This window comes from Fulmarus glacialis, unplaced genomic scaffold (assembly GCF_000690835.1).
Source record: "Fulmarus glacialis isolate BGI_N327 unplaced genomic scaffold, ASM69083v1 scaffold14425, whole genome shotgun sequence".
NCBI classification, from domain to species: Eukaryota; Metazoa; Chordata; class Aves; order Procellariiformes; family Procellariidae; genus Fulmarus; species Fulmarus glacialis.
In genome coordinates this window covers 1,027-66,273 of record NW_009213771.1, presented here as the reverse complement: position 1 = coordinate 66,273, position 65,247 = coordinate 1,027, and the positions used below count along the sequence as shown (strand labels likewise).

Here is a 65,247-nt window from a genome sequence, read left to right as displayed (position 1 = left end):
TTCAGGGACTTAAGACTGCACCATTAAAATCTATGGGAGTTTTGTCATTGATTTAATCAAGAAGAGGAAGCCCATAGTTGAAAAGCTACATCCAAAATATAAATATCTATCATTTTTTAATAAAATGTGTAGGACAATGCACGCTTACAGTAATATCTGCGGATAAGAATTCACAAGATAAATGGTGGTCCGAAGCTACCCTTCTAAGCTTTCCCTAAACTTCAGATTAAGCTCCTCTACTGTCTCTGCAGCAACTGTATACAATTATCTTCTCTCTAACAGCATCCCTAAAGCAGATGTAATTAGGGATCTTTGGAGCCAACATATGCATATCTTAATTACAGAACCAATATGGGATACTATTTGTTCCAACATTTACCAAAAAAAAAAAAAAAAGAATCATGGATATCTAACTTAAGAGATAGTTATTTTTATGCTAACTTTGATTAGAATGCACTCAGATAAACTGGTCACTCTAAATATGATGCTGAATTATTACCAGGGGAGAGGAGGACCATACAGAACCTATCCTAGCAATGCTGGGAGAAGACAGAAGACCAGATTTTTCACCACAGTGCACACTGAACAATTATAACAGAACAAAGTCAGCATCTAAATATTACTGGATCAGAGCTGTTCATAGCAGTTGTAAGTTGCATACTAAGATGCTAACTAAGGTAAGGGAGAAGCAGACCCTTAACCTGCATAGTTCAATTAACTATTTGACTTCTTGGGTTTCAAAAATGTTTTCAACAATTTAGTTAGCCTTAGTGTATTACATGAGAGGAAAAACAAAGAAAAAGAGTTCCTGGGTTGCCAAGTACCCGGGTTGCCAAGATCCCAAACTTTTCTCATTGAGTCGAGAAACTAAAACTAGACATCATAATGTATTGAAACATTACATACATTCATGGGATTGGATCAATATTTATGAGCAAAGCAAAATATGGAAAATACTGGATGTGTAACTACTTACTGCTTACAGCATCTGTATATTTTTTCTTTGAGCTGTCAACAACAACTTCTCTGGAACTCTTTTTGCACCCTATATTTTCTGTAGAGAAAAGGACATCTTCATTTCATGGGCTAACACCTGCGGAAAAAGACACAGGAAGCAGAAATGCTGGTTTTTCAGTCTCTAGTCTGAGACTAATCTCCTCATTCTCCATTTCTCCCTGTGAAATTAGGAAATACTAACACTTAGTTTCCTCAACAGGTGGTGTTTGTAAGCATTATAATTCAATAGTGATTATACACTTCACAAATGCCTTGTAAATTAAACAAACCATTTTTACAAATCAAGTGGGCTTCTGCGCAATAGTTCTTTTTGATAGAAGTGAGCGAACAATAATACCCCTCCAGTTAATTCTTTCTTAGAATAAATGAAGACTTCACAATTGATACTCCAAATCTCCTTATTTGTTTTCCAGTTCAAACTCTTTACCGTGTACTTCTCATCATATTTCATACCTTTCTTAATCTAGATACTTTTGTAACAGCTTTGCTTTCTTCAGATTTTTAATGCCACTTGTTACAGATGACCTGTGCGTCCCTAGGGACACTGAATATCTCCTGTTTATCTTTAGTGGTAGACAGATCAATCCTTTTGGATATTTAAGTGTGAAGACCGGAGGGCTGCGCTAGAATAATGTTCACTAGTTGATATGACACGGGTATTGGTGTATTTCTTGCATCCTGCTTTAATTTAACTGTAGGCTGCGGAGGACAAAGGACAAGTGGACAGCTTCAGTTAAGGGATGAACCAGTGAGTGCTCTGGGAGGAACTGAATCTATCTTGATTTCTTGGCTCAGGCAAGTTATACTGCCATTTTTGCCAGTCTTGAAGCCCAGATGACCAACTGACCAAGAACAGTTTTTCAATTTTTTTCCATCTGAAGAAGAGCGATTGCCTGATAACTTTCCATGAGGAAAAGACTGATGCTCAGAGAGATCCTCTCTCTCATTCAGGTGCTCAAGCTCAGGTAAGCTGCGTCAAGCTTTTCTTCTTTTAAAATACCTTCCGATTAATTGTATGGGTTTTGTTAGGTTTTTATACTGACTGGATTAAGCAAAGTTTTGTTTTATGGAAATTGCATGAGGTCACTTGGATTATTGCTACCCACATTCTGACAGGGCACTTACTGGGTAAACAGTAAGCATCAAGGTTTGGGACATTTCACCTCAAAATCAGTGGCTGGGCACAACAAGTGGATGTGACAACTGTAAAACATAATAAACAAAGTGGATGTGACACGGATAATTAACCAAAGCAATGTATTAAGTCCCAAGATATATAACCTATGTATCTGTTGTTAATGGTATTACAGAACAAGGGTAAAATGTAAAGAGTATGTTGCAGTTCTTAATATTTGTGAAGTTCTAGATAAAGAACAATATTATTTTCCCCATCTACTTTATGCCACCCATACCAGTCAGCATAGGACTGAAAAAGCAGATAGGAAAGTGACTTGCAAAGGGTCACCTACCAGGACTGCCAGAACCACAACTGGGTGCCAGGGACACAAACTTGCATCTGAAATAAAATGATAACAGCAATAGCCTTCACCAACCACTCAGCATTTTGCACCTCCAAAAGCACATGCCAATCAAAATTAAGTACTGTGACTGATATCTAGAGGCAATGGATTAGTGTCCAGTAAGCACATCTCACTGCTCCGAGGGCAAGCTGCCGACCCCCCTGCATGCTGACTAGGAAAAGCAGAGGAAGACCTGCAGAAGGAGAGTATTTGAGGGAAAGGTGATTTCTCCAGTGACACGGTACAACTGCAGTAACAGCAAGAGCAGTTTGACTGTACTCTAGTTCATTGCCAGTTCTTAATCAAAGCCTCAGGGCATTATTGAAATAGGAGCATTAAATAATACTAAGCAATAGTGAAGGACAACTACGATCACAAATAATTTCCTTCCAACTATGAGGGCAGTGCATTTCCCTCAAGTGCCCAACATCTCACTCTTGACTGACATGGAGGGCTTATCTATGTAAATACAGATCATATCCGGCACAGGACTGCGTCTGAGTGCTGCCTAGGCATTTTTAATTGGAGGACAACAGCAATCCTCTTCTCTTTTTACCACCTTGGTTGGTAGGAGGAATAGCTTGATTGTTTTGGAGACCATTTTTTCTGTGGCTTATGTTTGCCTGTATGAATATCCTGCATATTTCTCTGGTCTGGGGTAGTATACACATATTATAAAACTTGTCAGTATCAGCTGAATGAGGAAGGACTTCAGCCCAGTGCAGGTGCTTCGCATCGGACATGAATGTAAGGGGACTGATGCTGGGGGGGCTCCCTACTCTGTGTCAGTGGGATCCCCAGCCTCGGTTGCTCTCTCAATAAAATTTCTCTCCTCGGGTGGCCGTTTCATAATTCAGGTGAAAAGCAGATCCTGTGGCATGTTGGATCACATAAAGGAAGACAATCTTCAGGTACTTCATCAGTTATTTACTTGTCAGGACCGAGAACTGAGCGGGAAAGTGCAGTAATGCCAGATGTTTCTCTTGTGCCTTTTTTCTAAGCAAATAGGTTGAGATATTCTTCACTTTATTTACCAGCCAAAGAAGTTTTTCAGGTCAGCTCAATTCAAAGAGCAGTATGGATCCCTGGTGCACTGAGATTGTGAAAGCCAGCAAAGGGACAGTGCATGTTTTTCAGCTTCCCACTAGCACTGTTTCAGCCTTGAGCAGATTTCAGCCATTGCTTGCGAAGGAGCTAGGGTTGGGGCGGTGGAGGGAAGGAGCCATTTCCCACAGGGCTCTAGCCCAGGCTCAGGAAGGCTTTCTCCCCATTGGGATGCTGCGGCGCACCTGACCATCCTGACCTGTTCCCCCATGCCCCCACCTATTCGCTTCAGCTGTCAGAGCAGGCAAGGAGCAGATGTACACTCCTCCTCGGGCTGCCCCCAGCCTGCCCCCAAAACACTGCTATGGCTGCAGACAGTAAGCTCTCTCCAGCCAGGCATGCCAAAAAGCCGGAGGTGGGCAGGGCTTCTGGCCATGCACGAACATCCAGCACAGCCGAGGGGGCTCTGCTGCCTCCTTCCCAGCCGTGCCCTGGCCAAAGGGGGCTCCAGCGTCAGCCCCAATGATCCATCTCGCCATGTCATACATTCCTCTCTAAACCACCAGCCAAGGTCTCTTTTTAAATACAGCCTTACATAAGGGGAGGGAGGGGAGAGGGCAAAGAAGTAGGAGCTCATGGTGATATTTCTTGCTTAATATTATTGTGTTAATTCCTTGTTTGTCCAGCAGCTGAATCATCTGTGCCTCCTCTGGGACATGGCTCCAGCTGCTGTGAAACCCAGTGGCGAAGGCAGAGCTGATTAACTATGGGCTCCCCTGCTGCTGAATCCAGCCAGCAAGCCATGTACGGGCCATTTCCCCGGCAAAATTTGTCTGTTTATTGAAAATCATAGATGGATTTCCTCCTGCTTTCCCTTCCTCCCTCCCTGCCACAAGGAAGGCTTACATAGCCAGGATGCTCTTTGCTACTAGGGAGAGCAACAACGGGAGCTGGCTTCTGCCTGCGCCCTGCTATAGGTGCCACAAGGGTGTAGGGTGGTGTGGCTCACACCTACAGTCTGTGAGGGGTATATTTGAAACTGTCAGGGGAAGAGCCCCAAAGGAGACCTGTTAAAATCTAGATTGCCTGGAGAGTGATAAAGCACATAGTCTCGAATGACTGATCAGTAGACAGACACAGAGGCTACAAGCAGCAGCACTAGGACACACCGAGTTCAGTTGCTAAATGCGGATGACTGACCAGATCGCTCAGCACTGAAAAGGAAAACAAAACCGTACAGATTGCTGCTTGATGACTACTACACAGCCTCTTCTTTCCTTCACAGGAGGAAAAAATCCCTGCGTGATGCAATTGTTTTCCTTTGGCTTCTACAGCTGGTGGCATAGCAAGCTTCCTTACCAGGTACAGGCTGCACACAGAGAAGCGTGACATGTGCTGGTCAAATTGGAGATCAGGGATTGCTCTATTACTGGGCTATTCAAGAGGGCCCTTTTTATTGCTACAGGTAGATCAGAGATTGTTTTGAAATCTGACTGATCCATTGACACAATTGCCCAGAAGAGGCCTTTGAAATACTCAGCCTATTGGTTTCTGAGGATGGACTTGCCTGCCCAGGAGAGGTGAGGGGCAGCCTCAGATTAGAAACGGGTTACTGTCACTTTGTGACGGTCATTATTTTCAGCTGCCTCATTTTAATCAGACAAAACACCAGGTCAAGAATGCAGCCAGCCGTGTGAGAGGACTCTGCATTCACCAAAGACAGTTTTTTAGTTTATTATGGTAGGCAAGTAATGCAGAGCCAGGTCAGGGAAATCAGCAGCAACATAGATAGCAGTGTGGTAAAGCTGGTTGCAATGTTTTGTCTTGAAGGCAGTTTTGGTATTAAAAAAAAACACCTTTTTTTTTTCGTTTAAAAATGTGAGTATTTTGCAAATAACTGTTCTCCTCTTCAAAGATTCTTCAGTTTTTCAGTTTAAAGCAGTTTTGTTGACTGTTTGATTCCTCCCTTTTTTTTATTTTCTTCACATTTTCTGTTTTTCATTTTTGTGCTGAAAAAGAAGGAGGTAGGGAGAGGCTGGGGGACACTTATTTGTCAGTTAAAATTAATAAATATGTCTTTTTTCTTTTTTGTTTGTTTTAAAAAGTGATAAACAAATGACAAAGAAATAAATGTGGGGAAAACAACCAAATTTCAGCCAGCTCTCCTTCAGAGATGCCGATTGAAACAGCATAATAGCAAACTAGTACACAATCTACCTTCTTTGCTACATCTGGACTCAAAACCCCTAACACTGTTCAAAGGGGAAAAGGTGAAGAAGTTTTCAATGGTGGAAAAAGGTAATGGCTCATTCCTTTTACTTACATCGGCTTATGTACAAACATATATATTACACTAAGCTATTCAGTTTGATACTAATGAACACTATAACAAATATATACCCATCCAGGAGCTTCATTTAGTGCACAACAACTACTCCACAGCAACTGGTAGCATGGAGCATAGCTCTCACTTTTTGAGGACAAAGTCTAACAGAGACTGGCTGTTGATGCTCAGCCATTTAGGGCAATGCAAGCAAGTCATGTGCACAAGCACAGGATAAAGTTAAACATTTCTAAATCTATCCACTGAAGGCAATTGTTTCATACACGCACTAGGCCAACACATTATGATGCAATTTGTACATCCAAAATATTTAACAAAAAGAAGTCTCTTTTTAGTATAATAGCAGAGAACAACAGTAACCGCTGCTCTTCTGGTAGGCTGGAGATGCCACAGGAGCCTATACACAGAGCCATATCTTTTTGAAATGACCAGAAAAACTGAGGAATTGGTGTAGCATCAGGCCTCAGCATCCAAGCTACCATCGCTCAGCTGATGCACAGCAGCTTGTTGATCCAGGATGACCTGATTGTGCGTCTGAACCCTTGCATTCAAAGCCGAATCAAGGTTCAGGCTCTAATTCAAGTGCACTGAAATCACATAGCCAAGCAGCTGAAAGTCCGACCAACAGTAATGCTCATGACACTCATTATGTCCCTAGAGGTAATAATTTGTGGGGCCTATAACAAGCAAGAAGAAAGGGGAGGTTCCTGTCTCAAAAAGCTGTACCTAATTTCATGGCAAGACAATAGGAGACCACTGAGAATAAATTACAAGAAAAAACCCATGGCTGGAAAAGAGGAATTGGGAATTAATCATTTCTATTCACATCCTTGGTGTGACTTTATGATTCTTGGACATCTTAGCTTCTCTGACATACTTCTGTGTTTTCCAAAGGGGAACAAAATCTTAAATCGTACAGTTATTTGTTAATGTTTGCAAAGCACTTTTAGCTAGAGGGAAAATCTTGGCAGACACTATGGAAGCACAAAGGGACCATAATAAAGCCTAGCTGACTGCTCAAGGTTCCCCTACTGCAACACAGTCTCTGATGGGTGCAGGTGGCTCTTGTTCACACCTTTGGCCCCTGGCATTGACAAAATGCCACCTGGGGAGTTTCTGGAGCATTTCTGGAACATCTCGAATGTCAATTGCAATCGAGCAGTTGGTGCAGAGGCCTCTGTGACACCTGAGACACAGAACAAGCCACCAACATCTCCAGATACCTGGCAAGTATAGCAGTGGCACGGTGATATCTCAGTCCTTAGACTCAGGCTGAACACAATCAAACAGGGCTGGAGTCAAAAGGCAGTAATTTTTAAGTGTTGTAGTTATAGAGAATTCTGTATCACAGGTACAGAAAAGTCCAGGTTCATCTGTAGTGGATCCGTGGTAGAGGTCCTTTGTTTTTTATATGTAAGAAGGGTAGATGTTTTATTCACAAGACCTTTTAATGTTGCTGTGGCCACAGGAAATTGAGAAGTTTAAATGGAGGCCAACAGGAAAAACAAAGTGTGACACGTTGTATTGCTTATTCAAAGCCAATGAAGATTGGGAACAACAGTTCTATACAAAGGACTGTTTATATCAACCAACACATAATTTTAAATTTCCTGCATGAGTCATTTTTTTGGTATCTTTTTGTCCTGTCTCTTTGTCACTCTCCACTGGACTGAAAAACATAAGCACAATCATGTTAAAAATATTTTTTCCTTTTTAAGGAAATCTTAAAGAATCTAGATCCCTGTAAAGCATCACCATGTTTCACCACTAGCACACCAGCCACCAAGAGCTGAAGCTGAAGGGTCACGCTAAGGAATGGTTTATAAGTCATCTGGAGCTGTGAAAAATAAGGGACTTGCCAGCTCTGAACAATAATTTAACTGAATACACTTGCCCTGACTTAAAGGAGCCACCTTCGGGAACATTTTATGGTTTTACACACGGAACTATTGAGCACCCATAGACACCAATCCAGCTCTACCTGGAACGGAGCGATTTCTGCCTCTCTGAACACCAGCCTTTGCGCTGCATCAGTCTCTGTACCCACATAACACTTGGCTTCTCCCTGCATACTGATAGCAAACAAAGCAAAACCCAGGGGGCTTTTGTGATGCCTGTCTGGTGGGGAAGGGACCTCAAGAGAGTACTTGTGACAGGCAAGCAATACATAACGGTCCAGGAAAACCAATCTTTCCCCTTTATCCATAGAGAACAGCTCTACATCAAGGTGCTACATTCACCCCCCAAAAAACCCATAAAGAATTCACATGCTTAGGCTAATGGCTTTTTTTAAAAAAATCAGGGTTCTTGCTACACAATACAATGAAAATGCATGTTTTTCTTCTTAAACACATTTTAGCTTTTGTGAGCTTGTGTGAAAAGAGCCCATTATTAAGCCTGAGTTATTTAAGCAATATTGGAAATGCCCCTGCCCTTTTGTTAATTTGCTTGGCTTGGTGCACACATGGCATTTGTTTTATATCATGTGTGGAACTTGCTTCTTTAAAAAGTCTGCAGGTTTCAAATTCCTCCGCTTTTGATAGATGTACTGTATGTACTGTTAGGTTTAAAAAAAAGTTACAGGTGGCTGCTATTTTTCCCAATTCAGTCCACAAAAGCCCCTTTATTAAAAGAAGTCCTTAATGAGAAAGAAAAGTAGAGCTACTGTATGTGAGGTTGCAAAGATCTCTGGTGGAAATATTTGGTGTTTACATTTTGCCGAACTATTTATACTGTGGACACATACTACACTAAAGGCTCTCTTTTCCCTGCATAATAGAAATCCTTGTGACTGAATTCTATATACTTAGTATGGTTTACATTTTTTTATCCAGCCTTACCACATTTTATTCCACCCTGCTTTCTACACGACTTTGTGTGTCTTTAACAGAGCTGTATAATAGCAACACCTTCTGGAAGAAGGGAGACACTGGAGAATCATTTCTGCCTCTTGCAGCTTGTTGCACTCACCAGCCAGCGTACATTACTAATAAGGCAGAAGTTCAGAATAATAATTAGGATACATCACTAACTATATGTGCATTTATTGCTTCATTTAGCAGTAATTGAAAACTCCATGTTTTTTTAATAACTCTTTCAGAGTCTTTTTGTTTGGAGTACTTTTAACAGTATTTTAATTACACCGGATTTACGGGTCTAAGTCTCTGCTCTATACACCCTTTGTCTGATGATATGAAAAAGCAGAGGAACGCCCCTCTGCTCAGTGGCAGCAGCCACCTCTTCTCCCCTCAGAACAGCACGAGCCGCCAGCGCAAAGACTGGCGTTTCCAAACCCTGCTGCCTGCAGCAGAGCTCCCGCAGCCACAGACCAGCAACTGAAGTGCAATGGCCTACCTTTAATGTCACCTGAGTATCTGAAAGTCTCACAATCTTAGATAAGCACCACAGCCTTCTTAGTGTCTTTATAAACAAACCTCTGCCACTGAAGAGCCTTTAAGAGCCTTTGACATTGGGGCTTTTAAGTTTTTGCCAAAGAGGACAGGCAACCCTTTCTGCACGTTGCTACAAGACAGCTTTGCGAGCACAGGTAGGAAACGGTGGGTTGGTGGCAGGGGGACTCCTTTAACTGTCTTTAACTTCAATCTATGGCAATATTTTCTTTTGCAAAGTACTGCAGAGAGATACCATTGTTGTTGTTGTTGTTGTAGTAGTAGTAATAATAATAATGATGATGATGATGATATACTAATACCACCTCTAATTAGATCTTTGAACAGAGATGCAACCAATCATTTTCACACCGCTGTTGTGAGGTGAGTACTACTAGAGGAACAGAGAGAGAGAACTGAAGTCCTTGGTGAAAGCCTCTATCGAGGGACAAGAGGCACGGAGAGGAGCAGAGCACAACTCTGGCTTCCACGATTAAACCTCTAGGCTTGAGGTTTCAAGATTTGTAGAGGTTTCAAGGTTTGATTCAAGAATCAAATCCACTACACTTTGGTTTAATGGTGCTGAACTGGTGAACAATCAAATTCTAAAGCAGTGGGCATTATTCAGGAGGAGGATTATTAGGTCCTGCAACATTCAGTTGGCTTGGAGGATGCAGGAGTGAGAGTCCGGATGAGCCTCGTAAACCTGGATGCCTTTCCTCATACAAGGCAAGTCACAGTCTGGTTCTTCCTGACGGGCAACTGGATCTAGGGTCAGATCTGACAAATTTTGATGATTTTGCAAAATTAACACAAGATTTCCATTTTTGCTTTTCATTTTCAAATGTTAATACAGGTGTGTCTCTGAGCAAAATTGGTCTGTGTTCTTTGCTTTGACAGCATGTTTCTGTATCTTCCATGCCCGATTCACATCCTTGGTCAGGATTTTATTTTGTGAGCCATTCCTTTTCTTTCTGCACACCCTTACTTGTGTTGGTTCCAGCAGTGCCACCTCTTGCCCACCTAATAAAGAAGCCAGGGTACTGCAATGCAGCCATCATCCACAAGGCACTTTAACTTTGCTCATCCATTGTGCAAAACAAGTCTAAGGAGAAGCCTTCTGAGAAATGCAGACAGAGATTTTTTCCATGATGGAAAAAAAAGCCCTGCAAATTATGTTTCGGTGTGTCTGTGGGGGGAAAACTGTTTAGGAAAACAAGTTTGTGAATGCTCTTCATGACATGTCTCAGTTTGGCAGAGCATTCGAGGGCTACCAGTACCCACAACTGCCTAGCAGCATGCAATACATACTGCTCCCAACTAACCATGGCAAACGCAGCCTCCTCTCTCCACTCCTCACCTCTCTAAGTAACATCACGCCTGTACCTTAAAAAGTGGGGATCTCGGGCATGATCCTGCATGAGGGCAGACTACGCAGCATTAAGAAATCCATGAGGGGGCTGCAGGCATCTGCTCGGCGTGGCCAGGTGAGGGTAGCTAACCGAGCAGTATAGACAAGGCCATATGGCACCAGCTGTGCTCTGGCTCCCAGCAGGACAACCTCTCCTCTTATGAATATAATTTCCACAGCATGCATGAGAGTGAATCGCTATTGCAATAAGCTGTCCTGTCCTTTTCCTCACCTATACCTGTCACCTTCAGGATGCTGGGCTATCACACAAAAGAAAAAGCCAGTGCAATGACAACCGCAAGCACTGAGCCTCACACTGTGGAGGTGCTCCCTGCTGTTGCCAGAAAACGAGCAGCCTTCCCTTGCAGGGAAGCCTCTTCTCTCTCCCTTCTGCTTCATGTGAGAAATGACTATGTCTGCTCCACACACCTGTAAGCGCCAAGAGCCATGGGGTGATGAGCCAGCAGGACTGTGAGAAAGTTTTTGAAGCCCTTTTCTCTGGTCCTGCCAGCACAGCCTCGCTCCAAATGACACAGCTCAAATGTATCCCCTGCGCTGGGGAATGGGTTAATCCCAGGGTGAGGGGAGTTCGTGACAAACCACTGCCTAGACTGATAACCTCTAGTGGGATTTTAACACGTCTAGCCTGGGATCCTCAGTCGCTGATAATGACAGGCATTACCTGACCCAGCCAGCAAGAGGATCGCGATAGCTCTTCTCAAGAATTTGCAAATCGTTCTCCAGTTCCTGGCTCCTTCCCTTTGACTATCTTGGCAGCCTGTTCTGGCAGCCAGACGATCTCACCTAAGACTTCTCCAGCTGGTGAAGCATCTTGGCGCTCCTGCCTCTCTATGCCCACACACTTTCATCAACTTCAGCAGTAACCCTTTTAAGTGTTATCTTGCAGGCCTAATTACTTCAAATACATTTTCTGGCTGATGGCGTTGGACAGGTGGAAATTTAGCGCCATCTATTGCTAACTAATAAAACACTGGTTTGGTAAGAATGAGAGAAAGGCCCTTTCCCGACAGGACCCTTAGCTGTAGGATTCCTGCAATCCAGCAGAATCATCCCCGCAGCTGTCAGAACCATTCTACTTTGAACTGATGGTTAAAGCCTTGCAGTTTTCTAGAAGATACATCTATAAGTCTGGGGTGTGCCCTGGCAAATTTCTGCAACCTGGAAATGTTGTGAGAACCAGCTTTCTTGTACGATTTCTAAAATTTCTTAGTTAAAGTTTGTCCTGAAATACTGTGGCATTAATCACTCTCTCTCCCTGTCGTCCCACTGGTATTTCGGCAACAGTCCTCTACACTGTACATCTACCACAGACAAACTATAAAGCTTGTTTCTTTATTCACGGTTTGCAGGCCCAAGCCCTTGGCAACACTGGCTGTACCCCCTTTCCTACTGTGAGCAAATGAAGTGAAAGAAGCGAGTGATCTCGATGCCAGGTGGCATCCTCCCGAGCTCAGCTGCAGCCAAGGAACACCCCAAGCACCTGAGAAGGAGACTAAGTGGCCAGCATTGCTGGCTGGTGGGGAGAGGACTGTGTTTCTGAAGAGACATTAATGAAGCTGAAGGCTATGTTCTTGACAAAGGTCTTAGGACTTTTACCTGCATGGGATTAAATAATTTACAAATGCATATCCCTAATAAGAGAAGAACCCTGAAAAATCCTATCAAGAGGCAAGGGCTAGAAAGTGTCAATTTCCACGACAGGAGCAAAGGCTGGGTCTTTTCACAGCCCCATATATAACATTTGAATACATCTGAAGTGATGCACGTTAGTTGCATGACATGTTAGCACCAGATTATAATGCAGTTAATCTCTGCTTCTCACTGTAAGCAGCTACTGACATTGCAATCTTTTTCATGAAAAGGTAAAGACTGTTTGTGGTCATGACAATTAAAGTTAGTAGGGTAGATGGGTAGACATTTGAAAACACTTATTACATCAAAGTGCTGCTATACACAACCTGCAAAGAGCAGAAGCATGTTGTCTAACTCTGTGATGTCTCCAATAGATATGGCTGCAAAGATTCCTGAGAAAAGGAGAGGTAAGAGATGACAAAGAAGATGAGCAATGCTACTTCAAATTCTCTGCAGCCATAAAGCAGGGACATCTTAAAAATGTTAGAAAAAATATCTGATACAGTGTAAACAGCTGCCTGTGTTTTACTGCAAGCTCCATAATACCTAGTACGTTTTTTTTAAAGCTCTACATGCGGTAGACAGGAAAAAATTATTTTTAAACATTATTTTTTAGCACATATGATAGAGAGGAAAGGTGGAATACGTGTATCAGGCAGTTTAAAAACAGGAAGGCCAAGAAAGAGAGATCCAAATGTTTGGTTTATTTTGCAAAAGATGCTTGGAATTTTTAAGGTTGTCTTGAAGAGTTGTAAGACCTGACTCATGATTTTGGGTTAGGCTATACTACTGATCCTGAAAAATCAACATAAACTCTGCAGTCGGCATGCTAATGACTTCTTACTTTTTGTAAATGAATAAAACCCCCTTTTCCTCACAAAGAAACAAAAAGATGAACAAGAAATAAAAATGAGAATAACTCAGCTTCAAATGTGTTCTCCTTGAGACTCTCCCATTCCCTCAGCTTAATTTAATATAATAGCCCAGATGATAATTTCTCACTGCTGCCCAGAAGTCAGGAGACCACTTGCATTTCCCACCATGTGTTTAGAGAACAGAGTGTGGTTCACTCTGACGCTGAGCCAGTCCTGACAGCTTTGACTTTGACTCTCTATTTTATCCCCATCTTCTTTCCCTGTTCCCCAAAGCTTCACGTCAGCAACGGCAGCAATCAGGTTGGCCTGCCAGCATTGCCAGGAGGAGAGAAGGGGAGAGTAAGACTTTATTATGGACCAGATCTGCCCATCCACTGGCCAGCTCTAATTTAGAGCAATATAAAGGACAAGGCAAGACAGACAGGGGGCAATTTGTCCAAATCTGTTAGTGGCTGCTACTTCTACTCAGCAAATCAGCAGTGGTCCTTAGATGGATCCCCCAGCGGGGTGAAGGGACTGAAGGAGAGGAGCGTGTGCCTGACAGGACACCTACCCATTTGCTCAGCTCCGGCACACGATAGGAACAGCCAGGGTACAAAACACTTGGCCAATCCATCAGCCCTCTGGGAGACAAGCACGGAGGGTTCAGGAGCAGTAACGCTGCCCTGCATCTGCTGAGAGCATCTCCTGCCAGGAGAATGTAACTGAACAGAACAGCATAAACACTGAAAAGTGAATGGCAGGCTGAAATTCAAACAGCAAAGAAATAAAAATTACTTTACTATGAATCTGAATTACTACAGGTAATGATCTGGGGTGTATTAATGGAAAAGTAGAGAATGTGATGTAAGAAACTAAACTTGTAAGGTAGCGCTCATGGGATGACGATGATGGTGATTGTGGTCCATTCTTAGGCAGACTTTCCCAAATGCTCCCCTTTGTACATTATTTCAGCATAAGAGGGATTTTATTTCAGTTTTTGTTTGGTTTGGAAGGAACATAGTACTAAAGCTTTTAAATAAGTACAAAATGAATTAATACTGTTGTGTTTCTTGGCAGGACTGATATAGAAGGTTTCGTGTTGAAATACACTCTCTACCTCTGTTCTCTATATTTGTTTTTGCTTTCTCTTTTTGAGGGCAGGGGAAAGGGAGGATGTTATTTTGTCTGGAGGGTTGACCTATTTTTTTCCTGCACCAGATTTAAAGCTGGAACAAGATCCAATTTCCCAATCTATTGGCAAACTTCTCATACCAGGTAAAGAAATGGTTATGGGTTAAAATAAAAATGGTTACAAATTATCTTCCAGAGAAGGTAGTATAAGTATCCTATAAGTAATGTGGTAGAAGTAGTTATGGGTGAAGGAGGGATAGTCTAGCTTAAAACACATCGCGGTACCTTACAAGAGCTCTGCGAAAGCCTGTTTAACTTGCACAGTCTCCCAGGGCTGTCAAGAAGCCACCAAAGACCTGAGTCGCCCGGGATCAGTAAGTTTAAAGGCAATCTGTTCTTCGTGAACTATGAGAGTCCTGTGAGACTACAACTCCGTTCCAAACTTCTGCTAACAGCAATGCCAACTAGGAGCATGGTGAACTGTGATTTCCCCAGCAGAGCTGTGCCAACCAAAGCCCCAAATGACTGTTGTTCTAGCAAAAATGTGCTTTTCCTGGTGTAGCTTTTCCTGTGTGGGGCCGTGGCCAGGTATGGTTTTACTATATAAAGAAAAAATGCAGCTTCACTGGTAGATCTGCAGCTGTATGCCTGCATTGATAAAATGCACCTAAGCAGAGGCATAAGAGCAGAGTGTATCACACTTAAGTTGTAAGCAGGGTTGGAGGTTGATTATGTATAGCAGGTCTCCATTGAGACCTCAGGTAGGAGGTATCCATTGATACCACACAGAGGCTTTACTGTTCTCTTTAGCAGTGTTGTGTTTACTCAGAGGAAGCTATTGCGAACTGAAAATATGCAAGGCTTTTTTCTTCCTTTTGTGCATGAAAAACAACACCACTTCTTGCATTCCCTGCAATTTTCATGGGAGGGGAGAACCGCATGTATCCCTTGATGGACATCTTTCTTGAGGTGGGGAGAAAGATCCAATCATGCATCTCAAGTTAAAAGAATAATTTGCCTGGAAAGTTAAAATTGTGATAAACAACCTAGAGTCGTTCTGCTAGTGGAAATCAGAGCGGCACAACCTCACTGCTGGAGACAAGGCAGGTTTTAGGCGCAAGCTAAATGAAGAAAAGTTGGGAGCTCTGTGTTTTATCAGGGAATGAATGTTCCTGCAGTTCAGGCATTTGAAAATCACATTAACTTGGAAAAGCCAAAGCAGGGACAAGATACGCAGTAGATTGACTGCAGGGGCTCCAGGACAGATGTCAGCTCTTACTTCTGCAGTGGAGGTCATGGAAGAATCTTTTTGGTACTTTTTTTTTTTCTTTTTCCTTTAAACCGCACTGCAGAGCGCGTTTAAGCAGCAAAAATAGTTCACTTGTGGGCAGGAAGGAAGAGGCCAAACATGGGTCTTACTTCCTATGTCTCAGCCACCTCATCTTGTACACCCAAAGATCATCCGGTCAGCTAAATAAATGTGGCACTGCACAAAGGAGCCAGAAGGCAGCTGCAGAATAACCTCCTTGTGGAGGGGACTCTCCTGCAGGTACAGTGAGCAGAGCCAGCCTGACCGCATCCCGCCCTGGCCTGGCCAGGCAAGAGTCCACAATGCTCAATTCTTCACTCACACACAGGCACCAAAGGGCTCTTGCAGCTATGAGCTGCACATGCAGCCAGGCAGTTTTGGAGCAGAAAAATCTTGGTTAAGTCACTGAACTGCAACTCAAGCCCATCTTTTCTCTCCTAAGCAATAACCAATGTGTTGTTTTTTCCACAGATGGCTGTGGGGTTTCCTAGTTGTGTGGGCTTGGGTCAAGATCACAAAAATAAACACAGTAAATGTTTCAAGTCTCACCTGTGTGGATTCTTTTACTCTATGCTGGTTAGTAGTATAAAAGAACTTTGTACTTGCAAAACATCTGGTCCTCAATTAAGAAAACTGTGTATGCAAAAAACAGGGCCACTAAACACGTAGGCGCAGAAACTTGACTTTCTGTTGCAGTCTCCAAAGTCCTTCCTCTTGCAACTTGCTTCCCTCCTCTGAGGTCCAAGTTGTGTTTGGTCCCCATGCACAAAGGAGAAGGGCTTAAAATTCAGGTGGCCAGGCACTCTTTTGAAAAAACATAGCACTGTGCCTAGATGCCTGTTGTTGGTATAATTAATTTGCTTTTGAACACTCATAATCCCAGAAGATATCACCTGGGATTCAGAGTGGAACATTTAGGCAATGCAAACTCTTCCAAGGTTAGGTGAAAATGAGCTGGGTGTTTATTTGTTTAAACCAGAATCAATACCGTAGACTGACAAGGCCTGGAATTATAGGAGGTTTGGCAATGCATAAGCTTGATTTTCTTGCATTTAAATGTCACTGTCAGCTGTAGGCAATGTTCCAGCTTGCGAAGTTTCACTGAAACTGGAAGCAACACTGAGCTTGGCAGAAATGTGATTGTAAGGTTTAATTGAAAGAGTAAGCACACTATTACAAATTAATGTGGAGAAGGCAGCCATGGTAGAATCTGTCTTCGGGTCCATATGGCCCTCCATTGCTCATTGATCATACAGCTCGTCATGCATTTATCCTCACAGGAGTCTCTCAGTTTGTTGAGAACTATTACCCCCATTTTACAGCTGGAAAATAGGAGCTAGGAGAGTTACCTGCCTTGCTCAAAGGCGCAGAATGGAATTGATCAAGAGTAACTGCTAATCTATTCTTCCTTTCCAGATTGCTTATAATTTTTCCCTAATGAAAATCACCTCTTAGCTGATAAACTTATATTATGCACTGCAGAGGAAACCAAGAGAAGCAGTGTCTTTTAAAAATAAATCGTTACAAGCCAACATGGTTTTAGCACTTCACTGTAATTGCAGTTTGATTTTCAGTTTTCCTGTGAAAGATCTCAAACTTATCATCTTATGACTGAACTAAACTAAATATATTTGGTTGATTACTGATGATCTGTGGGTCATAATTTTCTTTTTTCCCCTAAAAAATTACTTTTCATTTTTTAAAATTAAAATCATACATTTTTCTGGCTACCAGCTCTACACAAACACAAAATTATTTTTTCTGACAATATATATATTATCAGAGAAAAAAAAAAATGGTTGAAGCAGGCTAAACAACTCTACAGCAGATGAATTTTGCCTTGAACTTCATATATGACTTGATGAGAGTCTCACTGGGTCAAACATTGTTGGCTCTCTCTCATGCTGCTTAAATCATAGTAACAGATAATAAAACCTTGTTCGTGTTACTTTCCCTTTCCAGGGAAAAGTTGCGACAAAGAAGCTGTGAGGTACGTAGATGTTCAGAAAATAAAGTTTGTGTTTAAACATGGTCTTATCCTGTAAAATTTGGGGAATTTCCCTTTTGTCAGCCTGAACTTTGGTCTTATTGACATCTCTCTTAACTTTTGAGTCGATGTTATCTTAGTGCTGAAAAAGCTTGCCTATATTACACGTATGCAAAAATGGGGAAATAGTACAGATGTTGATATCTTTTCTGTTGGAATGTGAAATGAAATGTGGAATAAGGAGTTCTCCTTTGTGCTGCTTGGATGTAGCAGCATCTAGACTAACAAAGGGAATCCCTTCAAGGGACTCTGAGAGTTAAACAGCTGTAGGAGGTACAATCAAGCTCTTAAGATTCACCTTAAGGTAAGGAGGTGCAAGGTAGGAAAGCAATCACACTGATTTTTCAAAACCAGAGCAACCATCTGACCTAAAAAATCTGCTGATTGGTTATGGTTCATATGCATAATGCCAGTATCAGTTACAAGGCTTTCATGCACATATTGTTAAATAAGCCTCTGCCTAGGCTGCCAGGCTGTAGCCTGGTCTCCCTGAAGTAAAAGAAAAAAATTACGCTTTGCCTCTTTTGGAGGGCATACTGCACGAGGGAGAAAGTGCACCAGCATTTGGGGTCTTACCAGATTCTTTCCATGACAGCAAAAATACAGGCAATGAAGTTAGGTAATATTATTTCTTTAGCTTGTTTATTTGTTAAAAAGAAGCTCTCATCTCAGGAATATGACACGACCAAACAGCAAAAGGTAGATTCCTCACTCAGGAATCCTCAAGTGTGCCATGCAAGTAAAACCCTGCATTCCCAAAACTGTGTTTCTTTGCTCCTTCAGAAAATCATACACAACACTACCTTTCTCTGCTCTCCACCTTAACACACACAGAGGCTACAAACTCTGCAGTCTGAAAAGTCCTTGGTACAGCCATTGACAAATCTGAAGGTCTTTGGATTAATGACTCACCTGATAGCAGCTATTAGCACTTCCCAGCCTAACAGTATCACCAATGGTAGATGAAGATACCAAAACAGAGGAAGAGAAATTGTAATTTCTCTTAGTAAGGCAAAGTATCATGGATAACCAACTCCCATCTCACCTTCACAATCCTCATAATGACTTTGCAAGCCTGCATAACAGCGTGAAGATTGCTGCCACCTGTCAACTAAGTAGGCGTTGTGATTACACCAAGTACAAGACAGATGGGGTCTCTCCTCACCAGTGAGTTACTGACCCTATCACTTCAGAGGGAGAACCCTCTGAAGTAAACTGATTGGCAGCAGGGATTAGGGAGGATTTCTAACTTTGAGTTTAGTTCCAGCTCAACTGTTTTTCCTCAAGAGCCATGAAAATATTCCACCTGCAAAAGGAGGGAATAGCAAAGGGAACCTGTTCTATGAGTTATGCTTAGAGGTTGGTATTTGTGGGAGTGCATTTTCAGGACAGGAATATAAGCAGCTGACAAACCATTCAGGTTTTCTGTTCTTTGCATGATATAAGTAAGGACAGACTCTGTGGTGGAGGAAGGGAATGATGTTAAGTTCTTTGCATGATATAAGTAAGGACAGACTCGGTGCTGGAGGAAGGGAATGATGTTAAGCTTTTAAGCATTTAGGAGCAATGTGAGCCTTAGCTGGTAGGATCCAGAGCAATGGGATGGTCAGAACCCCACCCATAGAAGTAAAAGATACTGGGACAGTAGTCTGATCTGCAGCATTTTTCTTCAAATTTTTAAGCACTGAGATTTCCTAAAAAGATGGGAGTATTTTTCACTATCTTTGTTCTAATCAGTTTTCAGCCATGACATTATGATGAAGATACAAAATCTTCAGAAGTTCCTGTATTTTCCAACCTGGGACTTCACAGTAAAGCAAATATTACAATCTTTGCTCAGGCACAGGGCTTGTATGAGCTAAAGGTAAAAAAAAAAAAAAAAAAAGAACCCAGAATTCAGCAATGACTTAAGCAAGGTCTGGTGCATAAAAGTTTAAGAGCCATAATAAAAGTGGCTAGCACCTGGGAGATATTAAAATCCTAATATTTCGTATGGGCGTGACTTCTTAACTGGCTTCGGCTCCTTAAAAACTCTGCCATGGCTAAAAGAGCAGTCCTGCTCTTCCTATGCATGCGGTCTGTGCATATGCTTCTGCCTTCCTGTAGTCAAGCAGTGATCTGGCGACTCTGCAACTGCTCTAGTGCCACCAGTGCCACAAAGGGAAGGTCAGGGATAGAGCAGCTGGAAATAAGAAGAGTGGAGCCATTCTCTTTGTCATGCTCAGTACATGAAAGTCACCTCAAGTTAGGGTCTGAGCTAATACCGGTTGAATTTGAAGTTTCCACTGAAATTAGTGTTTCTACTGGCTCTGCTTGGTGATGATCTGTGTAAACTTCACCTAAAAGGCAGGTAAGTCACAGTCTTTGTTTTCAGCTTAGGTGTGGTACACTAGATGAATTTCATCTCTGTCAAAATGAGAGTCAGAACAGCCCTAGCTATTTTACAGGTGATGGCGTTTCTGATAGTGGCAGCCTTCCAGCATGTATTTAATTTGTATATCTGTAAAGGATGGGTATAAAATCACCTCCCTCGCACATACAAGCCTGTGAAGCACACAATTCCATATCATGATACAGCTTCAGCTGCACAGGCCCCATCTAGACCAGGGCTTTAACTGCATCTGCCTTTGGGCAGACCCAGAGGGGTCCTTGAATATATGCTGTGTACTGAAGATGACTGGCCTGCTCGCTGAGCATTTACAAAATGCCTGCTTCATAGATATTACCACATATCAAATCAGTACTGACTTGATCAGCCTTTTGTTTGAAAGGCATATGTGCCTTAGACATGCAATTGTTATCTCACCCGATAAAAAAACAATTTAAAATATTTCATCATTAAGTCTCTTTGATAATCGGTAGAGTGTCTAAAATTAAAGTGTGTATGCAATTTGCACAGTCTGTGGTTAGAACTGACCCATTTTAAACATTTGTTTTTCTGTTTATCCTTTGGAGTTAGGTATTTATCTCACAAATACTGAGTTTGGTTAGGATACTTTCTTTGCATAAGAATTTTCTTTATTTCGCTCTAAAAAAATGTTAGCCTACACTGCCATCAAAGTAAAGCCTATATAAATGCCTACATACTACTAAGAGCATGAATTAACCAAAGTTGAACCTTCAAAAATAATTATTCCATGATCAAGATGAAAAAAAAAAGTTATAAAACAGAGGTTGTTCTGAAATCACTTCAGAAGAACGTAATTTCTTTGAATGACCCACAAGAACTTATATGAGTTAAGAAGAACTGTTTTGTCTTGCCTGGCATTGGCAATGCTCAGAATTTAGTATCCTAAATTTGTACAGATACAATATAATACCACCAGCAGGTGAAGCAGGACAAACACTTTCTTACCTGGCATTAAAAATCATTCCCTGGGAAGAGAGAGAAACAGACACCTTCCACATTCTTGTATTTTCTTTTACAAGTTCCTCATTGGAAAAGCATTCAGAACAACACAGGTGCTACTACAGAAAACTTTGTTCTTCTCAGCAACAGGGTAATTCTTTAGGAGCTCTGTTAAAACCACCACTGTGATGCCACAATATCAGAACACTGAGCAAAAGGAAAGGAAGAGGAAAAACTGAAATTCAACACTTTGTTGATATACCCTCAAAACTGGTATTTCTAATTCTAATATTGACTGCCTATATTGGAGTCCCCAACTTTGTTTCCTTGCCCTGTTTATATGTACAGAATGCAGTTTTTTCCTTCTGCTTTGTCCTCCCCCGATTTATTTTAAAACTGATTTTTTGTTACATCAACTTTATAAGTCTATGTATCCCAGATCAGAGTCCTCAGAATTGGTACTCTTCACCCCCAAGAACACAGTGCTGGTGGTGGTACTGCAAGTGCTTTATTGAACAGAACTATTGCCAGCTACTGAGATGTTTCAAATGGGAGGAAACAAGGGGTCTTTTTAAGTTTTGCTAAAAGGCACAGGTCTGTCTGTCTCTGAAGCCTAATCAGCACCTTGTAGGATCAGTCTTCAAATTATTACTACTTGGATAAGCAAAGCTGTCTTACTGAAGCTTAAGCTAGATTCACAGTTAAGAAAGGTATCCTTAGGATGAAAGTGGAGAGGCCAAAATACAGGAATAAAGTCTGATTCTGACATGTTAGGCTCATTCTCCTAGCAGTAGTTAACAACTCTTATACTTACCTGCCTACAGCTTCTTTAAAGCGTCCTGTATCCCTGCCAGCTTTCTCTGAAGTCTCTGAGAACCAAACCAGATGGAAAATTTACCCTGATGTGTACTTTACCGCAGCAAGGATCAGTACTACCTTTAATCACGGTATTCCCTGCATTGAAAAGGGGGAGTACGTCAAGTATTTTGGTAAATATAGCTACTACACACAGCAAATGTCAAGATTTTAATGACACTTACTTTTCAGTGCTTTCCATCTTCAAAGGGCTTCCCATTGGTTGACATACTTCAGAGTAATGACTACTCAAAACTGCCCTGTGAAGTAAGCGCTCAAAGTATGAAGTTGTTTTCTGGCTTTCTTCTCTCCCTTGAGTTCATTGCCCCCATACCCTTAGAATGGTGGCTGTATTCAATCACTGCTACATAGTCCTGGCACGTTAAAAGCTGTTTCATGACAACACGGTTAGCAGGTAGGTAGTTTTGCTACTTGATTTGTCCAGCTTTTTACCGTGAGTGAAACAACTGGCTCAGCCTCCAGGCTTGGCAGTGTAGATGCATGTCTGCCATTGTTAAGGCCTCATTCTTCCCTGAGTGTCACGTCCTCAGACTGCAGTGGAAGCCAGAAGGCAGAATACAGGCTTTGCATTTTGACTATAGTGTTAGCTTATCTCTCACCACTTGCGTCTTGCTTTGCTGTTCTTAAATGCCACACTTCATTCGGTAATTCTTTTTTCTTTTAATCCAACCTTCAAGAATGTATTTCATAATAGCTCCCATCTATGGGATAATTATGCTTAGTTAGCTGTACTCAACAGTGATGATTTCATAACATGCCACAAACAGGTGCCCATTAAATTCCTTTATTGGAGACAGAAACATTGCATAATTACAGATTTGATGAGGAAAACTGCAAATAGTATAGACTATTTCTACTGCCAGCAAAATACAGTTATTACAGGATTTATAGACATACAAATATAAAGTGTTTCTTTCATGCCAGATGGTCTGTACGTAACAATGCCATTAGGAGCGCTTAATTGTGCTTCTACAAAACCTTTAGAGAAGAATGAGGTAGAGTTTCCTTTAGTTTATCCAGTATTTTTTCATACATCTGTCCTTTACTGCTTTTATATGCTCCGATCCTTGTAAAATACCCAGTTAACTTTAACATTTGAGAAAACAGAGACCCTTCAGAGGCATTTACTTCTCCCTCTTTAAGTTGCTAATTTCCCACTGCTTATATGCTACAATTCCAGTAACTACTACTGCACCCTTCTAAATGCCTCGAAGGTCAGGTAGATTGGGACATCTGTCTTTCCAATTTTACTGCTTCAACAGAAATTGTTTGCAAATAACTTCAGATAAAACTCCTACTTGTCTCCATCATGGCAAAGAACCTTTTACATTCTGTCACCCTCTACTATAGTGGCCAAGCTGGAGTCCAAGCCATCTCCCCAGGAGATGGAGGAAATAGATTCACTCTTTGTCAACATCCTCGACTATGGAATAGAGTAATGATATATTTATCTCCTACTTGCAGTTCTAGTCAGCTACTGGGCCATTAGAAAATGAATATAAACTATGGGAACAGAATAGGCCACTGACCTGTAGAAAACAGTTTCTCACTTTTAGATGATCTGGAGCATTACCTGTTTGTTTTGATCTAATATTTTACTGTTTCATGACATATAAGAGTGTGTTGCAGGTTTCAGTTAAGATACTAGGGCCCAAGTTATGAAAATGTAGGCACAGATGTAGGTATTTAAGCAACTGAATAGGAGCATTCTTAAATAGCAATAGCAATCTACCATCCTGCTAGACATTTGGTATACCTGGGTAGTCTCTGTTTTGGACTGGATGAGAATGGTAATAATGTTGTTCTGACCTCCTGTCTTGACTGACTTGATGGGTAGTTTTACTCTCATTCCTTAGCATGCCTGTTCTGGGAACAGAAGACTTTTCACTTTACTTTTTGCTCTGGCATTCACTGCAAGCACTTAGTACTTACTAAAAACCTGAGAGTGTGCTAGGAGGGTACAGTAGAGAAAAAAACCTGTTATTTCACCTGAAGAGGTCACAATTCTAGCAGTGACCTAATCATAATGAAGAGGGGATTTGGCATACAGGAAGAAGGTGATTACATAAAGAGTAAGAATGTTTGCTTTCTTCTTATAACCTACTGAGACATGATAGTTTAAGATAATGCTTCAGTGATACTGTATCAGAATTCTAAAATGAAAAGCAAAATTTTCATAAAAAGGTGCAAAATTTAAAATATTCCATGTTCATATCTTGATCACTTTGATCATAAAATTAAAGAAAGTCTCTTCCTGCAAAATAGTACCGCTTGAGATAACTTCTGAGCTCCTCCATCTCACACTTAAATGACTGCTCTAAGCCTGACAGAATCAAGTCCTATAAAGAGTTAGCATTATTAAGAGGACCGGCTCTTAGAAACTTTCCCAACACTTGCTTAGAAAAAAAAGCACTACGCTTATTTTATCTACTATTCCCTGCATACCTCTTTGGTAAAAACCAAAAATGACCAGTGTTGGAAAACCATTTGGAGCACTGTAGTTAATTACTTTCACAAAGTTGTCTTCTCTTTTTCTACCTTAACTTTATCCAGCAGATATTTTAAAGACTTTAAAGTTCTATATCAAGGTCTTAAATCCTCTTTAAGATCTTCCTATGAACATGAAATTTAAGATTCTTTTTTTTAAAGCATCGCATAAGAATTCAGGATTGTGGTAAAAATCAAACACAATAAATTAAGTTTTAAGATAAGCAAACAGTATAAATCATGTTCAGAGAGAGGGACGAGGATCTAGCCATGCTGTTATTACTAGTGAATTTAAACACCATTATTTTTAGTAAATTTGGGTGTGGTTAACCTTGCTAGTGTGGTTAATGAGATTTAGTTCTATCTGAGCTACTAATTCCAAAATTTTGTTCCAAATCCAAGGCTTGACTATTCTAATTCAGTACTGTTCCACACCTGTTAAGCCCTAATGTACTTGACTGTTCTAGCTCAAGGTAATGGCTAAGTTAGTTTTGTCTATGAAGTTGGGGGTATATTTGCCAACTGTGCTATAGATGGCACTCAGGTTTTGCATAGTCAGGGAAAATATCCTGGAATTCCCACTAATAACCATCATGCTTAAAGCAAGGCATGGACAGAAGGATTGCTACAACAGTATTTTTCACCAATGCAATACCAGTACTCTCTTTTGCTATTATAATTACAAATATAAATACTTATTAAGAAGTTACTTCGCTTAAATGATTTAGGACCTATGAATTATTTTTCCAAATTTTGAGGATAGTGACAAAATACAGTAAAACACAGCTCTCTGACACTTCCCAAATGCTAAATATTGCAGTTTAGAAAATTTGTAGTCAACATTGATAAAGAGGCCTGTCTCTGTGCTACATGACAAAGCGTACCTCTAGAATAGTTGTAATCTATTGACTTTACATTGAGAGGTACAATGTTTCCTTCAAATCCTTTTAAATAAGATAGCACTGTTTGAGAGGTGGAGGTGAAATCTCTTTTCAAGATCTTTCTGTATGCTACTTTATGTTCTGACCTACATATTTTACTTGTTTATGGGTTCATACAGCAAACCTTAAATATATTTCTCATTCAAATAATATTTTCCCCCTGCATAATCAAGATACTTCTACTCTAAAGCAATCCTTGAAACACTGGACTTTACATGGCATCTTTCTCTGTTGCTTAAAAAGCTTTCTGGAAAGCTTATTTGATCTGTAGTAAAATAACTTTTTATGCAAAAGTTTGGATTAGAGTTAAAAGTGGTATAAGTGGCAGTACTACCACTCTGCACTTGCAAAGAGGTTAGATAACTTGTCCAGGGTCACAAAGTCAGTGGCAGTCTGTTCAGGCATTACATGTGCAGGTGGTAAAGTGCAATTCTGATCCCTGAACACCGGCAAGATGAACAATTTTTTTTTTTTTTTAACTGTCACTACTGCTAAAAGCAGAAAGAATGCAAAATTTGCTTAAATGGTCACTTTTAGATATGAGACTAAGTGGCATCATGACAGGAGGCTGGGGAAAAGGGGCTGCAAATCTGTGTGAAAGGGAGAGAAAGACAGCAAGAACGGCCCACCTCAGGGCATGCTCAGCCATCATTTACACTTGCCCACCTCTCGGCATAGGAGCCTGCCACTAGGACATTAAAACTTACCATCAGTAGGGTGAATCCCATGCAGAGAGAGCCAATGTGCCATAGTCTGGCAGGCTGTGCTACCACCTTCTGTATTCGATTTCATAGCAAGGCACTATCAACAAACAGTTCACACTAAGCAATCTGTTGAGATTATGCAGATTGTTTTGGAGAGGCCATTGAATTCAAGAGGGTTCCTCCTCTAATTAGACAGCTATGAGATCAGTCCCAGCTGTTTTTCTGTCTACCTCCTTGGAAGACCATGTATTAGACAGACATTTCAAATAACTTGCACTCCAAATGACTCTTTCAAATATCACATTTTTCCAAATTACCATTCTTCATGCCTGAGGAAAAATAAGTATAAAATAAGTATACAGGAGAGGATCATTGATATCTCTCTGAATTAGGTAAACCCTAAACAAGAGTTTATCTAGAAAGAGGAGGAGTGCAGGACAACTGCTTTTTGGCTTGAGATAGTTGAACAGGTGTAAACAATGGCTGGGCAGAGAGATCTCTCACTATCTTGCTTTTGTCTTATCAGACTTTCTTTCTATATCCCAGAAAAATCATGTTTGCTTTGCACTGCTACAGACTGAACAGATTATCTACCCTAAGCAGGAACCTTTATTAGCATTCTCACCAGAGTGTGTCACTGTAAATTCTCAGCGAATTTGCCCTCATTGCAGTTAAGAATCTAGTTCAGTAATGCCAGTTGGTGAAGCCATAACTCTTGGCATCAGAACAGCTTGTATGAAATGCCAGTTTCATGAAAAGTTCTCTCATTTGAAGGACTTCTTTCCTATGCATGAATCAAACTGAAAATTAAGGACATGCTCAATACCGAAAATAATAATCAAAAGAATGAAGGGGAGAAGAAAGAACATACAAAAATCGGAGTTCATTATTATAATTTTAAAGTACCAGTGTTTGTAAAACATAAGCATGTGAAAGGCTGTATCTCATTTGATCAACCCAATTAAACATTAAATAATTGCAGCCAATTATGCAAATATCACACAACAATATTAATTTGTTGATCTTTTTTGAACAGTCTCAAATTCTCCTAATGTTAGACTATCTTATGTCTTAAATGATCAATTAGCAGAACCATAACTAAGTGATGAAGAATGGATAATTGCCTAGTTATGATGTACCATACTCTTTCTATGTAAATCTGTTGCAATTAAACAAATAGGGCACATGGAGAAAAGATGTGCAGATGTTCTTTTACAATCTATTATTAGCTCAGGGAATATCACAGTTCTCTCCTAAATTTTACAGGCAAAAATAGGGAGAATGCAATACCAAATACTCACTATTATTTACACATATTATTTCTTTCCTTTGGTTAACAGGATAAAAAAGCAGTGGCAGAATGCAGGGTAGGACAGAAGAATTTCCTGTGTTATACAGACCTGTCAGCTCCCTTATTTAGGTTTTAAAGTTTAAAATCTAGAACCTGTTCACCTGGATCCCATTGGAAACAAGCACAACTTTGAGATGACATAGCTAGAGTAAAGCAATTAACCAAGATGTTAAAGACAACAGTTAACATACACACACTACGCGTTTTCATTCTTCTCTGCTAGAAAAGACTACGCATTTCTGTGGGTCATTCCAGTTTCAACTCCCATCATTTTGAAGTCTCCACCAGCTTAAAATGTGCAGTAAAAGGAAAGGTGTCTCTCTGGTCAGTGCAAACCACAATAAATGAAACTGCCTAGTTTCCTCACGTTAAATTACTTGCATCCAATTTAACAAGAGTTTTACACAACTTTTAGGTTTACCCGCAGTAAAATAATTCTTCTAACCGGTCCTTATTCATTCTGACTAGTGAATAGATTACTGCTGGTATACTTATGCCTTCATGGGGATTTTTGATATATGATACCTGCCAACTCTATCAACATCCTGAGATGTCAAGGTATCATACAACCACTTTGCCATGCATCTGAAGTTAGATATTTCCACTTTTCCTTTTGCTGCTAAATTTAAGATGAACATAAGGGGACAGATTAGATAGTTCAGTAACAGGAAGCCACATGTGGTTGCTCATTACATAATCTTTAGAGAGCTCCATGCCACGCTCTAGTTAAAGGCACTCTTTAGTTACGATACTTGTCTCTACCCCACATTGCATCTTGACATATTCCCCATGTTAATTTTTCCACCCATCTAATTAAATAAAGAGTACCAGCAGCTTATAATACTGAACAAAGACCAGCACACGATACAGATTCAAATGGTCAGAAAAGCAGACAAACAATACCATTGCTACTGTAAATGAAACAACATTTTGTGCTTGCAGTTGTATTCTAAAGAGAAAACTATCCAACAAATTTTAACAATGGTTACATTGTCAGAGAGAACCTTCAACTGTTCTTCATTAAAAGATCAGATTCGACTGCAGTCAAAGATACTAAAAGTCATGATTTGAGGGAGCAAAAGAAAGTGATGACTAAGTAGGGGTTGTCTTTAAAACCTGACCAAAAATAAACAGGAAAGCCATAAGGCTACTTTTTAGCAGTTGTGTAAGGCATGGATGGTCTATTACAAATTATATTTTGCCTTTTTAAACTATGTTAACAAATGCCAGTAACTACAAAGGTCTTATAAAGCATGGGAGAGATACTGTTGGGTCTTAAAAAAAATAAAGTGCTAAATATTTCCCTTAATACTGCTGCATCTCTACTGCAAACTATGGCAATAAAGGTTTCAGTTTTACTTCTTATAGGACTCCATCAGTGTCAATAAAGTTCCACCAGTTTTACACTGAAGTAGCACTTTGGAACATTGATACAGAATACGGTGGTCCCTTTTGGCAAGAGATATCTTAAAGCTGTTTGACAAAGCTGTGTGCAAAAAGAGAAAGCTAATAAATGTTACAGTATGATTGTTAGTGAACAGTTGCAGAAGTTATTTCCCTAACTATGGGCTACATGCTCTATATTGCTTCCAAATAGTATCAAGACTGCATGTGAGAGAGTAGCGGTATATGAAGAAGTATGTGCTTAATCAGAATGAAACCATGGTTTGAATGAAATCTCTTTCCTTCTTGTGCTAGATATTTTCTGTTGACAACATAGCTTGTTCCTTAATAGGAAGGTCCTATTAAAGTACATGTGTGTCAATGGAGGCTGGATACATTTCACAGCGAGTGGTGAAGGGGACAAGAAAAACACTTTGGTGATCTAAATTATGTGACTGGATGATGAAAGAAATTCCTCAGTCCAAAGGTTTGGTTGCTGTGAAGAAGAGTGGTTTAACTTTCACAGCCACAGTTGTCTAATCTTATGTTCTAGACTTTCACCTGGAAGTCAACACGGTGTCTGCAGCGTCCAGCTCTGTGCTAGGTGAGACAAAGGGTAATTCTTGTCTCAGCAGGGCCTGAGTAAATCATGTATGGAAGGATGTATTCAACTATTAGAGATGTATGCACTGCCCAAGTAGCCACTGCATATCCCCATGGAGGGAAAGTCAATAGGCCAACAGGGAGCATATTGCAGGCTAGATCGACTCAGAGAATTTTGGCCTAAAGGACAGAGCTCTTATTTGACAGAGTATGCATGAGGGCATCTAGAGGACTACGCAAAATCAGGAATTTCCCAGACAAGCAGAGTACGAAAGGGAAGAGCTTATGGCTAAACTTAATTGTTTCCCAAACACAGAGCAAAAGGCAGAATAATGTCGATAGAACTCTGTGGCCAGCTAACAGGCAACGTCTTTGTGTTATGTGAGAATGTGCTCTGATGATGATGGCAGTAAAAACAAAACAAACTGAAGAGCAGTTGAAGAGCATTTTACAAGTTTTCAGACTGTACATAAGACACAAGGAGGCACTAAGAAAACCATTAGGAAAGTTCTATTGCTAACATTTAGCACCTCTACCAAGAAGACAGGTTGCTACCAACAGGATTACAGTAGAAATCAACATGATTGTGTTCACATTTGCTGGATTGTGGAAACAATCATCCTGGGGAGCGAATTGATACAGAAACTATGCTACGCACAGGCAGCTACAGAAGTTGTCATTATTCATGTCTGTTCTGTCTGGAGGGTCTGAACTCTTCCACCTTCACGACACCAGCACTACCCAATCGCTGTCTTCTCTTCCATACTGAAACGAAGTAAAAATGGAGCTTAAGAATAAAAGTTAAAAGTAACAGTGTACAATTACGATAACTTCTAAGGTCTATCCTCAGAAAGATTCATATCCACCACCCTGATAGTAGCTTACATTACTTCTTATGCCTTTACTTCTGTCTTTGATTTGAGCAAAGCCTAAAGGCAGCTTGAAGCTTTATCCATCTTCCAATCAGTAGACTAGGAAGGGGTGATACTGATACTCACCAGAGATGATACAGAATAGTCCTGTTTCACTAGAGCTTTCCATCAATTTAATACAGTTATTCCCTGAGGTCAGTTCACTAATTCATTCATAAATATGCCCCTGCTGAAGCTCCAATAAACAAACACATTTGGTTTTATTTCTTTTTATTTTCAAGGTGGCTTTTCATTACAGCATTCTGATTGAATGTGAAATAAAACCCATCACAAATACCAGAGAGTACTATTAGAGAGATTTGCAACCCAAATAAAACAAGTTGTCTTTCCATACGCAAACCAACAGGATCACCAGGCAGAAACAAAGGCAACCTACACCATAGAGCTGTATCCCTTCTAGGGGGGAATACAGTCCCAAGGCACTACTTCTGGTTGTTAAACTGGCTCCAAGTTCTAAAGCTCTTTGTCACCAGTCCTGTAAACAATGCTCCAGAGAGCCCCAAAAACGCACATAGGGCTCAAGTATGTAAGTAAAGCAAAGGTGGACAGACTAGCGGCAGATGTAAGTTGGGAGCCCTTTCCCTCATAGTACCATGTTCAGGGAGCTTGAAAACACTTTTCACCACGGAATAAAGACTGTTTTTAGAGGCTTTATGTAGGCTGAAAAGATCACTTGATGATAATTTCTCCAGAGAGGATAAAAGGAAGTTCCTCCAATCCATAGCAGGAAAGGAGATAAAGGGACATTAAAGCAGGGAAAAGACAACAGCTCAAAATCAGGATGAGCCAGAAAAACACCCTTCTAGATCCACAAAGGAATGATGTTCAGTGCGCTTGTGTTTTACTCCAGCAGGTAAAGCCTCTAAATGACTTCCACATTTATCACGTCTACTTTTTCTTTTCATTACTAATTCTGCTGCTCCTGTTCTGCAGTCTGCAATGTGGTGGACCAAACACTGGTATGGTGCTACACAGGACCTTGGATTAATTACTTGTTCAAAGGATTTCCAGCTTACATTCCGAGATGTCAGTGTGGTTGCCTTGGAAACTTTAACCAAGGAAAAGCAGATGTATCATTAGTTTAACTACAAAGCACTGGATAACCCTCATGTGAGGCAATTTTGCTGAGGATGGGGTCAAAGGGAGAAAAAAGAGATGTCTTGGACCTTCATATCACTGCTTCTCAGAGAAAAGATGGCAACCCCACCTCCCCCAAATCAGAAAGTAGGCAAAGGACAGGAGATTACTTGTAAGTTTTGCTGGCTTTAAGTAGTAGTATCATCTAATGCTATGACGCTGACTTCAGAAATTGCAAGGGCTGGTCTGAGTTGCCATTTGACTATGGTTTGAACCTGCTTCCAGAATTAAAAGGGAAATTAAGATGTTATATCACAATCAAGATGTTTTAATGCCGGAAATAAAAGCAGATTTAGCTTCCTTTTCTGATTCTGTCAAAGACTTTGTGACCTCAGGCTAGTCAATCCCATCCCTCTTTTTCCCCTTACAGGTCCTGCTTTGTAAAAATTTAGACATACATTCTCCTTCCCTGGTTGTTTTCCACTGGCCTACCCATTTAGATTGTGCAACTTTGAGGAAGATAGGGTTTTTGACTAAATGTCTGTTCACTGCTGTCTTGGCTGCAGTGTTTAAATGTATTTTATATCATGTAGTATAAACAATATATCTTACCTTCTATCCATCCCTTCCAAGTTGCATCCTGATCTACACTTTAAAGTGCATAGCAAAAGCTTGTTTATTCTCAAAGCATGGAATGCAAAACCACAAAAACATCTGAGTGGTATTTCAGTGACTGTATTCCCAGAGAAAAGAATCTCATCTCTAAGTCTTCTAGCTCAAGCAGTTATAGAAGACAGTGTACCGTGACTAATTCATTCATAAGCACACCATTATTGTATACAATGTAAATGATTTAATCTAAAATCTTTATCAGCTTTTAGTAATCATGATTTCCACTCAGTGATAGGAAGGGAAATGTATATCACAGTGCTACTACTGTCTCTCTCAATTGGCATGAGAAATGGAATCAGTTCTGCCCATGAGTTTCTAATTTGTCACTCTAGCTCTAGTTCCACTGAACAGCTGTTCAAATCCAAAGAAATCCTGTTGAACACAGAAGACTTGCAAAACAACAATAAGCAGCATGAAAACAGACTTGGAAACACAATAATGAAGATAATCTGAAAATATTAAAAAAGCATGTATTGTACACAAAGGAATCGGTATAATGATATTGGATATGGAGCCCTGCATCTCTTAGTCACAGGTTCAAATGCAGGACAATATTGGTACTGAGAATTTTTACTTTTTTACAAATGTCCAACATGAAATGGATACATTGCCCTAGTTCAGGCAACAGCACAGCACAAAGACCAAAGCTGTTCCATTGCATTTTATTCTTCAGAACTTGAACGTTCTTTGGAATAACAGCCTCAGACTGTCCAAATGATATGACAATAGTACAATGATACTGCGAAGAGATCTCTTTTTTTTCTCTCCTGGTAGAATATATAAAAGATCTTTGTGAAAGATCCCGAAAACTCCCCTGATATTTTAAGAATATTTTATGTTTCATTTTGTGTGTTGCAGCATTGTTTTCTGTATGACAACCTGGGGTCCATTTGGATATGAGCTCATCTCTCCACAGATAGAAAAGTGCAGAAACACAATCAGCAACCACTGATTGACTCTTAAAAGGGAAGCAGTCATCATTCTCTTTAAAACCATGTTGCTAATGATGAAGTGTTCTAACTCTCCTGGCTTTTTTAAAGAAGGAAGAAAACCCAGAAGTAAACTTATACATAATAGTCCAGCACTTTCCAGGAGTGATGGATTTACTCTTGGCATGTAACTAATGAACACGTGGTATGCACATAGTTGAAAGGCAAAAAGGTCCATATGCATAGTAGTAAAGTGAAAAGGTCCAAGGAAGATAATGGCTAGAAGCAATCCACGCTTTCTCAGCCTCCTTCTGAGCCTTGGTTGTGGGTGGTAAAGCAGGGTGATTGGGGAGGGCATGGGAGGAAGCCTCAGGGAACTGGATAAATTTGTCTTAATAATCCACTCACTATCTATTGGTCAAGGGAGAAAGACACATATTCCAGTGTTGTCTTCTGAAACAGAATTCTGGATTTCACAAGCCATTCTTCTAGAGAATGCACTTGCTTGTCTCATGACACAAACTGCTAAGACAGTACGTATTCCCACACATAACACTCAACAAGGTGCTAGAACTGGCCTCAACTCTTTCTGATGCTGAGCTGTTCCATGACTGCAATTAGAAGTGATCAGTGGAGACTCAAACTGATCACAAATTGTTGAAGGCTCTAACATATATTGCAAAAGCATCACCTAGACATCAGAAGGTAACACCGGAGTTACACAAGTGCTTTTAGACATTAAAGATAGATACCCGACATACTAACAAGATGGCTTTAATACAGAGAAAAGCACTATGGAAACACTCATCATTGTATCACAATGAAAAGTGTATAATAAATCTGGCCATATGACAACAAAAAAAAAAGAAAGTGATGGACATCAACTGTTATTTTAGATAGGTGTATCAGGCATGTTGGATGAGAAAGATGAAATAAAACTGTAGTATGTAGTGGCATTCTGGAGAAAGGCTACTGTGTATTCTCATATAGTAAGATGATAAAAATGGTACGTGTAACTGAGCTGGGAACATGGAATACTAAGCCTCTTCTTCCCCTCAACAAATAATACAATCTAGAACCAAAGGTGCCTATGCTTCTTCCTAGCTATCAATCCTACTGTTTGAAGAGAGGACATCACGTGCTGCTAATTGACTTTACCTGAAATGGTATCGACTCCTGTGCCCAGACATGGAGGTCAAGCACAAATTCCAAACAGACTTTGATATTTAGCAAATCACAGAGGAAGGAACTGTTTTAAGAACAAGAAGTGACCATGTGATTGGAAAGATGCTGAGAAACAGAAATGGTGATCAGTTGGCTGCGCCCAGTGAGTGCTTACTACTTCACCCATCTCTTTATTGATTAGCCTATATTCATTTGTGATCGTGGCTATTAATGCTATTTTTTCCCTTAAAAAGGAACCTATAACAACACTACTGTATTTCACTGATAACAGTAATCTCTTACAACTCTCATCCAGTTTCCAAGATGAACAGGAAAAAATATATCACACTTAATCCATATCATACTTTCTCAAGGGAAAAAAAAATTGATAGAATAACTGCACTGAACAAAAGAGCCTATATTATTATATAACGGTGCCTATAGCACCACTATGAAAAAGATTATTTTCTGATGTTTTCAAATGTTCACCTTTTGTTATTTTATCTGGTTAAAGAAGAGGAAGCACCTTACCTGGATATCACTCAGCTTATTCAGGAAACGGGTTGTTAACTGAGGTCCATTCTCCATAGTTGGAATGTGCAAATGCTGACATTGAATAAAGAAGGCGGGGGGAGGAAGAGAGAGAGAATAACATGTAGTAATGGCTTTATATACATATGAATATCTTAGGGTCACCAAGAATTTTAATAAATATTTATCAAGCTTCCTAGTCCTCCTTACAACTAGGCAAGGATTGTTGTAATGTTTTTTATAGGAGGGCATGCTGAGCCCGTGAAAAGTTAGATTAGTTGAACTGTTACGCTGTTTTTAAACAAAGGCTAACCTAAGCCTTCCATAAGATCTGTCCAAAATGGAGGGTATATTGTACAGGCAAGAATAGTAATACTATATACAGTATTTCATTTCAAAGTATATCATGTAGAAACACAACAGGTACATTTATAGTACTTATCACTCAGCACCTTGATGTCTCTCATATTATCTTAGCATCTGATAATATCGATACATTTATTCTGTCTTACTAATTCAAGAAGTATCACCTAACAGACATTTACTGTACTTGCCACATTTAATGGAACAAAGCACATCCATATCTGCAGCTGCAATAACCCAGCCTTCTGAACTAGCTTAGTGCTGGCTAAATAGCATCAAGTCAGCTTAACAGTCTGAATGCCTGTGGAATTCCACCTGTGCAGGAGAAATCTCCCATATGGTGTATAGTAGGTGGAAGCAGCTGTGCACCCTCCTGAAACAGCTCTTCATCAGAGCTCGGTTCCCTGCAATGAGGAGTGAAGAAGAGATGAACGTAAGAAGGAAAGAATGCAGTGGCTCAGAAATTTGGTTCCCTGTGAAAGTCTTTCCTCTCCTCACCTTTCCCGGATGCCTTAACTTTGGAAAAGATGTTCAATAAAAAAACGTGGGAGAATGTATTTTCCTATATTTTCAAACAGGCTGGGAGCTGGGAACTACTTTTTTTTCCCTTTTCCCAAGAATTGAGGTTTTATGATTTTAACTATTAAAAAACCTCAGAGGATGAGAGGAAAAGTTCTCTTCTGACAGCATAGCAGTAACTCACTTGGGAGACAACATACTGACTCTGTTCATCTTTCCAGGAGCCTCTGGCAGCACTCCTTTTCTATTTCACTTGTTTTTTGCTTCAGCTGCAATTAATTATGATAAAATTCTGAAGAAAGAAGGAAAGGGGAAAAAAAAAAAAAAAAGAGACATTTTCTTACCTTGCCCTTATATAAAATTTTAGAGATAGGACATACAACACAAGCTGTTCCAGCACCAAACATCTCCTTTACTCTGTTCTCTTCCAAGGCAGCTGTCAGATCACTCATGGTGATGTATCGCTCAGACACTTTAAACTCTCCCTGCACAAGAAGAATCAACCATAAAAGTTGTAAAAAGTTTAAAAATGGCTTGTATTTTTGTTTTCCATGTTGAAACATCTCTAATAGAACTATTAGCCTAGTGGCAATCAGTCAAGTTTTGGCTGTGATCTTGTGATCTTTTCAAACCTCCCAGTATCACACAAGATAGACTCTAATCAAAAGAATGACCTTCAAGGAAGCCAGTGGTTTGCCAGATGATGATTAAGTGGCACTTCCCTCTGATTTGGTACAGAATATCAATATTGCATTAAGGAATAACACAACAGAATTTCTCATGGGTTATGTGACACAGGATCTGACTACTTATGGTCTCTAGTATGCTAGCGTTTGTACAAAAATTACTCAATTATGTCAAGAGAGCTTTTCATCCCACTCTCAGACAATTCCTAAGCAAAATACATTCTGTTAATTCCACCCGCAATGCCGACTAGATGTGATATATTTCTTTAATCCCTGGTGAAATTTCACACTGTATCCTGCACACAGCTGTCACATGCAAAAACTAACTGTACTGCAGGTATAAGTAAAGAAATTCACATTGGACAGTCTTAACATAGGAAGTGTTTTACCTTCTACAAGTGTTGAAGAATGCATAGCAACTGATTGAATGCATAGCAACTGATTAAAGGGATGTGTTTGAAGAACAAAAATAAACATCAAACTTTGACATTTTCATTTCATGGATTTATGTGGACTTTATTGTCCTATCAGACCAAACTAAAGCTTAGTCCTTGTTTTGTATGCAAGCTTTTTAACATGAAACAGAGATGCTTACTATAGCAGAAAACATGATTAGCTCTGGACAGGATAGTATTTGGAGAGAGAGGCAGGGACACGATGTAAACAGGGTTTCAGATAGGTTAGTGAATAGAGGTCAGGAAGAAGAGAACAACCTTTGTGAGTGTAGAAGATACCTAATTATTCAAGAGGACTGAGGTGAGAATCTGGTATCTCACAAACAAGCCCTATCAACTGGGAATATTTGTCTGTCTTGTAAAGGAGATGGAACTGAGAAGTGTGCATGCATATCTGCTCTAGGGGAGTACCGATACGAATAAAGATGCATAAAGGGTTCAGTGCAGGTCAACAAGTGGCACATATGCGCCACAAAGTACATGCCTAGCTCTCTTCACTGCAAGTTAGATTTCAGTGTTATAACTGTGAACTGTGTATCAGGAAGTCTTTCAGCTACAGGTGGTTGGAAGCTGAGTTAATACCAGGAGAAAAGTATCACACGTGCCTGTGTTATCCCTGTTACTTCTCCCTAAACATAAGCCTGGCCAAAACCAGGAGACAGTATACTGGGCTTGATGAGCCTTTGGCTGTATAGTATTCTTATCCAAGCCGCAATAAAACCTTTAAATACAGTACAGGCAGAGTGAACAGTTTGCTGCATTTCAAGATATGAGGTAGTCCCAAATGTCCGAATAAGTACTTGAATGTCTACACTACAGAACTGGAATCTGGAAGCAGACAGATGACTTCAAGACTGTGGCTGGATTTTAGGCTGCATGCTAGTTATTAGAAATAAGGGTGGAATCATGAGAACTAAGTAGAGAAATAGTGCGGTGATGACTGAAGTATAGCTGTGGTCATGCACGGTAATTGTTTGTTTCCTTGCTTTAAGTTGCTGGTACCAGTGGATTTAATGAGAATTTTCATGTTAAATACTACACGGAGCTATTTTAACAAGCTTGGTATTGTTCTGTGTGACAGGTGTGGGTATTCTGATGATGTTGCTGGAAATCTATGAATTAGCATGCCCTTAGTTCCCATTTAGGTTAAGGGATTTGACCAGATCAGCTGAACTTCGAGATCCCGAGCACCAGGAATGCTTACTTTCATCGATATTATAACATGATAGTTGAAACCATTACTGCCAAGGTCAAAATACTCACCCAGTTGCGTGCCAGATCCAAAAGGCTTTGTCTTGTCACTCCTGGAAGGATGATGCCATCTAAAGGTGGGGTTGCCAGTTCATTTTCTGTTAAACACAAAAGAAACAGAAACACTGGTTGAAAAACAAAGAAACAAAAATAATGTTTACCAATATTACACCAAACATGAAAATTAAAAAGAAGTCGAATGATATCAGAAATGTTCCCTACCCAATAAGATGCAACGTTTATCAGAGTTCTATAAGAGCACAAGTTACACAAATTCAATTCCAATAAGTTGTTTTTGAGTGTTTGGAACCTTTTGAGTATACTTCAGTGGGTGAGGAAGAAACATATTTAATACATTAATAAATACATGGCTGAAGCCTAGTAGTAGGTTTTATTCCTCAGTGTATTATGGATTCACCGTATAACTACTGGGAAACATTGAATGGCTTAGTCTTCAAATTCAGAATAGAGAGGCACAAGGGAAAGCCATGCCTAATAATTCCAGGGCAGATCATGACTTTCCCTGAACTCCTTTACTTAATTGAGGAATATGGGGTTCAGTATACCTACTTCGTAGCATTAATATGAAATCTCTACCAGGAATTTTGAGGCCCATTTACTGAACAAGCAAAGCAGTGGAGACCTTGCCAAATGCATCTTGAGAGGAGACTTCCTTAATGATCTTTTGTCTTAGTCTAGACATCCTTTTTCCCCCCTAATTTTCTCTTTACACAAAAAGAGCAGTCCTAATAAAATTCCAAAAGCACAAACAATTCAAATTGTTCAACTAGTTTGGTTTGTTAGCTTGTTTTTCTTGTTTGCTTTTGAAAAACAACATTAGATAAATGTTCATCTAATATAACTAATGAAACAATAGATAAATGGTAATCCACACTTGATAAATACTTAAATTACAACACAGAAGTTTGTATGTAGTCTTTGTTTTTCCATCTGACCTTTGCAGCAAATCAGAGTTAATCTTTTTCATTTTAAACCATCACTTTCATTTTAAACCATCACATAGCATACTCAGTGGTTTCTGTTATCAGAGAACACCGAGCATTTACTCTTTCAGACAGCCAGGCTCTTTTAAGACAGTCTCAAATTTGCACTGAAAAGTGAAGACATCCGCAGTCTTTCAGTAATACTCTTCATTTTTTTTCTCCTAACCATCTTCTCTTCCCAATGAGAATCCATCATCTTTCTTGATCTTATAAGGATGCTATCCTGCTCATTAAATCCACAAACCATTAAGGTTTTTGATTCATTTTTACCTAGGTCACATAAAAGAACAAGATATATATCTTCATATTTTTATTACGCCCCCTTCTCCCTACTCGCAAAAGATCACTGAATCTAGGCCTGTTTGAATCAGTCTCAAAGGAGAAGCTGTCTTAAAAATGTTTCTATAGGTCCTGTGAAAACTTGCAGCTGGGTAGAAGAGAGAAACACAGTATTCATCCTTGGACTGAGAGAGCAGGTTGAGCTCAGCTGCTTCATACTCTGTTTTCAAGAGTCAGCTAGATAATTCTGTGCACCAACACTGCCTGCCAGCCAGTGCATGCACAGCTCCAGACTGACTACAGCATGGACTCTCTACCGCTCTGCAAGAGAGGGCTTTGGGAGCTGGGGTGGGATAGGGGACATGGAGGACAAATAAATGGAATTGTTCCGTGAATCTGCTACTCACTGTCCATTCTCTCGGGAAATGTCTGTTACTTTTTAATGCAGCCACCCCTGGATTTATTCATTTACACTGGAAGTTTTTCCTACCTATGCTTCCATGTTCCTTTTATGAGGATCCATACACACATAAGTAATAGATGTAAATTGCCATGCCAAAATGTATAAAAAAGCTGCCCTAGAACAGCCTATATATTCTGCTCTGGTTTGACTAACCAATAGTGCCATTCCCTAACCTATTCCAGACTCCTAAGTAGAGCAGTGGTCTCTTCTTTCTCACACAGTCAGGAACAATAGCTTTCCTTTTTTGGCGTCTGTCTAGCATTACTCCTAACCATGATGCATGCCCGCCCCTAATTCTGGCAAAATTACCAAAAGAAGACAACTTAAAAATTTCCATGAGCCACAGGGCTTATCTGATTCTGAACACTGAAAACCTGACATTCTGCAATTGTGACCCAGTCATACACAACTGCTCCCCTTTCTCTAACAGAAACTTCAAATAATGTGGACCTTAATAGCAAAGATTGTGACTACATACCAGATAATGTTCTCTATTTGGTGATGTTGCCACAGATCTTGGCCAGGACCTGTTTAAGCTCAACAACATATATTAATTGATTTGAGCTAGTCTGAAAAGGTGCCAGGCCAAACCAGCCGCCAAACAGCACTGAGCAGGCAGGACATGGGACTCTCGAAATGTTTCAAACAGCCTGCTCTGTAGAATTTTGTCAAGTATACATATGATGCCTACCAGCCTGAGGCCACCCAAGGAACATCTGCTCCCCTGGTACCCGGCAGAGATGATAACACTATACAACGCGGCATGCCAAAAAGCTCATGCTCTCTGTGAATTGATGCCAAACCAGGCTCCATATGACATCAGTTTGTCCATCTCCAAAAAAACAGACTGTGAGCTCACAGACTCCATTTGCCTTCTGAATTATTTTGATGGGCTAGAAGCCTCAAAATGTATAGTAGCAAAAAGGGGGGGAAAGGCATTTGAAGGAAAATGTCAGGGTTTCTTTTCAGTTGACTACTGTTATTGTTACAGTAGTAGCACTATCAGTCCAGTGCCCCGTTACACCAGGCATGGTACAGGCATGTTGTAACAATGGAACTCCATCAGAGTGTTTAAAGGGATTTTAAAATGAGGTTTTGCATATTACAAAGCTTCAAATTTTACACACCTGTATTTATGAACATATAGCAGATAAGATTCCAAACATGGGATGCCTTCAGTACTAGTCACACTATAACAATGCTGAGAAATTCACCAAAATATATTTTACCAAAATGATAACAGACACCAAGTGAACTTCAGGGTGAAGGAGAACCCTGGAAACCCTGATTTCACTATTATTAACAGCTGACTTCCTCTCCCAGTTTGTTCTGGACCTTTCTATTTCTTTCTTCTTATTTCCCTCAGGCTTTTTTTCTACTCTCCCCTCATGCAATCACTCTGTCTTTGTGTTTCTGTCAATTTACTTTCCTCAATTACTTTCCCCTCCTTTTCTTTGTCTGCCATCTCATTCATCTGCTGCTCTTCCCTCCATGCTATTGCTATGGCTTTCTATTAGAGCAGAAGGTACAATCCTTATTTTGTTAGTAGTCAACTTGTACAAGACACTTCTGCAGCACAAATAATCCTCCACCTACAGAACAGTAAGCAAACTTGCTTGATATTTTACCTGACTGCTCCAGAGAATCTTTCAACATATTTATTTTTTAATTTATGTAAGCTATTTTGAAGTGGGCACTATTAATCCCCATTTTAATAACAGTACAATAATATTAAGTAATGCCTGAACGCTATTCACAATGCCTTAAAGTTAAAGCTAGAAGTAGAGCCCAGATGGTTCCAAATCATTCTAAAGAAATGGAATTTTTGGAAAGTGCACACAGATTTCATAGTTAGCAACCTCCAGGTTGGATATACGTTTAAATTTTAACGTTTTCCATAAAGTCAAGCCTATATTCTAGGCAGAAGAACAGACATTATTAAAGGAAACGAGTTTCAATGTTTACAGCATCTTGGGATTGTTATGTGCTCTGAAGAGGCAGGTGGAAGGGACTGTAGGGTGATCAAAATTTTCACTTTGTGAACATAAACTGTAAACAGTATTTGATGAATGAAATATCACACTGCTATATTTATGCAACAGCAGGGATCTAGATCTGGCCATATTACAATCTTCAGCCAGAGCAGCAGTGGGCATACAAGAGCAGCATAGAGCATGTCATGTTATTTTACCAGAAATTGAGTAGTTTCCTCCCCTACTCCCTCCTCGGTGTTACAAACAAAACATTTTTCCAGGCTCCTCCTGCCGCCCAAGACAACATGTCATGTTTAGTCACAATGCTGTAACTGAAAATATATAGCAAAGGCTTGCAAGAAAAGCCTCTTTTCGTGGAAGCATAGATGTCCTTTAGACTTTACCGGGCTGGGTCTTTGATTTGTTATAAACCAAGGAAAGCTGTTCAGACTACTCCGCAGTGACCTCTGAACACACAAAGAAGGGCATTTTCCTTTTGATGATGATCTGCAATTTCTGCTTCACTATTTTTATGTTAGATCCCTCTCTCAGCTGCAGAATTTGCATAACAAAACAAAACCACAGCCTAAGTAAGTATCCTTTGTGAAGTGACAGAACATAGTGGCAAACACTTTTTAAATCACAATGTAAAGCCGTAGGCAGGTATGTGATGACACATATTGGTAGCAAGAGTGATTCTCAACCAAAGATATCATAAATTAAGCATTAATCAACACACTGGGAGACAGCAAAGTGCTCCAATGATGCTAATGACCATGTTGTGTGAAATGGCAGGTTTGCCAGTATACAGTTAGCTTGGGTGGCATGAATTACAAGTTGTTTGCTACGGCCACCTCACAATAGTACTATTCAGTAGTGCACTGGTAACACAGTGATTGGCAGATCTTTGGAACAGTATGGTGCTGCAGCTGGATAATTCCAGCATATTCCTGGTTTAAGCACAACGAGAACATTGAATTCTAATTATGTCCCCCCTTCAGTGTCCTTTCCCTGGGCAGAATGAGCCAAAATCTGTTTCGTGTCTCTCCAGCGAAGTTACACAAGACGTGAATTTGGCCATCTAGCTACAGTGACAAATCTACTGCTGCTATAACAACAACAACAACAACAAGATTTCTCATATTTATAGTTTGATTCACAAGACTTCACAGACTCGTTCAACACTGGGGGACTATCATCCCTCTTCTTACAAAAGTGGTAAAGATTTTGCAGGAGAACAAGTAATGAAACTGGAGATGGGAGTCAGGTAGCTGGATTCCCATTACCCTACACTATCCAAAACACACTGCTGTCCCCACAGAATGTTGCCTCTGAAATGCAGCTGAGCACTGTCAGAAAAATGTCAATTTTCAAGGGTACCCATGGCACTATGACAAAATCAGAGTCTGAACCCTGCATCTGCTGCCATGCAAAAATTCAATAACACTTAGTTTTCATGGAGGGCCAGCACTCATGGAAGTCAGGAGGTGTCCTTTTATTCACTTGCTTATACATTGGCTCAATCCTTTAAGGACTCAGAGTCATGTAGTCTTCCAAACCAGTTCTCAGATGCAGCTATCACTTCTCAAGCACTGAATACTTGCATGCCCAATGGGTGTTTTTTAAGATTCCTAAATAGTTGCCTACTCATTAATTAGATAGTTTTCTAATCAACATGTACATTGCTCAGAGATGACTGTGGATACAAAGAGGTAAAAATGGCTTCAAAAATGACGGTATATCTTAAAAGCATCATTTGAGCATTAGTGATGTGGAATGCTGACTGACATGTTTCACTCTCTCTACCTCCACTGGACAGAACTTCAAATTCTTCAAAGAACGAGCCGAGTTCTTCATCAGATGGATGCTGAAATACTTTTGGCTATACTTCAGGCATTTGACTTGCCAGAAAGTGGTAGTAGGAACCACTCATGCCCAGAACCACAGAGTTTGAAGAGTTACACAGCCATAAGGTGTCTTTAGTATGTCTGCATTGTTTCTGACACAACACCTCCTTCAAAATCAAGCATGCTGCTAGAGTTGACACCAAACCTGCAGTGCAACCTTGTGTATGGCTAGACTCTACCCTTCTGAGCACGTGGACTGGCCCAACAGTTTAGTATGTTATCAGTAGGCAGTACTCAGAGCTGCTCCAGAGTCCCCTCTTTCACAGTGGTATAACTAACTGTCACCTATAAGTTTTCAGAAAAGAATAGACATTTCCTTTGTTAAATCACCTTCATTAAAAAGTTTATGATCTGCACTCTAATAATAATTTTGTGGATTACGGTCCCAACTGTCTACTCTATTAAAGTTTTCATGTTTTGTGTTACTATACCTCCATCTTCATTTATCCAGTAGAGAAACAGATTCATTGTTCCAACTTCAGTTATTTGGTGATCTTCTCCATAGAGCCACAAAACCTGCTGGCAGCCTAACTGCAGGGCTTCTTGCTGGGCATAAATAGAAGAACCATAATTCCTTCCAGAAACAAAAAGAAAGAGCAAACAGTTACGAATATCTGGTTGGGTATTTTCTCATTTCTACACAAGGTTTTGTGCACATCTACCTTACAAGCAAGTGCTCTGCACAGTCACTGCTTGTCCCTGGAATATTTTCATTGGAAGTACTCTACTAGTATTTTACTAGTTCGTTTGTGTCTACAACCCAAAAACTTTGAAGGGCTGAACAGCATCAACAGCTCAAACATATCCATCCAAATTGCCTTAAAAATACCTCTTGTTCCATTTTCTGGACATTTTAATAATTGCAATTAGACACCTTAGGAAAGCATTTATCTTTATTTAGCAGCTGGCATCCTGGAGAGAGAGCAACGATTCCCATCCAGCTCATGGTTTTAAAAAAAGCAAAACAAAACCATCTTCCTCATCGCATATATGTCAGATGAACAGATGGGTCATATATATCAGATTAACCTCTTGGAACACAAAAATCACCAGAGGCGAGTTATTTCTTTCCTAGTAAAAGACATTTGCAGCACTAGTAGCTTCAGGAACTGCAGATGGCCCTTGATGAATTCCATATCCTTGAGGAGCAACTGTTTTCCTAAAATGCTACCTACAGAGTGAACCTGACTGAATAATATGTGTTTACTTTGTAGCTGCTTTGAGGGGAGGAAAAATACCTTTCATTTCTGATGTTCAACAACCATCAGGACCCAAAGTCAGCAGCTCCAAAGTGCTGACCACACTGGAGTTAAGTTCTCACCTCTGGGCACAAATCAAGTAAGTAGTGACTCCAGACTATTCCTTTTTTCACAGCTGACGTTTGAAGGACGCACAGGAAACAATTAATATATTTCTAAAACTAAGCAAAAACTCACAAACAAAGAGCAAAAGTCTCAGAACATCAGACTGAATGAAGGAAAGCTGTTTTCTTGCCCTTTGATTATTCTACTAGCTCAGTTGAGCAGCACTTGACAACTACTAACTTCCTGCCTAGAAAAGAAACTCCCAGGTAGAGACAATAAGCTTCGTTTAAGCCAAAGACCAAGGATGTATAATCAAGTCATTTATTTAGCTACATCCAAGTTGCTTGCTCCAGTCAAAGTCCTAAGCAGCTTCACTCTACAAGTCAAGTACTTGGACATTAATAATTATGTTTCTACGTAACTGGTACTTTGGCCTAGTTCAGCAGAAAACTGCCAGACTATGGTCAAATCAATGCAGATAATTGTCTCATGTTTTCCCTTAAACACCCATACTCCCCTAGCTAACTGCAGATGGCTTGTCAGGACAATCTGCCAAGGAAGGAGGTCAGCAGTCAATGCTGCTCACTGCCCAGTTGGCAGCAGGCTGCAATAGTGAATGCTGCATCACAGAAGTGATATCTTTAGTGTCAACTTCTGCAAGGGGAACAGCCAAAGTATTACATGGACACCTTCCAGGTCCAGTTCCTCAGCTTGAGATGCTGCAAAATTGTCTCTGCAAATAATCCACTTGGCTGTAATATCCAAACAAAAATATGCAACTGAATTGTATAAATAATACTTGCAAAGTACAATTTTGAAATCTTTGTTATAGTACATTGTTTGTTTAACTGCTACATTTAATACCTCGACTTCTGCTGGATTAGATACTTCACTAAAAACCAAATCTCCTTTGTGAGCTATGTAGAAGATGTAGTTATGTTTTCTTACCCTCCCAGTTTGCAGTCCCCCGTTCCTCCTTTCCAGGCTCTTACATATTTTGGATCTGCCCATAAGGATATTGGATTAAAGCTTCCACTTGCAAAGTAAGGGCCCACAGGGCTCAGTATGACATACAGTAGGGCTTTAGTCGGCTTCTTCACTCCAAGGGAAGGCTGAAAATAAGGAATGTAAACAAATCAAAAGTTACTGGTATACTTCACTCCAAACATCAGATGCTGCACAATTAGCTTTTGAAACACTGCTTTCAGAGGAACAGCAACACGAGAGTGCTTTTACCAGGAGAATGCAAAGTGCTGCAATGAAGAGAAAATATTTATATAACTTCCCCCCCCATCCAAGCAACCTAACAACCCTAATTTTATATACTGTCACCATTCATTTACAGCTATTTCATTTATCTATACATTATTCTAATCTTCTCAAATAGTTTCAAGCTTTTGAGAATTCAGATATTAGCTTAGCAAGATACTATATACGAATTAATCACAGCAGAAGCCTGCAAAGCCTTCTGGGCGGAGGAGTGGCAAGGACCATTGCTAGCAATAACAACAGTGGAAGAACCACTGTCAGCTGCATTAGTGATGAGACTTAGCCAACACCACTTAGAACTGGCATTGGCAGAGTTGAGTGCTGGCTCTGTGAATGGCTGTGTGACAAGCTAAAATGATTTGCCTGGTGGAAATGGTTCACACAACAGCACAGGAAATAACCTGGAATGTATAACTTTTTTGTTGCCCCTCCTCCCTGAGAGATGGCTTCTCACACTTCAAGTCATCACCATCAATACTTGAAGGTGGAGGTGAAAAGTCTGGCACTGGTCAATGTCTGAATCCTGTGGTAGGAGACTCAGCTTAACTATATGATTCTTTGCAAAGCTCAGGCCTGACCAGAGAATCACAGAGTGATTGAGGTCAAAAGGCACCTCTAGAGATCACGTGGTCCAACCCCCCTGCTCAAGCAGGGCTACGTACAGCTGGTTGCCCATCATTCTTGGGATCTTCTATGCAACTGAATGGGTTACTATTTTCTCTCCACTCAGAGAAACCAGTCTCACAAAAAGAACAAGCTCATCCTTGGTTTCTAAGATTAGGTCTCCATTGAAAAAACGTTATTGAACTTAAATCTTTAGCACCAAAAGTCTAAGCAAAACACTGTGCACAAAGCACGTGAAGCTAAATTGGGAGGTGGGAGGGAAAATAGTAGTGTACTGGAAAATACAAATAAGCCTTCCTCAGGTGCTGAAAGGGTTCTTTTGATTTCTGTCTACCTTACTCCTTCAGCAAAACTTCTAACAAGATGAACTAACTAAGATCTTGATATTTTTCCTGATTCTTACATGATCATTCAAAAGATTGTGCTGACTGGGTTTCCTAATTGTGCTGATTCATAAAAGATTAGCAGGACATGCAACCCGGAAACAACATATGACATCGCAGAAAGGCCAGATATGTTGGCTAACCTGAAACAAAGCTCAACAGCAAAAGAATTTCCAAAAACAAAAACAGGGAGAAAAAAAAATTCAATTTTTAATATTAATACTTTATAGTCACTGAGTGGAGATCCTTCCATCTGAAAATCTGCAACTCATTTACAAGTATTAAATTAATGGAGTCCTAAAACACATGTGAAATGTATAATGCTCATGTATGGTAACTACTTACAGATGTGGATATTGCAGAAGAGTAACTTGCCTAGTTGGGAACCATACATTCTTTAGCTTCCTTGTCCTATGCTCTACCATTATAGGTTTCTCTCTTGCCACTGCTAAAAAAAACACCTTAAAGTTTTAATTAAATAAAATCCTTGTTTCTAATTCCCTTTATAAATTCTATAGGCTTGACTCACACCTACCTGAAACTCACAGAGTACACACTAATACTAGTTGCTAAAGAGCCTCTTATAAGGTCAGGTTTATCTGGATTCAAGAACAAATTGACACAAGAATGTGTTCTTAGTTCTGTTAAAAGTCTCTCTCAGAAGAGCCATCTTAATTTACTGGTAGAATCTTCCAAAATCTCCTCACTAAGGTCAGGATGGTGGTGTGAGATGAAATCACAAAACCTACACAGCAAATTTCTGTTCCCTCACATTTTCTCCGGGTTATTGGTATTTTAAAGGCATACGTTACCATGTCACAAATAACTATCCTTTTAGTACAAAACCAAAGTTAATCTAAACTTTGCCGTTACCACTCAAAATAGTTAATCAAAGTTTACTTTCTGTGATCTGAATCAATGTGTCCACTAGGTGGTGGTGTGGTCAACATAAATTTGTGAAGTAGAGCTACAGGTGGCTAACTCAAACGTAAAAACATAAAAACAATTTGACCCTGAACTGTAATACTGTTGTCTAGTCACTGCTGCGTATTTCCCTTTATGGATGGAGGCTTTTGCCTCGTGCTTAAATACACAAAAGTTAGGAAGGGAAAAAAATGTTTCACACCTCAGTTCCAATTAAGGTAGGACGGATATACAGGCTGGCAGAGGTTGAGTATGGGACCCACTCCTTTTCCACTTCCACAAGCTTCCGGATACACTCTAACAGCTCATTCTGGTCAAAACACTGGGAAGGAAAAGCAAAGGGAGAAAAGCAAATGGAGAAATATAGCCTGAACACTCTGTAGTCTTTATAGATCCATATACTGAGGGGGACACTTCATCAGGATATGTAACAGCGACAGACCATAGAGGGTCATAGGACTACATCACCTTCCTTGAGTTCATTTCTTGCAGAATTTAAGATCCCATGGTCTTTGCCACTGTGCCTTTTTACACAGTATCCTGAAAGCTCTCCTTCTGCTACTAAGCATCCTCCTGAGATAGTAAAAAGGAGCCATTGACCTGTCTTGCCTTGTGCAGCCAACACATTCACTTTGGCGTGCCGCAAGCTATGGCACCACCTCTTCTGCAGAGAGTGCTTTGGGTTGTAACTCCAAGGAGCCCACCAAGTCCCCCAGTTTTACAAAGTTCCAAATTTCTTACAGTAATAAAGCTACTAAGTGTGGGACGGAATTCACTGACCAATATACAACTACTAAAAGCAGTGTTAAGTTGCTAGCATGACAGAAAATGAAGGCACTCAGAGGCTGAAGGACTTAACTGAAGTGGAAAGAAGAAAAGGAAGAACATTAGCACCAGAACAATTTCATCAGCTGTCTGCATGCAAATAGCTGCAGAACAGCGCTCATCCCTCAGAAATAGACTGCACATCTGACACAGTAGGGAGACAATAAAGTAAGAAAATCACTCTTGTGATTTAAAAGAAAAATGCATTTCAAACAGTTCCCTTCACTGAATAAGATCTCTTAACAAAGTTTAACTGAACTATTCAAGAGTTAGGGTGTTTGATAAATGTTATACTACTGTAAAGGTTCAGAGATTTGCACTCTGAAAATAAAAATACGCTCTGACTTAAGGAGAATAAGGTCCCTAGGCTACATACTGGCAGAGTTGCTCGTCTTGCTGATCGTGCCATCCTGTCCATATTGAGGGTTGGCCGGAACAGGCGGATTTTGCCATCCACTCCTCGGTAAGCCTTCATTCCTTCAAACAACTACCAAGCCAAAAAGAAGAGAAAAGAAATAAAAAAATAATTGAGACATGTTATCCCATGATGATCTGTGCAAAAGCAGAACACACCCTTTGGAAATAAAAGAACTTCACTTTCCTGCTCACAATACTCAAAGCATAAATGCTAACTAGTTAATCCTTGCAACACACTCCTGTGAGGTAGCATTATGAAGTTTATATTACAAAGACGACCTGTCTATGCTTCAGATATATCTTTCTCTGTCAGGGGACTTAATGATAACCATTTTTTTCATAATTTGATTACAGCAATTAAAATTTGTAGCATGTGTTTGACTTAACTATTCCCTCACATCCTGACTGATACCTAAGGCTGAACCAAAACAGTATTCTCCCTTACAAAAAAGAGCTATAGAATTTAATTATATATGTTAATCACTTTTAGGGCTCTGTCCAAAACGCGTTTTGGTAGGAAGCATAGAATAAGGTAATTAAGGGAACTCTGTTGCAGTTCTTGCTGTAGTTGTAGCAATATCTTGGTCACTTACTTCCCCCATATACCCGTACTCTTTGCAAGGGGATTTAGCTAGCATGAGAGACAGATGCATCAGCCTTGAAGAATGCATGAATACGTTTTATCTGTACTTTACAGGAAACTTAAATTAGTCATAATTATTCCATCAAACTGCAGAATCTGGATGACTGCTGTTGACAATCAATTTACCAGAAACCCTTATCCCACCAGTGCCCTTCCAGCAGAATGCTCTACAACATCTCCTAACGACAGCAAAAAACATATGCTCACAAAATATCCATAGTTATTTTCAGCTACAGATTGTTAATTTCCAGTTAAATTTATAGACAGAAAAAACATGTATTATATAAGCTTACATTAATATATACGTATATACAGGTATTATTTATATTAAGTATTAGAGGATCACTTATGTTTATAGACAAGAGTTCAGATTTTTCAAATTTATTTTCTAAAGCATTTCTTTGTACATTATATTTCAGTACAAGTTCTATGAGTTTAACTGCATCATTGCTGTTAGTCTCCTCAGACATCTCCTCTTGACTGTTCCACAAAAAATGGCTGGAAATACATTCTATGCGGTTGGAAGTCTACATATGCAGTTTTTTTATTTGGACAAAAGAATCCTGTATTTGTGTATAAGTAATTTTAGTAGAATACTCAAGGTTTCATCATTATTAAACTCTATAACATTTTCCCATAAGGATCGGTGGAATGCAATGTTTAGAAAGCTTTTGTGCAGTCCCATGACAGAGCTAGGTCCTTCCACATGACAAATTTTAATTGGGTTGTAAGTGGGTTGCAGGAATCCCGGCAATTTTCCTTAGGCTACGTGCCAACTATGTAGCAGAACCAGAATTAGAACCCAGAACTTTTTGTCTTCAAAATTTATCTTATTCCTATGGCAATGCCAACCTTATTAAAAGCTTTGTACACAGTTTTGAAAAAGAAACTGTTCCTAGGATAGACATTGCAGCTACAAGAAAAAAAATTTTATCTTTAATAAAGGATGGCATAGCTGGTGATATGGTTGATACTTTGATATGATTTTTATTGGGCCAGTTACTAACTAATACCACATTTCTGTAATGCTCCTTTCTTATCACAGAACAGTTGTTTCCCCCCACCCTTCTCCCAAACACATTCACAGAACTTTTAATGAGAGGGAAGAGGAAGGAATGTTACTACTGATTTGATCAATGGTTTGAGAGAAGTAAGAATCACATCATTACTGAAACACAAAGCCTTCTCAAGCTGTTAAATCTTTTTCTCCAAAAAGAAATAACCTTTCAGAGCTCAGTAAAACCTTTCACTCATTATAAAGGGAGACAGTGATGTGTTCCAGAAATGCTCAACTTGAATAAAAGCAACTGCTGTGGTTGCTTGATGGTTGGTTGCTACAGTGGTGTGCAAATAATATTATCTGACATCTGTACATCACAGGAGATGGATCTGGAGTTCAGCAGATCCAGACTATCACACTGCATCATGGAGGGCAAGGAGAAAGGGGAGGGAATGCCAAATTCATCATTTTTATTATACCCACTGTGTATTCATTGAGCCACAGCATTGGCACCAGATTCTCCTCTGTCTGTCCTCTTGGCTAGAGGAAACGTGATGCAATAAGGGTAAAAGAATAAAAAAAAAATGGAAAAAAAATAAGAGCATATTCATATTAGCAATGATTCCAGACTGGGCCAGAGGCCAAGCATTAAAGCAATATGCTACTAAAAGAGAAATATAGATTTGGGACTCCAGCGTGGTTTCTTACTTCTTGGGCAGATCAAGAGCTGCAGCCTTAGTCACAGGGGCCTGTTGTAATTTACACAGGACCTTTGGAGGCTTGGTGACTAAATGGGGGAAAAAAATCAACAACAAAAAATGGTGAAGGCAGGAGCTCAGGGACAACAAGCAGGGAAAAGCTTGATCCTTCCCTTATACCAGTGGTTAAAGAAAAGAAAAAGGAAAAGGAAAAAAAAGAAAAAGAAAAAGAATCAAAATTATAAAAGAAGCACAAACAACTCCACTAACTTCAGCGGAGACACTCCCACCTACCCAGAAGTGGGAGGAGAAGCAGGCTTCCATTTCAGCATGTGTGCCCTACTGAGGCGCTCACACGGATGTGAGTATAGCCAAAGCTGCTCTGGAGACACAAAAGGCAGCTTTAGACGGTAAGCAGCTAAGCACGGAAACTGTTAACCACGCTGGTTTCCGACTTAACACTTCACTTTCCAAAGTTCCTTGCTGTATATTCTCTGCTTAAATACACTTGTATATGCTGAATGCATCAGATCTAGTTTGGGGCTCTCCAGACTTGTTCGGAGTTGCAAACAAGCACCTGTCTAATCCGTCCTGCAATCCAAGCTATGAACCTTCAAAATAGCTTAAAATAGCTTTCACAAAGTGCATGTTCAGTCCCCAAATTAAAGCTACTCTTGGAATCTCACCTGGTCTTATCCAGTGCTTCATTAAGTTACGTCAGAGATGGTAATTGGACCGATCCACTGTCAGTGAACTAGAATGCTTTCTCAAACGAATTTGTCACCACACAAGAAAGGGCTCACCTTCACTAGGCTAGAAAGTTAAGTAAGCTGGAATCCACAGGCCAGAGTTGTTTCTGAATTATAGTAACATAAACATAACCCTGTTGTAAGTAATCGAATTATTCTGGAAGGACATCAGTTAACAAAACAAAATGTAACTCAATACTAATAAACTTAAGACAGTAATAGTCCTTGTATTACAAAGCTATGGCTTCAAGAACAAAGAAACAAAATAGCAGTTTCCAAATCGATTCAGTACTCACTTCTACAGCATAATGCAGAGACGAGGAGGCTGGATGCAATGAAAGGTTCTCAAGTGGCTTAATATAAGGTTTCTCCCATCCTGAAGCCAAGGACCATTCAATTGTCAGCATATTATCAGTGAACACAGTTCCAAATACCAAACCACTGGGATCTGGTTTTTCCTTGAAAGTCGTAGCTGGGGTGATAATCAAGTCTGAAGCCTGAAGGAACATGAAGACAAAAATGAAGTGCATAAAAATAATTAAGTCAGACTGGTTTAAAAATTATTCTGCATCAGTGAACATGGACAAACGCAATATTTTATCTGTGGGGACATTTAATGACAGAAAGGTTAAAGGCGGCTAACCACTAAGTAGCAGGCAAAGTATTCATACTGCGTATGCACACATATACACAGTGCTGCTTATACCAGTAGTTAGTGTATTTTGAAGCACCGTTAAGTGGAGGAAGCAGTACAAGGTGTAAAACCAGAAAATTAGCAGATGAAAATTTCTTGGACATTTAGATTAACATCTATACAAGTTCCAGAAACACCCAATTGCTGTACCTCAGAACGTAGGCTGATCATCAGAAATTAATCCCCGCTCACAACTAAGTAGGTATGTTATGCTGATTTTCCTTTAATGCATAAACCCAATGTGAGATCAGAGCCAGCAGTCAACAGATTACTTGGGTCACACTAGCTTGTTCATTCACATTCATATTTTCCTAGAAAGATCCCATTAGCAAAGAAGGCTAAATGTTTCCCTGCATGATGAACATGTAGAGACTTTCTCTTACAAGCCATGACTGGCTGCAGACATGCAGCATAGTTTTTTGTACTGGTTTTGGCTAGGATAGAGTTAATTTTCTTCATAGTAGGTCGTATGGTGTGAATCATCCAAAAGAACAGCAGAGGAAGAAGGAAAGCAGGATTGCTGGCAGGTCACTCCCCTTTTATACACAGACAGGGGCTAAACAACTAGAGAGGGCTATGAAGTGGGCAGAGTCTTGATCCACCTTCTCCATTCTCTTTCTATGCCATCTGAGCATTTAAACTGTGCTGGTCAGAGGCAAGGAAGAATTCAACAGAGAATTGTATTCAAAGCTGCATTTTCCTTCCTAACATCACTCAGAAAGCATTGACCCTTTTTATAGGCCCCCAAGTGAAATCTTACTCCTCTATGTTGGGTACATATAGAATAGACTGGAACGCAGGTAGTTCAGACTATTGTTCAAATTATTTGCATGTGCACTAAAAAGGTGGTTCTGCAAGAGATACCACTGACTTTGACTTCTCAGAGTCAGCAGACATTTTGCAAATTGAGAAAAAATTAGTCCCAAGCTTTTGAAAAAGAACACACGCACCCCTGTCTCTGTAAACAACCTGATTTTCAAGATGTCTTTAATGAACAATGGACTATTTTTTATTGATTGTTTTTTGTTTGGGTTTTGGTTTTTTTTTTTTGCTTAATGGTTTAGATGTGAAATTAACTTAGAGCTGGAGCACGTGAATAGCTAAAAGCTTGTTTCAAACTATCTACAATTATAGGGCTTGTCTAGATATTACAGTGCATTAGCCTGGTTGAACTAATACATAATCTGATGAAACAACAATTACTCTTCTTAACTCTTTATAGTACCCTTTAGCCTGCTGACAGTGAATGCTCCAATGGGAAAAGCACTACTTACTGATGTTCTGAAAATAAAAATGAATTTTACCTGACAACCTCTTGTCATGCGCTTTGGGAAAAAAGATATCACAGAAGAACATGGATCAAAATAAAATCCACAAAGGAGTGTTTGTAATTATCCACAATGCAAGACTCAGCTCAGGAAAACATTTATGCAGGAGCAGGATGTCAATGGGGCTTAAGCGAGGATGTAGAACATAGTTATATCCTTGGCTTTATCTCTGGACAGAATCACATCTTCTAAAGAATTCCTACTGCCGGTGGTATTAACAGCTCTCCCTGAAGTCAAGGCCTCTGTCTCATCTCAGGTCATTTTCATTAAGGTAATTATCTTTACAATAAACTGGCCTGGGTACCAGAATTATCATACGGAGTCTCATCCCCTAGAACTCCCATCAGCGTGCTGATCTCTGCTTTTATGCCTCAGTTTGCCACTTCCTCACACTCCTTGTGTGGTAGCACAACTAGTCGAAAGGCAGCACTATCAGTCTGCTAAGCTCATCAGGGTTAACAAATAGCTTTTACTTTAAGGATGGGAAGGATTTTAGCCTGGCTCTTCTCACAGGCCCACAAGCACATGTAGAGGGAGCGGCGAGCTGCAGCCACAAGTAAAGAAACATGCTCACTTGGGAGCATTTGGGCTTTCTTTGACCCAGTTTTGCCACCAAAGGTATTTCTCCAGATTTGGAGACCTGGGGTTGAAGAGAGCCTTGGATAGAGTCCCTGTCATGTGAGTGATAATTTAATAAAACTATGCTCACTTTAATAAAAAAACTATGCTCAATTTAAAAACTATGCTCAATTTAATAAAACAAGCACACTGTTATGCTTTAATGGTTAATACAAATAGGGTCCCAGATCCAGAGTCACTCCTATGCTGGCTCATTAGAGATAAGAGGTGGGCCAAGCGCTCACTCCTGCAAGTTCAATAAAACGGGTACTGCTGTGTGATGGGTGGTCACACAGCAGTGATTGTGGCTCAAAGCAGTAGCCCACACTGCTTAGCTCTCAGCCCCAAGGATTGGGGACTTTCTGCAGTCACAAACAGAAATCATTGGACTGAATTTCAGGTTGAGTCACTTGAAGGCAGAAAACCTAGAGAGGTAGGTAGCTGTGATGCTTATCCAGAAAAGAAGCAAATAGTTTCTGGACCACAGACCGTTCTGGAGCTGCACACTCTGAACAAGGAGCCCACCTGCTGTTTCTCACCTCCTTCAGCACTTAGGGAAACCAGCTTTCATTCAGGCATTTTGCAAACACCTGACTCAACAATATCAGGTACGACACTTGACCCATAACACTTCCTTCAAACAACAGTTTGAAGGAACACCCTGTGGAAGACCTCAAATATAGGCTAAACCGCACAGACCAGTAGGGCAACAATCATTAAACAGGCAAAAAGGCAATTTTCCTGATCCTTACAATCCTGTTAAGCTCTCAGGAGATGCTTTTAAAATTTTTTTTTGCCATTACTTTCTTAAGATCCTTTCTTAAGGCTTTTCCCCCTTATTTATTCTATCGTATTTTTCTTCCTCTTTTTACCAAGCAGCGAGTAATGCCAGTTCACAGTGTGCAAAATCACCTGAATCTTTCAGAATCCCAGTGCTTTTTATGTCAAGACACCATCAATACATTCAATCTTTTTTTTTCCATGGAGGGGGATGCAGGGAGGACATTGGAGAACCCAGCCTTGGAGTACTCTCTCCCACAGTGTGGTCTGCAGCATGAAGTATTGCCAGCACCCTCAACCTCTTCTAGGTCCCTGAGAAATAAGACACAACATCTCACGTGGCCCACAGACCCTTTTGTCTTAACTTGCCCCGAAGTCCTGTCCCAGCATTTCATGGTGCTGTTCAAGCAGCACCAGCAGGAGGGAAACCAAACACTCAGAAGAACCCACACAAAGAGAGCAAAGCAAGGCCAGGTGACTAATACCGGGAGTACTGATTAAGTATCAATGCCTATTACTTTAAAATCACTCAAAAAATTATCACAGTGCTACCATGGTATCGCCTATGACCTTTATAAACCGCAATTTCTTTCTTTCCTTTGTCAACACTCCCCCAGCCTTGAGAGCAGCATACTAAGGATGCATTAGGGATTGGCATTAACACCATCCAGATCTCCCCTGTTTGTACTGCCAAAACAAAGGGCAATTTTCAACTAGGTGTTTGTTTTGCTTGCTTTATTTATCAACATGCTTTCAAGCACCTTCTGACGCTGCTGCCTAATAAAACCATTAAACTGGAACGAAAACCGGTAAATGCAGGAACAAAAAGGATAAGGGAGATAAAGAAAGAAACAGATGTGGCACACAGTCTATTGAGTGCAGCTGTTCGGCCCCTGTTGCCTAAAGTAAAATGACAAAGACGTAGTCCCAGCCCTGCAAACTCTCCATGTCGCAGCAGTACAGTACATATAAGATATATGTGCCTAGGTCCCAGCCCAGGGCACTCCGGTAAGAAATAGGAAGAACCAGATCGCCCTGCCTATGATAGGCAAAAGGGAGTGGTGGGGAAGCCAACAGGATATGTTGATTTTCAGGGCTTATATAGCAACACTACACCTACAAACAGCCACTGTCTTGACCAGACATACTTTTTGAATAGCCCCTCATCTGAAAAGTGCCTGCTGATTGCAATGCAACTTCTTCCAGAGCAAAGCTTTACACAGCCCAAGTAAACAAGACGTACTGTGACCTCCTGAAACTAAAATTCATCATTTGATCAAAACAGATCTTGTCAATTATGAGCTAGGTCAAATTAAAAGTGACATGCTGGTCAGTGTCAATTTTAACCAAAGCTGTAGCAAGACATTCTGGTGCCCCTAGCCAAGATGTCAGTTTAATGCTTATTCTACCCAGCCTTTGCAATAGCCTTAAGTGAATTTGGAGCTGACAGCAGCCTCTGGCCAGAGCTGTTACTCTCATTACTACATTCCTACTCTCTTACCCTAGAGAGCTCTCTCAGGTAGGTGCAGATGGCAAGCGCATATTTTGTCCTACTCTTTCCATCAAGTTTTGCCAATGCCTTCCCAAATGATCCTTGGCTGTGGTTATTTTCTCTGCACTGAAACTACTAAACCTTAAGCAGTAGGTTGAGCAGCTGTAACAGGTATAATCCATTTGACATACACAAACTTTTCTAAACACTGTGCTTGGCCAAGGGTTTCTATCACTTGAGTAAAAACAGAACTGGCAGCCTCAGCTGTAAAATAGCTTACGAGTTACCTAACTATAACAGCAAGTTTCAGCAGAGATCCTCAAAACATTAACATCCATTCAGTGAGACTGTCTGTAATCTATTCTGATGAAATAAGTAACCTCCCTGACTTCTAGTCAAGGTGATTCATTCAAGATCACAAAGCAACTGCAATTATTATTTTTTATTACTTACGCTGAGTTTGTAAGCATATCTTAGGAAAGATCAGGGCCTTCTGATGCAATAACAGACACGGAAGCGTAGGCAAAATTGAATAACGTGGTTTGCCCTTGTACTTGTGAACAGCAAAATGTGATTGCAGTAGCAGAGCAAATTTTGAGAAGGAGATAGGTTACAAAGAGCGTGAGGAATTACTATAAAGGGGAAGGGTAACAAAAGGTAGCCAGGGGGAGTTGGAGAGAACGAGGCTGGGACTAGACAGAATGGTTTTGAGGAGGATTGCAGGGATGAGGATGTCATTTTCCTGCCATTCAGTCCTTATGGCTATGGCACCCTCATCATTGCTTTTGGACCCTCCCCAGCACACACATCTCTATCCCATTCTTTCTGCTGGCGCAGCTACTTTTGCCCCACAACACCTTCTGCCTGGCCTCCTGAACCTGAGGCTCCTCCTATGTGACAGAAGAGAAGAGGTTTGCACTGCCAAAGAGAAGCAGTGGTGGGGAACTAGGCTGAAGGTACTAACTAGGCTGAAGAAAGTGGCTTGTTAATTCACCTTTGGAATTAGCTCTCTTCGCTTAACAACTCTTCTCTTAACACTCTCTTCTCTTAAACAAGTTTTTTTTGGCCTTGTAGCCAATGAGCAAGCTGCCACCTTTCTCCTGTAACTCATTCAGCTCCATCACTTTCCAGATGTCGAGCTGCAGGTGGCAGAGGATTGCCCCAATTTTCTTGCTGACCTGAGCAGTCATCTTAGCTGGCTGGAGTAGCTCATCCATTAGATATTGCAGCCCAGCAGCCTCATACAGCAGGGTTCAGGCTACTATACGCAGCACATAACTGCTCCTGTAGAGCAGCTACTATGAGCAGCCCACAGGGAACCGCAGCCTGATCCAGGAAGAGCCTTCACTACATGGGCCTGCTTTCTGTAGGCAGACATCATGAATCATGCTTAACAGCTACTACTGCACACACAAAAAAGGCTTGTGCCAAACTATTGCCAAACTCTGAGAGGAATCAGGGGTGACACACCAACTCCTCCATCAGTGGCATCAGAGTAGACAGCAGCCGTGCTAGGATATGCAGCTAGCAAGCAGAAAAAGGTTATGGAGGCTGTGTGTGGCTTTAGGGCAACTGGTACTTTTCTCCTCCATTGGGACAAAATAAGCAATCACCTGTTCTGCCTGTTCCTGTGAACCCTGTCTTAGAAATAGAAGTGTTGAATACTGCTCCAGCAGATGAAACCAACTGCAACCTCTTTTAGCAGGTGTTATTTTTGTGTAGTTTGTCTGACTTACTACCTCTCAGCTCTATCCACACTAGCTGACACCACAGCAGCATCTACTTGAGTAAAAAAGAGGAGATTTATGTCCTACAGGCCTTGGGTAAATCAAGGTCTGTGGTTTTGTTTCTTTTCCCGTCCCCACCTTCTTTGGAAAAGACTGCTAGTTTTCTGGGGCAGAGACCATCACTTTCTGTATAGGGCTAAGCCCTGTGTGGCTCTGATCACAATAATAAAGTCTACAGTAGAAACAATAAGAACAATAAGAGTTCTATCAACTCAAAACAGAGTAAGACAGAGTTAAATAAATTCTTAGAAATCTATTACTAGCTTGTAAATATAAAAAGTAATGTTAATGTAAACTATCCTATAATCCCTTTACCATCATTACTATTTTAAATTTACAGCAGAGCCTGAGGTTTGAGAATGGAAAGTGTGCCAAGATATAATAAGATTTGAGCAGGAAGAAAGCCCTAATTTTCCTACTATGAAAAAATAAAGAGAAACAAAATATCACAAAATATCTTCTGCAACCCCAGGAAGAATACCCAGAAATCTTTCAACATAAAGCTTCCCTGAGACTTCATCTGAGAATATGTTAGCACATGTAATTGGACTGGGGCCTGGAATCATTGCATCAGGTTGACTATACACTGGGTTATAAACCACAGAACAAATGACAAAGCAAAAGGGAGTCAATGCTCTGAATCAGTTGTGAGTCAATCATAGTAACAACAGAAAATATGGCTGGAAGGACTTTGTCTACTCCATCCTCTGCAAGGCATCTAACCTAAACTACTCATAACAGATATTTATCAAATATTTGTCAAACCAATGAATGAACTTCTGCTACACTCTGCAAGCAATGGGAAGAAAAGGAGAAGGGCACAACCTACTGTTGGCTTCTTTAACCTTTCCCCTGACCTGACGGATGCTCCAACTCTGATGCAGGAATGTTTGATTTGGAGCAGTAGGCAGGGAAGTAAACCTGCTCTGACAAGACAACAGATAAGTGGTTGGAATTGACATCAGCTTCTTGCCTTAGAGAATGAAAAGGGCACCTAGGGCAGCAGCACAGATGCAAATGCAGTCTGAAGCTCCCAAAACACACCAGAAGGGAAATAAAGAAAGGGAAATAAAGTCTGGCTAGACTGTAGAGAAAGCATTGAAGAAAACAATCTTGCCCAACAAAACACTCAAGCACATGGATAATTGTTGATTTCAATGGCACTAACTAAATTTTAAGAGTTTTTCTATATGTGCTAAAATGTTGCCCTGCACTAACTCCCACTGTTTTGATCCAAAGCCCATGTAAGTTAACCAAGGCCCCTTCCTCCAGCTTTGTAGGAATTTGGATTGTAAGGGAGACAAAACTACCTGAATCTTTATAGCCTCACCCATTTTTACTGCTTCAGAAAAATTAAATGGACTAGTAATGGTTTTGGGGCTTTTTTGTTGTCCGTTACTCACTAGTCTGTTCTCCACTGACACAGGTTTCAGAAGATACATATTTTTAAACTTAAGAAAGATGAGGGAATAGGGTTCCTACAGATTCTAAGGAAACCTTCTACTGATATTAAGGAAATCTTAAGGAAAGCATCTATTTGATTTTATGGGGTCTATCTCCTCTACTCCAGCTAATGGTATTTTCAGATGTGCAAAAACCAGTCATCTAGTAATCTCGTCTATCAAAGAATTATAGAAAACATTTCAAATATGACTACCTCTTTAAAATATAAACCGCCAAGAAGCTGATAAGACTATTAAACATAGGAACAGAAACTGGACACATTAGTATGTTTCGGTCACATAAACTATTTCTGTTTGCTAACAGCTCTTCCAGTTAATGAAGTGGGGTGATCAGAAAGTGTGAATAGAGAGGAAGTATGAGCAAGCTTTAATACAATCATTGCACTGAACTGAAAAACACATTGCTGTACCTCACTGTTACTGCAGCTCACTGTTACTGCTGGTCAAGTTAGCTATACAAAAATCCTCTTCGGCCATGCAACTGCACTTCATGTCTGCAACGTAGATATACCTGGGCTTTTGATTGGAAAGAAGCAATTCCATATAGAACGATAAGGGAAATCACAGACTGCAATTCTGTAATAGCCCAATTCCTTGCACAGGAAGTCCTCTCATAGACTTATACTCAAACATTTCCGTAATACAAAACTACGACCATTCTTCACTAATGGAACACATTAACTAATTACACTATTCTTATTTTTCACTATTAGTATATACTGCTTCTTCTCAAAAGATCTGACATCTTGGTTAATGCAATTCCTGATGCTGTGCTTCTCCTTGCCTCACAACCACTGTATTTCTGCAATGTAGCATAAACACAATGTTCCATTTTTAGAAAGAGTTTGCCTGAGAGAAGATTTGAGCCTAACACAAGCTGAGGGCTCACACTGGCCTGTGACACAAAATTGGAATAGAGAGATCTGTGACATTTCACAGATACCACATTTTTGTACAGCGACAGTGTTTTAGATGTTCAAATAATGCTGTATGAAAACAAAACTTACAAATTTGGTCCACAAAGATTTAAGACACTACTGTCTCCTGGTTCAGGAAACACTATCATTTCTATTTCACACAAAGAAAGTGAAACAAAAAATGAGATATTTACATCTAAGCTTTTCTAAAAAAGTAGCCATATTGAAGGAAGAAATGAATTGCAAATCTAAATTTCAGACAAACAAGTTGGAAATATTTTGTCTAAGTAGCCTGGCCAGTCACAAACATGTTATGTAGAATAGCCAAGAATAGAAACATAATCTCACATGTCCAAGTCCTGAGCAGTTACAATTAAATCTTCTTACCCTGCTTTTAATAAGCTTGCAGACATGCAGGGAAGAGGACTCATGGAATGAAGGCATTCAGAATTTATAATTTCATATGGAATTTCAAAAACTTTTGGGAATATAAAATGCTTTCATGGTACAGCCTCTTACATAGAGGTTACGGGAATGATTTCAAATATTCAGTTAACCACACCTGCCTTTTTCTCTAAGCCCATCTCCCTCTCACACTGGTAGACAGAAGGTAAACTTACAATTTGCCATGAATTTCAATGTTTGATCTGCCACTGAAACTGCCACATTCTGCCAATTCATTCCATTCAGTACTTTCCTAGAAATGGGGACTAAGTACAGGATTAACATAAGAATCTTCCAGCTCTCTAGGCTCTTAGCTCATGGGAGTTACAATACAGAGATAATTTCAAAACCAAGCAGAAAGACCAATAGAATACTACGGAAAAAAAAGACTACATTTGTTTCCTAAATTGTCATTCCTACTCATGTGTGTCTAGCAAAGAAAATATTTAATATCAAACCTGGGGACTTGATATCACAATGACATTAAAATTTAAGAATTCTTGGAAATTGATAGGGACACAATGGATTTTATACATTTTGGAGTCATACAGTTTCCTTTGGGAATCATTGGCTGGTGCATTTTAAAAGCAATTCTTCACCTTGGTAAAAATAAATCCAGAAAATTATACAAGCCAAATGGAATTTCAAAAATTCTAGTACAATTTCTGTGCTTTTACAAACACCAACTATATCTTAAGCTCCTAGTTAAAAAGAAGATAAAGCATCACTTTCTTTGTGCTATAAATCAACTCAGCCAAATTGTCCCCTGGCTGTTTTTCTAGCATCTTCCTTTTATCTTGGCTAAAAGCTCCTGTTACTTGCTGAAGAGAGTTAGCTTTATTTGCAAATTCTACAGCTTCAGATAGTGGGACAATCAGTTTCTTTACTACAGCTTAGAAAACCTATTTGCTAAAAGTCTGCAACTATTTGAAGGACGTTACCCACCTGAAGAGAAACACAGAACTACTTGCCACCAAGATAAAACTGAAGAGAGCTGCCACAGATCTCAAATGCCACCTTATAGATGGGTTCCCAATGGCATGAGAAACCTACTTGCAGACTGTTGGGAAATCATCCCTTAGCATATCATAGAAGAACCACGGCGAATTATTTTCACAGCACTAAGAACTTGTCATTGCTCAGTAGCATTTCTTGGCTACTATGATCCTGAAGCAGTGACACTATTGCTACTACTCTGTGATAACAAGCTTGATTTAGAAATATTGATGTGCCAAGTAGAGCCATCAGCAATACTAAGCTGCATTAGTGTATCCTCCACCTGTGCATGCAACTTGCATAGTCTCCTTCAGGAAAGCCACTTTCTCCCAGCAACAAGCAACCACTGAAACATTCATTAACACATATTGGGCTTTGTTCTCTCTTTCGTCAAAACAGGACGCTCAATTGTAAGCGCACCGTGTGTTGGTCATTACTGTGACCTAGACCCATCCTTTCCTAATAACTGGAATGAAAGCAGCAGATATGTAATTCAGTCTTGCCCAGCTATTATTATTATTATAATATTGAAAAGATTTTGTGCAATGCCTGTGTGGATGCAGAATACCACAGAAACCACTTAGCACTCAATCTTCTCTGTGCTGTTGCTGGTTTCCCTCTAGGCCGGTGAAGATGATGGAATGGATTTGATTGTAAATCACCTGAAGTAATTCTGCAGCATATACATACCCTGCTAGGAGGCATAATCAAGTGAAATAAAGGCACTGCGATCTAATATTATTACTCACCAATCTTTTCTGATTCAACACATGACAAAAAGCAAATCATTTTATTGCCATTGATGAAAAGCTAGAGTGAATAGATTCAGCTGAAATCTAGATAAATCAGAATGACCTTTTCTAAAGCAATGCCCAGTCCACAAATGCTAAATACTATTCTGACAACAACAGAATTGGCCTTTAGCTTGGCATTGTGATCATTGTGACTACAGCTATGTACTTCCATGGAAATGATATGGAGATGACCTACCAAATGGTAACTGACACAGTTTTAGCTTAGGCGGTTCAGACTGGACACTAGAAAAAACCATTTTCTTAAAGAAAGTAGCACAGCACTGCATTCAACAGACAAAGCCACAGCTGACCTGGTCTGGTACTGAGGAGAATCCCACTTTCAGTGGGAGGATGGACTAGACGGCCTATGGTTCTAAGACACAAAATATTTGGAGATGCCTTGTTGTGTAACATTATATACGCACACAGATACATATAGATATCCAACTGGTCGTCTTTCTTTTACTGCTTCAAGACAGTTTATATAAAAGCAGCTTTCCCATATACACATTTTGGGGAGCTACTGCTCATCACAGCATCAAGATATTTCTAAATTTCTATAATAAAATTTTCTTCATACAACTTAATGTAAACATAAAGGAAATGTTCTATCTGATCAATCAAAATTTAAAAAGGGGTCTAATATAGAATTTAAAATGGAAATGCAGGGCATTCTCCTAACATCCCCCCAACCCCAAAACCACAGAAGAATCAACAGCTGCAACATGACAAAAAGCCTCACTGAGTGCCCATATGCTTTGGCAGGTAAATAATTTATTGATGTCAGTAGGAAATGACAAATTGAGAACAAGCTGGAGAGGAAGAGATGTGAAAACATATAAACCATGTAAACTGATTTATATTTGTTAGCCTTGTACATAATGTGGTAACTATAATGCATATATGTCCTCATTCCAAAAACATTTCAGCGTTCCCTTGATCCATATGCTCCGAGCATGTCAGAAACTTTACCTACTGCTCGTATAAAATGAAAACACAAAAGAAGTGCTATGTACTTTCTAAAATCTTCAAGGAGAGGAACTTTCACCATGTAACTCTAATGTTGTGCCAATGTGATACAGTCAATTAGTTTGGATTTTAAAAAGATGTTGCAAAAAATTAGACTATTCTGTATTTTATACATTTTTAATCTTTGCATTGGCTGGGGAGGAAGAAAATATGGTGAAGAAACAATTTTCTTCTTTAAAAAAACGGGGTTGGAGAATTGTTTATTCTTTATCTCTGTCAGCAACCTTTTCACATGTAAAATAGTTTTCTAAAATAAAGCTTAAAACTGTCTAATATCTCAAAATGGATTAGTTCCTCTCCCAATTCCCACAGTAAGGAATCCTATATCCGACTATATTTGGCACAAATTATAGACACACTTGAGTTTCATTAGTATAAACATGGTAATGAATTACAGTAATGTAGTTTCATTAATGTAAACATAGAAAATGCAATAATTAGTCAGATT

At 40.0% G+C, this 65,247-nt stretch overlaps 1 protein-coding gene across 1 annotated transcript; it reads right to left on the bottom strand.

Annotated features, from left to right (window-relative positions):
* Nucleotides 1-29,847: 29,847 nt before the first annotated feature.
* BCAT1 (branched chain amino-acid transaminase 1, cytosolic) lies at nt 29,848-55,647 on the bottom strand (the record flags this gene model as incomplete). The annotated part of the gene is made up of 10 exons (XM_009578303.1): nt 29,848-30,181; nt 34,722-34,796; nt 35,948-36,088; nt 38,008-38,093; nt 44,053-44,195; nt 45,874-46,037; nt 48,328-48,447; nt 49,327-49,437; nt 52,754-52,954; nt 55,605-55,647. Coding segments are annotated over 10 exons (1,126 nt in total), but the record flags the coding sequence as incomplete, so codon positions are not given.
* Between the last annotated feature and the right edge of the window lie 9,600 nt (nt 55,648-65,247).